Below are 58652 nucleotides of genomic sequence, written 5' to 3' on the forward strand. Positions count from 1 at the left end.
GAGATCTCCAGTGCTGTCAGAAAAAACGTCACTTCCTGAGTCTGGGTGGAAACCGGGTGCAGATTGGCCTGTTGGTGTCTCACTGTTTGTACAGCTCATCACATTGTGAGATTTAGCAGCAGTATACAAAATGTTGTGGCCTTAGTAGGTTTCTTTAATGTTTTTTGTTTTATTGCCTTTTATTTTTCTGCTGTGTTTTTAAGGCTGCACCACAGATGCATTTACCAGCCTTTTCTTTGTGTTTAATAATTGCTAAACTTAAAATTCTCAAATGTCGATGGCTTCACAACTCAACTGATGAACATGGATATTTTAGGTCATCATTTTTACTGTTCATTTTTATTTTTTTTTTAACCGCATGCGGTTCTAAAGTCACTGGGAGCCCGACGGTCAGTATGAGAGGTCAGCAGTGTTAAATGGATTCCAACGAGCGGTGTCTTCTTTTTAAAGTACCCAAAAATACACGAGTTATTGTAGTAATATCTGCCTCTGCGATACGGTTTCTTTTACATATCTTAAAGCAGACAATCCGCTGCTTGCTGAAACCACGCCGGCCGTCAGTGCTGGACAGAGAAAGGTTGCATAGAGGCAACCATTTTCTCCTGGATTATGTGCTACTGAAGCCGTTAACCAAATGTGGAAGTGGCGTCTTTATTTGCTTCATTGTACGTGGCAGTTATGAGGAAATTGGGATGTTTTTAGAAAAGCTTTCGAAGATAAGCAGCTAGTGAGGCGTTCACTTCAGGTGACTTTATTAAGATAGAATGGTTCAGAAAAAAGAATAGGGGCCAAGTTTGAGAATTGCAGTTATTTGCTTTGGAAACACTATTCCTGGCCTGTGGAGGGACTCCACTGGTGTGTGCACAGATTTTTAATATTTTTAAAAGGGCAATACAGCACGTTGTCGATACCTGTTTGTCTGTGTTGGTTTAAAGAATTATCATTTACGTTGTTGAAACACAAAATCCTTCCATGTCAAATCTTGTTTGATTTTGTGTTAAGTTTTATTTTATTTTCACACCGATCAAAGGAAGGATTAGCTCATTACATTTTTATGATTGTTTCAAGGACCTTTTTTTATTCAGATAAAATTGTACACTGGAATAAGATGGAGAAACATGAACATTTTAGATATTTTTTTTTTCCTTCAGTCTGTATTAGATTTTAGGGGTTTTGACAAAAGTTGTTTTTTCTCCTTGACACAGCGGGTGATCAGAATGATTTGGATCAGTACAGTTGGGAGCCCAGTATGTTCTGTAATTTTGACATTATATGATGTTGTATCACAGAGAAATGTTTGCTTTTCTTATACAAAGTCCCTGGTATTTGTAGTAAATTATATTGATAATGGTATTAGATGAACAACAGCATAACAGTAGCTATCACAGATTAGTTGTTTTCTTTATTAGTCTTGCATGCAGAGTTACGGTCCTCAGTTAAGATGGGATCTATTGATTATTTTGTGTAGGAAAGAGAGTGCATAAAAATAACTTCCTAAGAAATTTACAATTATTGTAAAAATGGGCTAACTAATATGTACCCTTGTGATCCAATTAGTTCCAGCTGTATGAAAATCAGAGGAGAGGCTTCTTACTATTATGCTAAAATAAAGAATTTGTAAAGGATTTGTTGTATTTTATGTTTCTCTCATTAATGAAATGTGACATTTAAAGATTCTCACGACCCCCCTCAGTAATAACAAACCCATGTTAAGGCTTACAAAAGTTAAGATATATCCCAATATAAAGTGGTGTAATTTGTGGTTACAAAAAGACGGGAAAAATAAGGACTTTGATTTTACAAGATTTCAAGTGTGAAAATGGAAAGGTTAGTATTTATGCTTCCCTGTTACCAATGCTGAACTCTTAGTTCTTCTTTTTATGGCAGTTGGCAGCAACTTATTTGATGTGTATTACCGCTATCTACTGGAATGGAGTGTGGATCGGGATGCTATATATACATTTTCCCACACACACACAAAAAAATAATAATTATAACTCACATAGTTCATCCTCGCAAATTTCAAAGGCTTGCACGTAGAGTACGGTGGCCGGGAAGTGCCAACCAACACGTCGAGATTCCTCGGCTGTCTGATCCCGGGACCTACTGCCGTATCTGACTTTAGGGGATGGACTTATGTATTTATTTATTTATATTACTGAGCTTAACGCCAACACAAGATTCAATAGTCTCACTCTTACTTATGTGCTGAAACATCCACATGCTGCCATTTGCTAAACTTGTCTAGTAACTCCGCCCCTTAGTTAAATCCGCCATGGATTTTATATTAGAATGAAGGTTTGTTTGTTTACGCTGCAGCTTGCCTCTTCTGCTGGATTTGGGTCCAATCTAATGAACAATATGTTAATAACCCATTAAAGCAATATAAAGTGTCCACAGACTAGCAAAGACACTAAAGTTTGTGGGGTAATAGAGTAAATGGTGTAATTACACCTTTATTGCTGTAGGTGGCGCCATCGCATTCTAGATGACAGGCTGCAGCAGAGGAAGAAACTGATGAGATTCTTTGTGTTTAGCTTTAAAACTGATCCATAGAAAACACAGTTTAATGCGCCTTTTTTTGTGCCAAAAAAGCGACTTATTTCATCATGTCTGATGGGAACACATCGGGGATTGAGAGGGGGCTGAAGGTGTTAGCAGATCGGGTCTCTCAGCCAACAGAGGGGAGCTCTTCCTCTTCCTCCAGGTTCCTGCAGGCTGAGCTGGAGTTAAACGCCCACCTCCGGGGGATCACCTTCGGAGAGCCCGTCCGCTTTGTTTACAACCCGCTAGAATACGCTTGGGACACCCACCGCTGCTACGTGGAGAAGTACTGTCTGCCCGGACAGAAGGTCCTGTTCCTGGGGATGAATCCTGGACCTTTCGGCATGGCGCAGACCGGGGTGAGCAGCAGCTTTCTTTACTTTTGCTTTATACCAACTTTCATGTTTACATGATTTTTACATGAGTAACCTTAAGCTGTTTACGCATGGGCGGTTCTAGGAAGGGGCCAACATGGGCAGGTGCCTATAAAAGCTGTGCTGACCCCTGTGCTGTAGTCCAGGGGAGGATCTAGGATTCTTGGAGACCAGGGGCCATTAGCCCTGAGGGCGAAGATGAGAGAGTAAATCCCTTTCTAATGTAAAATATGACAGATTACTGGATTAAAGAAATGTCTTGTATACTACATGCTACCACACATAACTATTATTATAACAATTATATCAGGTGGCTAAAATATTTGATTCCCCTCTCATAACTTTGGCAAATAATGGTCAAACGTCGGCAAATCCACAGTTTGTTGTTGATGCAGAGAGGAACAAAGACAGTTAAAGACTTACAGGTGAATTAATTTCTCCCCATGTTATGGAGGAGGAACAGAATATTTCAGGCAGCTGTAATATCCATTCTCTCCTCCTCCCATATCTTTGGGAAATAAAGAGCAACTGTTTCCAGATTTAAAAAAAAAATTGTTGTGTGATATCATGTCGTATACTAGAAATTATCCTTAATCCAGTAATCTGTCATATTTTACTTTAGAAAGTGATTTACCAGAAAGTCTACACTCTCATCTTTGCAGGAATTCTTAATATTTGTGTCCTGCTATCAGCCAGTTTGCATCCTCTCATATCAGTAATTAAAAATGATAAATACTCACTACGTGTTGTAAATCTGTGTTTGGTGACTGACTTTTATTTCTGTCAGGCTGAAGAGACAAAAGTTGGAAAAAGATTCTCTTGGCGCTTAAAATAACACAAAACAGCTTAAAGGACCTTGTTTATTTATTTATTTTACAATTTAGTAAACAACAGCTGCTGATTAAACTGGATGTTAAAACATTGACATGATCATTGAAATCGATCAGAAGTCCCATCCGCCATGTCTGCCTCATGCGTGCTCCCGACACAAGGGGAACAAAATTTCATACAACACCGGAACAAAGAACGTCTGGAAGTCAGTCAGAGCTTCACATCTCCTGGGACATCAAAAGTCTGTTTAGCAACAGCTAGTGGTGAGAACTTCTTCCTCTGCACGGGAATGCTACAGGCTGCTTTCCCGTGCATGCTGCCACTATGTGGTGAATTCCAGTACTGCACATTTTACTCAGATCAGCTCAGAAGCGAGATCCGGGGCTCTGAGGGAAACATCCCGGGCTGTAGCTCAAGTAGCCGCCCCTTAGATCCGCCACTGCTGTAGTCTAATGTAGTTTTCCTTCATTTAAAGGGTTAAGGCAATTTGCAGGTTAAAAAGACATTTTCTGTTTGAAGTAAGAAAAAATCTTATTTTAAGTGCTTAACATCAAATTATTTTATTTTAAGAGCAACAATACTAATTCCTTTGGCAGATCATCTTATTGGCCTGCTCACATTAGTGACATAATCCAGGGTTCTTCAATGTTTTCCAGGCCAAGGACCCCCAAACTGATGGCGAGATGGAGCGGGGACCCCCTAATTATATATAGTATGCAATTGTGTTAAATCAAACTGGTCTTGTAGTCACTCTATTAAAGTATTTCTGATTCTGATTTCTGGTTGATGGGACAGGTGTTGTGAATGAAACGGTGCCCAGCTTGAAAGAGCTCCTGTGTGTCGCTGAATGTGTTCATTGATGACTGAAAGACATCTTCTGCCTCCATTTATCTGTTTACTACAGTGTGTTGAATTCATGTTAATGTGGATTTAAAGACATAGTGGAAAAAATTGCAAGGGGAATATAAAAACAAAAAAGTCTAATCAACCAAAACTTTCGCGACCCCCATGCAGTACATCCCTGGACTCCATAGGGGTTGCAGACCCCCTGTTGAAGACCTGCATAATCACTTATTTTATTTATTTATTTATTAGGATCTTTTTTTCCCCCATGCAATACTAAATCAATTTCTTTTGATTATATGCACTGACAATAGAAACTACCGGATTCGTCAGTTGGATCCATCAAATGTTTTTTCTTTCCTGTTTACTTTAACAGTTTTTCAAAGTTTACTGTTCTTCATCTGTTCTGTCAGTGGTCTCCAGTCTTAGCTTTGTGGCTTTCTAATTAAAATAAGCAATGTGTTCTTGCCCTATTTTTTATTGTTTGTTTTTATTTTGTTCTGCATACCCATAAAAAAAAAAAAAAAACTACCCCCTGGTAAATTTCATGTAAAACCATCACTGATCACTGAAGGGTAGTCAACTGATGGGTCTACAAGCCAAAACCTCAAAAGTGTGGTGTGCATTTCTGTTTATCCAAAGGGTGTTGAGACTACAGATGCTAAATACTGACTGTATTCCCTCAGAATGATGCACAGTGATATTATGAGACGATGGACAACAGTAAAATGAGCTGTAATGATAATATCCCTGAATATTCTGTCTGCTTCAGGTCCCGTTTGGTGAGGTGAAGTCGGTCGTTGATTGGCTAAAGATCACAGGGGAGGTTGGTCACCCCGCTGAGGAGCATCCAAAGAGACGGGTCCTGGGCCTAAGCTGCACTCAAAGTGAAGTGAGCGGCGCTCGGTTTTGGGGTTTCTTCAGAAAACTGTGCGTCGAGCCCGAGCGGTTTTTCCGCCACTGTTTTGTTCACAATCTGTGCCCACTGATCTTCATGAGCGCTAGCGGGAAGAACTTGACGCCCCCCGAGCTTCCTGCAGACAAACGAGAAGCCCTGCTCTCTCTGTGTGATGCAGCTCTCTGCAAAGTGGTGCAGGCGCTGAACGTTTCCATGGTGATCGGTGTGGGGAAGGTTGCAGAGCAACGGGCCCGCCGGGCGCTGTCGGCTGAAGGGATCGATGTGCGAGTCGAGGGCATCATGCACCCGTCGCCCAGGAACCCTCTGGCCAATAAGGGCTGGGAGGCGGTGGCTAAAGCCAAGCTGGAAGAACTGGGTGTCCTCTCTCTGCTGAGTAGCAGCTAATAAGCCTCAGCAGCTGTACGCTCACCCTGATGGTTAATCAGGAGACTAGAAGCAGGTGAAAAATGCTGGCATATATATCTTCCACCCGTATCCAGGCTGTTATCACAAACACTATCTTATCTGACCTCATGTTTTCCCTGAATGTTTGTGTTTATTAATGTTTCCAGGTTTCAAGTGGAGGAAATAACTGTTGCTCTCCCATAAAGGCATGAGCAGTCTCTATTTTTATGGTGGGGTTATTCCACTCAGAGTTAAAAATATCAATGAACGACTCAGAAGAAAGATAGTAAACAGATTTAGGGTGGCATGGTGGACATGAACGGTTTGATCATCAAACAAAACTTGACTTTTAACTTGGTGTAGAAGCTGCTGGTTCCCACAGCTGTTTTATTATTAGCAGGGTGCCCAAATCTGTTTGGTCAGTTTCATGCAGGCCTTCATGCAGTCTGGGGAGTTTGGCCTTTTATCTGTATTTTCTGGGTTTGGATAGGTATGAAGATGAAAAATTAGTGTATAAAAACGATCTGTATATGTTGCAGCCTATCCTTCTTGTGTTCTATCTTTTCTTTTAGTTCTTTTGCACCCCTGTGCCTTCTTGAGTCATTTCTTTCTTCCTTATGTTATTGCATCCTTGTTCTCTGTCTTAATTCCTTCCAGTTCTTTCAGTCTTTCTCTCCTGTCTTTTCTTTCATCCTTTCCATCATTCATTTCTTTGTTCCTCACCTTTGCATCCTTCTCTCAAATCTTCTTTCCTTCCTGTGACGGTCATCATTATAATCTTTCTTCGTTTTTCCCTTCCCTAACTTTGTCCTTGCCTCCTTGTTTCTTTCAGTCCTCCCTTGTCTTCTTACCTTTTTCTTTCCTTTTTTTCTTTTCATTCTTTCCTTTTCTTTCAATCTGTTTTTTTCCCTTTTTATTTTATGAATCCTTCCGTGTACCTTTACTCATTCTCCTCCTTGTTTCTCTTGTATTTCTTTCTCGTTGCACATTTTTTCTTGTCTTTATTCATTTCTTCTTTTCCTTTCCTTCTTTTTTCTCTCCCTTTATTTTAGAGTTTTTCTTTTTGCTTCTTATTTGTTAACAAAAACGATAAAATACATTTATATCTGTATTAATTTGATACATTTTTCAATAATGTTTATATCTAGGTTAAAGCCTTCCCTCACATGGTTCATTCATTTAATAGCTGATATCGGCTGATTGGCTCAGGCCAGGTATCGGTATCAGATTGGATCAGAACAATGGGATCGGTGCATCTCTACTTTATTTACCCTTGCATCCTTTCTTCCTTAACAACCTTGCTGTACTTTGTCTACTATATATGTATAGTAAACTTGTTTTTCTGAATATCAGAAATGAGGAAGTCTATGACTTTGATCCTGGAAAGTTTTGGGAGTTTTAACTAAAACTAATTAATGGGGAAAAAAAACTTTTCATCTGAAGTTTTGCTAATGATTATCTAAATGATATAGTTTGGTAAAATGTGCTGCAGTTAGATGAAGCAAAATCCAGCTATTTGACATCAACTTGATTTGATATTTTATAAGAACTTGATAGATTAATAGGCATTTAGCCTGCTGTCTATCACAGAGGTGGATAATTTGTTTTTGACTTTAAAAGACCAAAAGAAAAGGTAAAGTACAACCAGATCCTGGAGGAGGATTTCTAACCCCGGCCAGCTGCCTGAACATCATTTGTGGAGAAGTGTGCCATGTTCACAGACTTAATGCAAGGGCAACAACTCAGCCAGGGATCAAATATTTATTTCTTCCTTATATCTCAGGTTAAGAGGAGATTTGTTGTTCCCTCTAACTAATATGGTGCTTAAACTTAGCCGTAGCTTCATCTCTACCAATGTCTGCCAGGGAAGCTGTTTATCTTTTAGCCTTTTCAGAAGAAGCTATTTTGTTTGTTTTTTTTAGTTGTTTTTTTTTTTTATATATGTTTTGTTTTAAAAATGTTTTGCTGTACATTTTCTCACTACTGTTATCTTGTTGGGCTTCACGTCTGTTTTTTGTTTTCTGTTGAAGAAAAAACATCTGGTCTATAAATACTGCGTGAGCCTGACCTTTTTTTTCTGCCACATAAATACCAAAATAATTGAGATTTTCTTTTTTTAAGGGCTTAACAGATTTGATTCTTCTCACTGGGTAAAAACCATTTATTGTAATGAAGTCAAACAAATGCTGGCATGTTAATGCTAGGCCTATATTTGTCATCATCATAAAGTTTATTGGAAAAACATAAATCAGGAGTGTCTATATGGCCCTCAGTGATCTGTACTGGCCTGTCATTAACGGTATGGTTGTGGACCACCAGCACAGATAGGTTGAGAATGTGCAGATTTAGCAGCATGAGGAACCACAACAACTTACAATTTAATGCTGTTGCTGTTCCTCTTTCTAAGAAGAAATCATGGCTTCTCATAGATAAAGGATCTGCATGCTTCCATATCCAAAGAATCATTTGCCCCGAGTCTGGCTAAATAAAAGTATTTTACACTGCAACAAATGTAAATCTGACTAAGTCCCCTTTTCTTAAAATAAGTTTTTTTTTCTTCAATTTGCCAATGGAAGATGACAATTTACATTTAAGATAAAATCAACTGCTTTCTCTTATTTCAAGTGCATAATATTTATTTATTTTAGGTGTAAAAATGCTCATTCCATTCATTGGCCGAGCATCTTATTTTCCTACTCAAATTTAGGTTAATTAAACTAATTTAAAGAAATTTTTACTCATTTTCAGAACGTTTTTTTAGTGTAGAGGAGCATTAATATTACATGACTTGAAAGGAAACATATTTTAAAATCTGTTATCATCTTAAACAGCCAACAGTTTGTTTTTTTGTGTTTTTAACTTTTAGAATGACAATAAAACACTTAATTTCTAAGCTAACTAAACAAAAAAAGCTCTAGAAACAAATTTTTTGTTCTTTAAATGTCATGCGGCTGAAAATGAAATTAAGATATTCTTTATAAAAAGCAGTAAAGCTTCTAAGACTTTCTATTATAGGCCTAGCACATTTAATTTTAAGTATGTCTGATTCTGATTAATTAGTTCATATCATTTGTAGCCAATATTGAGAGCCACTGACCCCTGGTGCAAGTCCTTCTGCCCTGCCATGATCTATTTTGGTTCAGGTTGGGGCTCTGCGGACTCAGTAATTAAACTTTGCTCATTAAAGAAAACTTGGAAAAAAAAAGAATACTCGATATTATGTTCTTAATTATGAGACACAGTAAAATATTTCCTCAATTAGAATTCAGGTCAACGTTTGTCTCTTTTTTTATATAGGATAAACATTAAAAAACCTTTCTTTCTATCAGATCTATATTATCAACCCAGTTTCAACTCAGTTTCTAGAAGATATAAATGCTCTGTGTCATGGAAATAGTCATTGTTTAATTTATTGTTGAAAATTGGAACAACATTTTGTTGTTTTATTTGTTATTTGTTTTTTATCTCTATCATATCTCAAATAAAAACTTTACAAAAAAAAGAACTAATGAACAAAGGTGTAAGAGGAAAATAATTAAAAAGTTCATCTCATATTTTTGTTCTAATAAGGCCAACATTTTTTTTTTCTTTTTGAGTTTTATTTCTTGGAGCGTTTGGTGCAGCTGCACTGCCATCTAGTGGTCAAAGTGGGAACTTTATTCTAACACAGTCAAAATAATATAGAACTGCCTTTCCCAGAATATGACTCTGTAAAATAATGAATATGCTTAAAAAGAGCAAGAATTTACGACCCATAAATATTTTGAAAAAAATATATTACCATTTTATGAATCTTGCTAGTTTTATTATTGGTTATAACACTTTTTCCACAGTATTTCAACATGGCCATACTTCAAGTGGCACATGCTCAGAAAATATCTTTTTCTGGGATTTGAAGTTTGGAAAGCAGCTTTACCCCCTTGCAAGCAATGCACTCATACTACTACATCTCCCATAATTCCCTTGGGACTCTAAAGTTTATGTGGGCTCCTCATGGTCCAGGGGATGTTGTGAAACTCCTGCACCTGACAGAATTGCTCAGCACTTCTTCCACACTGATGCCCAGCCTGGTCTCTTATGAGAAGTGGAAAGAATTTTTATTTTTAACAGATTAAGGTAAGGTTTAATGTTTAGTTTTAGATTCTGAACAAACAAAACTCTTACGATTCTTAAAAAATTTATTTTTTACAGTTTTTAATCAAATAAAAAGTGTTTTTTGTTTGGTTTTCGATTTAAATACACATTTATTAAAAGATTGGCTTTAAATATCTAATCAAATAAGTTTAAGAACCATTTTTAGTCTGTGTTTGAAACTTTTTATTTTTTACCTCTGCTAAATAAAAATATTTTATCTACTCTTCTCATATGTTTGTATTATTTGCTTTGGAAGTTTTTGGAATGGCTCTGATTTTTCCTTTACTGAGATCTAGTCAGTGTCGGATCTTCTTGCTTTAAAACATAGTGCTGAGCTACAGGCGGTCAGTGTTATGCTCACACAGCTGCATTCCTGATCTCAGCTATCACCTTTCATCAGCTGCTCTCATCCGGAGAGAAACTGGAGCACATCAAACTGGACCCATGTGTGTTTTCTTTCTCAACAGTGAAGCTTCCCATTACTCATGGAGAAACAGCCCTCAGTGGTGTTTCGAAATGTGGGACAGTTGTACTTCCCCCAAACCAGGCTGGAGTGCCACTACAGTCTGACATCAGAGCATCAGTGGAGCAGCAGTGATTGGATAGGGATTTTCAAGGTACTACAACCCACCTGAATGCTGAGAGGATGGAGGATAGTAGCATTAAAGTGTTTTTGTGTGTCCTGTTACAGATGGGTTGGTCTTCAGTCAAACAGTATCACACCTATACGTGGGCTTTGGTCCCTGATGGATACACAGAGGGAACCAGCGTTGACTACTGGGCAGTTTTCCAGGGTACAATTTCTCAATCATTTCATCATTTATCACCTGAATCAGCATCAGTGTATTCAAACAGTCTGTATCCATAACTCAATAGACAGCAATAGCTCACTTATATCCTGTCCATATCATGTATGGGTGAGTCACTTATGGTAAATAATATGTGAATAATTTTTTTTTTTACAGTTAAACCCCAAAATGTTCATAAATCTGCCGGATTTATATTCTTATTTTTTTTTATTCAACCAACAACTTTGTCTCTTCTAGAAAATGTGGCGGCATCTTTCAGAAAATGTTTAGAAAGTAAAAGAGGAGTTATTTTGTATACGAACATTTATTTTATTCACATTTAATGAAACAGATAACCTCTTCAAAAGTATTTGTGTAATCAAGTGAAAGCTCTTTATTGTTATGAGATTATTTAAAGATCCTACTATGATGGCTGAGCAGCGTTTTTACATGTTTCGACTGACATTTTCACTGATGAGTCTTTTAGGTTGGATGGCCCCCTTTCCATCACCCTCATCTTTACATCCCCGCACAACAGATTTTAAGTTTAAGTTGGGGCTCCAGCTAATCCACTCCAACTCTTTGATGTTAATCCCACATAGAAACAAACATGTTGCAGAAATTTTAAGACTAATTTCATCGTTTAAATTTTATTTATGTATTTATTCATTAATTTCTTTGGTGCCATTTATTACGGTTTGGTTGTATTTCTTTTATTCTTTTTCTTTTTTTATCTAAATATGAAACAGTTAGGAAATAAACAAAAATTTTAATATTTAGCTTTTTTACACGAACAAAAAAAAAGAACCAGAAGAAGAAAAGAAATCTAATTGTAACTGTCCCCTTTCAAACATCTTAAAATACAATCTTACTGTCATAGGATGCTTTACAAAGCAAAAAAAATAAAAAAAATCTGTTAGCTTAATTTATTTCTTCCATATCATAATAATATCTATATTTTTATTTTATTTTTATTTTTTTAACATTGTATAAATTTTAAGGCAAATTGATCGGCCTCGAATTCGTTAAGTTTGGGTGATTGTTGATCAGCTGATATTTTCCTGTGAGCCGATCTTTGAGTTGTTTAATATTTTTCAATAAAAAAAAAGATTAAAACATTGAAGGTGAATTCTTTCCTTATAACGCCTGACTGTGTCTAAAATGCTATCGGCCATTGTTAAATCAGTCTTTTAAATTAAAGTTTGTGATCGGCCACAAAACACACTTTACAATCCTAGATCTGTTACATTTTGCAGGCTTAAATTTGGTTAGTCTGCACATTTAGACACCTGTATTCCATCAATATAAAAAAATCAAAATGGACCCCAATGCATCTTTGTTTTTTGTTTTTATAAAGATTCAGCTTACATGTGGTCCAGAAACAAAGTTTCATGTTAGGGCAAAGTGCAAGCAAGATACCTTCTGTTTAAAGCACCATCTGATTTTCACCTTTCTCTTCCTTTCTTTACGTGATTGTTGTAATTTAATTATCGCATCTTGGATTTTGTGTACATTATAAAACCACATAGAACATTTAGAGAGCATTTTATATTTTATTAGAAATGTTTCAAATATTTTCCAGCTTGATCCTGCAGAATTTTGAGGGAAGTATGACATTCCTTAAAGATAAATGCTCAGAACTAATATTCAGATCTAGATACTTCTTATTTCATGATCGTCTTATTTCATGTCTTTTTTCAGATTAGAAGTCTGTATAATAACTGTAAGTTTTTATACTCATTCTGCAGCATCGTACTTGCCTCGCCCTAGTGATGTGGAGTACCAGTTTGTTTACCTGGACAGCGTGGGAAAGATATGTGCTCGCAGCCGTCCGTTCACTTTTTGTGCCCCTCAGCCGCTGGAGGAGCTGGAGACTCTGAAAGAAGAACAAGACGAGGAGGATGGAGAAGAAGAGGAGCTGCTCCTGGTCATCCCCAGGGCTCAGCTGCTGCAGGTGAGGAAAAGAAGCTCCTCCAGAAAGATAAGGGGGGGACGCCACTGTTAGAAGTTTGGCAGATTTTCTGGTTCCTGTGAAAGGCATTAAAAGTCCTCCCCGTTTTCCTGTGTTCTCCCCAGAGTCGACTAGCGCAGAGCCTCAAACAGCAGGAGGATTTACTGCGAGCTCTGGAAGAAGCCAAGAAGGAGGTTGAGTGTGAAAAAGAAACCAGCAAAAGAGCAAGAATTGAGTGGGAGAGGGAAAGAGAGGCAATGAGGGAGGAGATCACTGAACTCAGAGACAACCTGAGACAGAGCTGCCAGATCCTAAAGAGGCTGGAAGAGAGACACAAGGTATGAGGGGGTAATAGTAACAGCTAAGAGACAATCCCTATGGTTTACTTACAAGCTAAATAAAAAGACACATCAATTAGGAATGTTGTGTTCCCACCCCATTTACCTTTACACATTTTTTGTCCTGTTATAACAAAAGACTTGGTTTGATTTTATATAATTGACAAATGCTCTTTTTTTTAGCACTGCTCAATATATCATCCTTTACTGATAAATAGTACTTACCAATGCATGATGGCCTACCTTACCTCACAGAGAAGTAAAGAAGATTACTAATCCAAGGTAACTGAGGTGAAGCTGCAGAAAACCACATCTCAGGTGGGAGGATCACCTAACAGAGACTGTTTCCTGAACAGTCTCCAATCCTGGCTTTTATGCAAGATGGACAGAATACAAACAATCTTTGAAAGGAAAACAAAACAAAAAAACACAAGAAGTCCTATTTTCTTTTCCATAAAGCCATGTAAGGAATAAATCCAACAAGTGGAACAAGGTTCTCTATTTAAATGAGGCTAACATTGATGTTTTTTTCCTTACATGCAAAATGCTCTGAATAACAAACTTTGCATTACACTGAACCCATCACTCCAAGATTAAACATGATCATGGTTGCATCTTGCTGAGGGGAAAATACATGAAGGAGTTGCAGGCTTAAAGAGGCAAAATAAAAAATAAAATGCTGGACGAAACTTGTGATAAGGCGTGAAAATATATTTTCAGACACGGTCTCTATTTATTTAGCATAAACTTTAACTATTTTGCACGGAAAATGTGCAAATATCTAGGCTATACTTTGCTGCAGGTGTCTTAGAGGATAGTAATTCACCAAAGCATTGACTCTAAAAAAAAATATTTCCTTCTTTTCCAACAAATTTACAAAAAACAAGCATACTTTCACAGCTCAACTCTTCAGTACATTTGTTTTCATCCATTGCTGACAATCAAAATAAGTTACCTTTAAGTGTTTGGTTCTAATCTAGCAAAACATGGATAATTTCAAATGAGATGAAAAGTTTTCTGAAACAACGTTGTCTATAATTTCTAATGCTGAAAGGATGAGACGAGCAGTCAGGAACTTCAGAGCTCTGAACTGAGAAAACTTGAGGCTGAAAAGGCAGAGAAGCAGCAGCAAGTCCTCGACCTGCAGGATGAAATTAGGATTCTGTCTGACAGAGAAGATCAAGGAAACATGGAGCTGCAAAGGCCAGTGAAGCACGTTTTAGTTGGGAGTACAAATGTCACTGTGTCTTATTAGTCGGAATTAAAATTGACTTTGTGATCACAGGCTGAAAGAACGAGTGAAGAAAATGTCAACCCAGAGGAAACACGATGAGGAAAAAAGAAAATCCCTGCAGGTAGCTGATGGAACACAGATGCTAGCTGAGTTTTAAAGATGGGAGCCTTTTATTTAGATAAGGCCTGAGATAGATGGCTGCAGGTCTTCAGCATTGATGTGAAAACAACGGAATCTCTTTAACAGGTGGAGATTGATGCTTTGGCTGCAGAAGTGCGAGGGCTGCAGGAACATCTGGAAGCCAGCGACCACGTAGCTGAGAACCTACGCAAACAGCTTCAAGACCTTGGCATCCAGCGGAGTCACACCCACACTGAGCTGCACCAAGCCCGGCTGCAGGTGGCGAAGCTTACCCTGCAGCTGTCAGACCAAGACCTGGCCCTCAGAGAGGAGCGGGCCACCTGGGTCCTCGAAAGGGAGGCTTTTAAGCATGCAGCAGAGGTGAAGGTCCGGCATGCTTTATGTGTTGGTAGAACCAAACTTATTCTCAACCATATTCTTCATATTTTTTGTGAAGATGGATAAGAAGAAACTACAGGATCTGAGCTGTGAGCTTCAAAGAAAGGAGGAATGGCTCCAGGAGGAGAGGGCAGAACGAGACCAACTGGAGGCAGAGCTTGGGAGGGAAAAAGTGAGCAGGCAAAACAGACACCAGTCAGAGCATCATTTAATACACAAACACCTTCATGGTTGCATAAAATCAGTTGCTCAGTATGTGTTTTGGAAACTGGAGAAGCATGCCAAAGTTCAGAGCAGTTATTTTCTTACACGCATGCCGGCACAAATAGAAGAGCTTCCATGAACAGTAAGTAAACATTTCCCCACATCATCATCATGTGACGAGCAGGACGGGAGGGTGGCCATGGTGTAAAGTTGCTGCTCTCCCTGCAGGTGCATTTGAGCGACGCCAAGCGGGAGCTGCAGGAGCTGAAAGCCTCTCTGAGGAAGGTCCAGAAAGGCAGAGAGCTGGAAGAACTTCACAAGCAGGCAACTGTTCAACACCACAAAATGCCTCATGCATTCATTATATCACTTCATTTGTTTTTATGTAGCATCGAATATTTCACATACCGACTGTGGAGCACATGTGAAATCTGAAAAACAGATGTGCTGCAATTGACCCATAGATATAAATAGTTCTAAAAATCTTTGTTCATTTCCACTCTGCCATTTAATGCCCAGCAGGTATATATGACTATGGTGCCACCATGTAGCTGAACTTGACATTTTTGTCTATTTCTTCCACCGCGGGACCCAGTGTGAGTCTAAAGAAGCTACCATTTTTAGGATGGGGCATGAGATATAACACCTTTGATTAAAAATAATAATAAAAGTATTAAGAACTAATCTGATTAGAAACATTGCGTTTAAAAAAAATAAAAAATTCTGACATGAATCTCGCCTTTTATCCCAGTTTAATTTGATGGCTAACCTGAAAAAGTCAGCATTAGTTATTAAAGAGCTTCTGATAAAACAGTTTCATTTCCGATACTGTACTGATATTGCAGCTTTTAGTATTGGCTGAAACTTGAGATATTCTGAAATCTAAAACATAAGAATATTTTGCAATTAAATAAAACAAAAAGGAATAAATTTGAAGAAATGAATGAGAACTTTTGAGCTCAGCTGCTGTTGTAATGTTTCTGCAGGATACAAGCGCTGCTGGACAGAAATGCTGCAGCAGGCTTAATAATTAGACAGATTGCTTCTATCAGGTTTCTTTAATTGAAGAATTTAGCTGGGACATCCCTGTTATTTATTAGTTTGAAAAAAGAAAAAAGGTGGGTACTGTACCCATGTTCCAGTACCTTTTTGAGAAGTTCTCGATTCGCTCGTTTATGTTTTATGATTTCTAGTTTGTTTTTGTTTTGCTCTCAAAATCTGTGGGTCGTGACTGAAACCTTCCAGGAGTTGGTGAATTGCCTTCATCAGCTGGAGATAAAGCTCGGGATCGGACAAGAAATGAGATCAAACATCAGAACTGCTGATTGCATCTGTAAGTAAAAAGTTGTCTTCATGCACTTCATTTCTAAGAAGTATTACAATTAAAAAACTGTTTAAACAGCTCCTGGTTCTGAGAAAGAGGAGCTTTCTTCATCAGCTGCCCTGAGATCAGCTTGTTCATCTTTCGCCCCGGAGGAGAGCCATTACTCTGAGATCCCAGCTGAGACTCTCAGCCAAAGTGACGAGTCACCAGCTGACTCCCAGGTATGCATGTCCATTCAGCCGTAAACCAAACAACCATTAATAGCACCTGCATTAAAGACCCACACTATCTGAGTGGGTAAATATTTGACTGTTGTCTCAAGAGATTCCTCCAGCTCTGCCTATTCATGAGTGGTTGCTTCAGTTTCATTGTTGAACACCTGGGTTAAGGGCTGCTGCAGAAATAGGTCAGAGCAAAAACAATCTGTGTAAATGGATGTGGTGGAAAGAAAACCGAATGAACACATCTCACCTCTTTATAACTGATTCTAGTTGGTTCACATAGGTATGCTGTATTCAGACAGCTTAAATTGGATATATTATGAAGCTGGATTGAGATTTGTTGTATTGCACTATAAAAGCTACTAAAGTGTGTAAAACCAAACTCCAAGCTGCTGCAAAGAACAAAATGCTTAAATCTAGTGAAATGCTGACAGTATATGTTTATTTTGGTCCATAGTATTATTGAATTGAAGGATAGAAAAAAAAAACTACTGAATATGTTTTTTTTTTATCCCCGCTTATGCACACACTACTTTTAGCTTCCAGCAGCAGAGCTAGCTGCTACATAAATCAGACTTTGTAAATGACTAAAAGGATGCACAGCCCCTTATTGGGCTATTTAAGAATATATCCACTTAATTTATTCAAAAGGAACAGAAAATATAAATGTTCTGTTTTAGTTTAGTTTAGTTTAGTTAGTTAGTTAGGTTAACAGTAGTACTGTTGTTAAAAAAGAGAGATAAGAAAAATCTCAACATCTCAAAAACAAATCTCAGCTATGTGTTACATTAATACCGCAGTGCTTAAATGTATTGTGGAGGATTTTCACAAACTTTTTAAAAGACCCTCGCTCTTTAAAAGAAAATGCATGTGCAAGAGTTTGCATGAGCCAATTTTTTTCTTTATGCAAGCTCTGTTTAAAAGTTGCGGTTCACATAGCTCATACCAGTTTACTGTGCCTGAACGTCCGCCCTAAATCCCCCAATCACTATAAAGAGCGGGGACTATATAGGAGACTTTATAGTGAACTCAGTTAACTGACTGTTCGGACAGATGATCACTGCTTTTCGCTCCCTGTTGGTCATGTAACACCTCCTCCACTGCACTGTGCCTGAACCATCTTTGGTATTAGTCGCCGCTGTCGGGTAGCCTATGGCGACAGCAGGCGGCTGTGATAGAAAATCCCATAATGCTTTGTGAGAAGAACTCACCGTGCAAAGCATTCTGGGATATATCTGCCTCTCCAGAGGCCTTTCTTTTCTTCTCATAAACTTCATAGAGACTTATTCTCTTATGACCCTCTGCCATTTTCAAAGAACTGCGGTGAGAAAGGTGAGCTTCAATGACTTTTTGAAACTGTAGCTCACCACACATATATACACCTGAAAGCGCACAGGCACAGAAAAAGATAGCTAATGGGACAAGCATGTGGGACCGCTTTACATAAACATATCACCAAAATGATTGACAATTAGGAGGACCACTTATTTTGATGTTCCACCCGGAAATAAAAGATTGTCTTCTAAACCTTTGAATAAAGCAGAAAGCAGAACTTTAAATGTTTGTTTAATTTTTTAGACTTTTAGGCTTTTTTCAGAGAGAGCATCCCTGAGCATGTTGCTATTTGACTGCTACCATAAAAGTTTGCATCCACAATGCGTCATATCCTCCTGCATTTAGCTAAAGCTAAAGTCACGTTTTTGTGTTCTTTGTATAACAAGTCTTACTTTGTAAATACTAGTCAGGATCACAAGCACTGAAATAAGCGTTTTGTCTGTTAAATTCAGGTGGAAGAAATGGAAATCAGGACAACTGAAGGAGAAGGGAAGCAGCTAATCCTGCCTGAACCCATTAACCCCACCCTGAGGTGACAAGGCTCCAGCCACCAAACGCTATTAAGCATTTCATCTGTGATAAAATCTTTTCTTTGACAGTGTCACTGAAACACAGTGAAAAATATGTAGGGTGCTGATCAGAGGTTTGCATCCACCTATGAATGTTATGTTTTATCTGGGGGTTTTAGTGATTCATTTAGTGAAGTTTGAATGATTACTAAAAATAAAATATGACAGCCCTAGTTTGAATTTATAGTTACCTTTCTCCAATCCATACAGGTTAAGTATAATACACACAGGATTATATCCACTTTATAGTTAAAGAAAGGTTTCTGAGCAAGTTGCATCTAGACATGTTTTTATGACCATCAGCACCAAGTGCAATGATTGTAAAAAGAGCACATCATATGCCCGGCTTTACTGGTTTGGATCCTCCTGTTGGAGCAAACAACTGTCTCCAATATTGAACTGTAGGCCTCAAACATAAAATGCCCAAAGTAATTAGAGTTTGGCTTTTTTTCTGTACGCTTTTGGTGTCGCAACTGGACAATAATCCCAAACTAGGGTGACCAAATGTTTCATAAAACAGGACAGATGGACCCAGTATTCAAGGCGAGTCAGACAGTGCAAAGTTTCAAAATGTTTAATAACAGAAAAATAATAAAACAGGACGGGATGCGGGCTGCTTGAAGATAAACTGACCGCAGTGGCTGCAGGAGGGGGGCGGGGAACAGCGTAATCACTGACACTCTGAGGGGAGAAACACAGGTAAGTGACCATGATCATCTGACAGGAGATGATTATCCGAGTGAGTCACTTACCTGGTTTGACAGTTCAGTCCATCCTCTCAGAGGAAGGCAGGATCCAGCCGATGGACTGCAAAATGAGATGTGGCTCAGAGCCGTCCAAAGTGTCCCCATTGCAGCAACCCCAGTAAGCAGGTAGGAGACCAATCTAGTTCAGAGACACAGTTCAGAACTGGACAGTTCCGAGATCCAGGAGTCCGTAGCAAGACCAGCGGTTCCGGTCTGAACAGGAACAGACAGATCCAGGGTTCTGGAAATCCCCAGAACGTTCAGGCAGGTTCAGAGTTCTATAAGTCCAAACAGGCACGTGTAGATGAAGACAGGCAGTCTCAGTGGTGGAGAGGAATATAGATGGTACCAGGATAAATGCCAAATTTTAAACTGGTCTCCACCTTGGAGCCAGACTTACGAGAATGAAAACTGACCAACCCTGCACACCGAGCCAAAACCCTGAGGGGTCATATAAATTCATTAAAATGTCAGGCTTTCAATGTTTTTCACGGGACCATATGCTCAAATGCCCTTTGCCAGATATACTACTGCACTTTGTTGCCAATGTAATTCTTGAGAGATGGCTAGTGGAAGGGTCTAGCGAGACACCCACACACACAGGGAGCAGGACAACCAGCATTGAACACAAAATGCCGAAACGAATGTGCAGCTTCAGAGATGAACTCCAAAAGAAATGAGCATGTACCGTCCTCGTTGCATCAAGTGGGAGGCTGAGTGCACTGCGTGCAAAGCTGGCACATTTTTTCTGTGTCTAATTAAGTTGCTGGAGATCTCAAAACTCCACAGACACTGAAAAACATTAAAAAGCTTTGCAAGGCCAGAGCTCCTCTTCAAAGCTGCCTGAGTAATTTGTTAGACCTGGTAAAACAGAGGATGCTCTAAAGAGGTAATTTGTTGAGGCTGTATTTTCTAATATAGAAGAGGTCATATTTAGAGCATTATTTGATTTTATCTATGTAATTTAAAGAGAGCTATAATTTTGTTACTGGTTGTTACAGATTTCGTTTTACTACAGAAGGTATTATAGTACAATTTAGGTGTAATAAAGCATTATTCATTAACCTCTGAGAAGCCTGTCTGAATCAGTCTCGAGGCTGGGCAAAGTGTCCTCCTTTTTGGAAAGGAACTTGGAACTTTATTTTAAACAGATGAAACAGGCTAACTTTATCCGCTAGGCTTCTGAAATGACCTTCCATGAACCCTGATCTTAACTGCATAAAAAGTTTGTTGACTTCAGTGCTAAAAGGCAGAGTCCTTGCATTGAAACCAAGCAGTTAGAATAAGTTGTATCGTTCCTGATAAGATGAGTTCTTAAGTGCCATCCAGGGTTAAGTAGGAAGCTTGTTGAATGCTACAAAAATCTGTGTATTTAAGGTGCAATGCTAGACAATCCACTCAACAAAGGCTATAAAGTAGTTTTCACTATGTATGGATGAAACACGTAAATCACAGAAGAAATATTTAGTGAAAATGGTTTACATAGAGCCGCAAATCACCATCAGACGGATTCTCATGATGAGTGGTTGCACCTTTTTGCTGCCGTTGTAAGAGCACAGATGTAAATCCAAAATAAGCTGTAAAAATTCAAAATCAGCTGCAATAATAAATCTTTTGTGAACCTTCTTTTTTTCTATCTGCAGTGAGTTGCCCGACTCCCCAATGTGGTGACAAAACCAGGAGCACATGGATGAAAAGCAACGTTGGTGCCACTGATATGGATTTGAATCAGAACAAAACAAAGAGCATTTATTTCTTATTTTTGTGAAAACGCACTTTGCTTTTTCCATAGAGTCAACAGTTTTGTCTCTTAATCATATTTAAGAGATATTATTTCTCAGTGAGATGAAAACTCTCAGGATTCTTGCATTTCAGTATTCTCTAATCTCTGTGTTCTTGCTGTTACATGAATATGTGGATAATGTGAGAAATATGTCTTTGGCCTGACTTTCTTACTCAACATGTTGTGCAGTGCTATTTTTGCTCCTGGGTTTTCCATGAGAGCATGACTCCTGAAAGCGTGTCAAATGTGTGGGCGTGTGATCACGGTCAAGTGTGAAATGGCAGCAAGTCAGACCCGAGGATCATGACCGCCCGTTTGCTGTTTTATAATATGTTTGGAAAATCGGTGTTGTTGATAAAATACCAACAAATTTGGATATTGATTGCTTTCTATGTTTTGCTGAAAACTTGATGCAGAGCAAAGTTCCTGTTTATTAAAACAGAGAAATGAATGATTGAAGTTTTCACATACAGATAGATTTTATGGGGACTGGTAATAAAAGATGTGCAAAAACTCTTAAGTTTAATAACTCTTTTTATTCCAGCAGGATAAGAAAAATGAAAACCTAAGAAAAATGAAAAACACACCTAGGTGGTGTGGAATCTAATAAAATATATATTTTTTGACTGACTGTAAAGTGAGGAGGTAAATCAGCCATTTGATTCAGGCCTTGAAGCAAAGCATTTATGGACTTGACCTCCATAAATGAGGAATCCTGATTTAGATCATCCATAGTTCTTCCTCCTCGCTTACGCTCTCCTCTCTTCAGCTCATCCCATAGTGAGACTGAGATGATCATAGAAGAAAGCGGACTTAGAATTTCTGTTGATTTTGCCTCGTTTTGGATCATTATCTTACTTACAGCCCAAATAATAACCCACTGCATGTTTTATCCGAGAGATATCTTTTCATTCATTCTAAGCAGATTATCAGGAACCAAGAGCCTACATAACAAATGTACAAATGTAATAAAAGTCCAAAGTTAAAAAAATAGGAGACAATAAAAACATTATGAAGTCTGAGAAGAAAAAAATTGCCTTTATCAAAATACAGGAAACATCACAAAACATTTAATAGTAAGCATTGAAAAAAAAAGGAAAATCAGTTTCAGCTTCTCATAGAAATGTAACCAGAGCATTTGGAGTCAGTTTCTGTATTTGTTTGTAGCTGTGTGCAATAGTCAGTCATCAAAGCTATTCTGCTTTCGGAGAACATACAAGAAGAAATGCGCTCCCTGAACATGTTGACAACATGCTTGGAATATTAAAAAACAAATAAAACCCATCAGCAACAGCAAAACGTTAGAGAGATGAGATGTATACAGCTTCATTTGATGAAAAAAAAGTAAGTAAAATCCTGCTGAATACAAAGCGTCTTTTCTGTCTTTGGTCTTTTCTATTGCTACACCTTGATGCACATATGATTATTGGCTTGAGGCCTTGAAGACAACCTCATTGATTAATTTATTGCACCAGCTCAAATAAAAAGTAATAAGAACGAAAAGAGAAAAAGGATTTATTTGGAAGTATTAAAACTTGATATGATTTAGAAAGATCATTTTGGCTGTTGCTATGCAGACACTGTGTGTAAGTCTGTGAGTTTGAGAGAAATATTACAACGCTCAATGGAAGTTTAATTATGAAAATGGCCAATCAATTTAATGGCTTTCAATCTGATTATAACTCAATTACATTAAGAAATCTGTTGGTAGTCATTGTTTTATTTTATTTGGTTGATGCTTTATTCCATTTGCGAAGATATATTTAGAAAATGGAGGCTCATTTTGTGTTTCAGCAAGCAACTTGTTTAATACAGAACTGTTAATGATGTCAAATGATAACTTTTGATGACACGCAAGCACAGTGAGAACATGCAAACTCCAAGCAGAAAGACCCGGGGACTGGAATCAAACCCAGATTCTTCTTTCTTCAAGGCAACAGGGCTACCCACTGCACTACCGTGCAGTCCCAGATTAGTACAGAAGACTTTGAATTAGGCTTTTAATACAAAATCTATCTTTAATCTTTAATAATCTCTTCTGATTCGTATCCAGAACTGGTCAAGTGTATATTAGATTTTCTGGGATGTCAGACTTCGAACCAGGGAACGATCCAGCAGCCAACATAAATCCATCATGGTCAGAAAATACATTTTCCCTTGGCAATGCAAAATGGTAACCATGTATTTTACTCCATTATCTCCATTAAACACAAAAGGAACACACTGTAAAACAGGGTTTGTATGGCACCGTGTGTCACCCTAGTTTAATGGGTTATATATGGTCAGAAGTGTAAATGTATTAATATCTGCCACTTTCATGATGTTTTATACAAACTACTAACTTTCCCCAAGTTGAACTGCAGATTTCAACACTTCTAGACATTGAATATCATATAACTCAAACATAATTATACTTATATTAAAAAATGTAACTATTTTATTGAATTTATATATTCAAAGTCTACATAGGCTCCCAGACGATCTCTGGCCTGCTCTGTATTATTCCAATGTGTTTTGAGTAAATTAATGATAAATTTTTATTCATTTAAAAGACGATTTAAGTTTAGAAATGGAAGTCATGTATTATTCAATTGATACCAATAATTTATGAAAGGTTAAAAACTGTTCGGTAAATCCATCATACGTCGTTTATGAGAATCCTGTCTGCAAAGAGTTTACATATTTTTTCCAGCGCTCAATTTTGAATTCAATATAACGACTTATCGCTGTGGTTTTAAACAGCTGTAGGGAGCAGCTACAATTAGTTTTGTTATCTAATAGATGCTAATAGATCCTTTCTGGCTTGAATTGTGGAGAATGTTCATAGATTTTCTCATAAACACCTGAGTAATTTATTCATCTATTTAAATACTTTTACTTGAGTTCTTTGTCTTCATCTTGCTGTGAGTAGAATGCTTTGCACTGAAAGCTGAGACATAGTTAACCTGAGAGTGAGGCATGGTAATAAATCTACTTTTTGCAGATTGATCATTTTTTTGTGAAAGGATAAAGGATGAGAGGTAAGGATATGTTTGTGTTGCCTTTTCTATATTTGGCACCAAAGTTAAGATCTTTTTCCTTTCTTTCTTCCTTTGTTAGATTTGATTTCATGACTGAAAACTTACCTTGTGAAATATATATATCTATCTATATATCTATAGATAGATATATATGTGTGTGTAAACTTATAGTGAGTTTGAGTCCTGCTCATGACTCTCTGTCTCTCTAAAAATCTTTTTAGAAATGCTTTTGTCCAATAAATCAAATAGAAAAAGGCTAAAGCTCAAACTTCACACATGCTGAGTTGCATAGGATTGAAAAATAAATCAAACAAAAAAGAGAAACAGGCATAAATGTAACATGCTCAGAAAAAGAAGGTACAATGAGAAAATAAGTTGCATAAGTAATAAAAGTAATTCTGAGGAGACATTCGTGGCACATATACACCATGTAGAGATAAGCTGCTGCGATTAATGGTTGATTTTATACAAAGCTTAGCCCTTTGGAGACAGCAGAGCAGCTCATTTTCTTCTGCTATTCTGCGGCTCTGATTGTGTCGAACTCAAATATCTTTTCTAAGGCCGCGCTGATATTTTAATGGTGCCCTCATTCATCCACTGAAATGTAGTGCTTTTTCTCTTTGATTATTTGCTTCCTATTTAGAATCTGTTTCCTTGCAGTCAGTATGTACAGGTTATTACAATGTCATTAACGAGCCTAACTCTGAGGTGGCGTTGCTCTGTGCGGCTCAGCGGTCTGTCAGAGAGGAGGCAGCATCCTTCTCACTGCGTTTTTCCCACCACGGCTTTCTTCTGTGCGGCCTCCCCCCACAGCTCTCCGTCACTTTCCGCCCCCCACTCCCTCTCCTCCTCCCAATATTCGTCCTCCTCCTCCTCCTCTTCCTCTTCGAAGGCGGACTCGTAAGTGGACTTCCCCTCTTGCTTGATGGCCTGGATGGCAGGGGGAGGCGCCGAGGCGCTGTCGCTGGAGTCGCTGCTGTCCTCGAAGGCGTCCGGGTTCTCCAGCATCTCCCTGATCAGAGGGGGCATGGGGCCTGGGATCTCTGTTTTGAGGGTAACGGCTCGTTCTGCACCTGTAGGCATCGAGAAGCAAAACATTTGAAAAATCATTCTGTTTACAAAGCACACAAATGCACCTAAGCTTTTCAACCACAAACATGAACTTTTGTCAGATTTCAGGTCTTTGGCTAACAGAGGGTAGTAAATACTTGTGAAGTAAAATAAATCTGATATTTATATATTCCAAAATAATTTCACTTTCTCAGCATTAACTTTTACAGTGTAAAAAAATGTTTATGTAAAGATTTACTGATTGGGGTCACTTTTACATTCTACTGTGTCATGCATTTAGTGCTTTAGAGCAATTTTCTCTGTCTTATCTCTACATGTCATAAGTCAAGTAAAGAAGGCAAAAGGATTTTTGATCTTAATAGAAAGAAGTCCTTTTGTGTTATAAAAATCCCCTCACCCTTGGTGCTGATTCCTCGGAGGTCTGTGACTTTCATCAGCATGCGAGGGAACATGTGAGGCTTGTTGGGGCGTCTGCGGCGAGTGTAGATCTTTAGAGCCTCCAGCAGCGGCTCCTGAAGTTTGTCGACCTTCTCTGGTTCCTCCAAGTCCATACGGTCTTGGTAAGGGACAATGAAAAGAAGAAACAAGATGATTCACAAAATCCTATTAAACAACTTGCTAACTGAACTTTGACAATTCTGCCAGCTTTACCTCCACAAATGAGACAGATTGCGCTGAGGAGCCCCGTCTCTGTGTCGTCCATCTCCAAAGGCAGCAGCTGACCTGCGAAGGCAAACACCAGGTCTGTGAGGGGCCCAAAGCCGGCGTTGTGCATCTGGGTCCTGTTGAGAGTCAGGCCGTCTGAGAAGGTCATGGTGTCCTGCTCTGGAGTGTAGCGGGTGCATATCCGTAGCATCTATGCAAGGGAGGGAAAAATTAATGGGTTTAGAACATGGGGGCGAAAAAAGCAACAAAAATACAACAATTCAGTAGTTTTATAGAGGTGTCAGAGTGAAAATCCAAATTCAATATTTGCTTTGTATGAAGGAGTGAAGCAGCGTGATGAATGGGAAAGCATTAGGGAGGTGGAGGGCTGGTTAAACAGGAGAGGACTTATACCAGAATGTCCAGACATGCAGATTTGAGGAGGGTGATCTGGTCAGCGATGGTGAGCGTAGTGAAGCCTGGTAGTCGCTTGGCAAACTCCACAATCTTTATAATGCACTTAGTGGAAAGCTCACTGAACTTATCCCACAGGCCCAAGTCCAGCTGCACTCTGTGGTCAGCGCTGGAGTTCTGGGAGAGAGAAACAGGGACACTTTTGGTCTGTGTGATCGTGCGGGTTGGCTTTCTTGGAAAGCAGTGAGCCTGAGTGCAGAGGGATGTGGAAACGCCACCATGCATGGAAGTGGAAACTCACTGTGGTGTATTTTCCCAGCTGGCACAGAGATGGGAAGGTCTCTTGGTGAGCTTTGCTGACTTTGTTAACAAGCTCCTCCAGTTCTCCGCTCAGCTCATAGTTCTCAGGCAGCACCACCTCCTCCTTCATGTCCTTCTTCTTCTTGTTCCTGTCATTACGTACGGCTAAAGATATCAAAACAATTAAGGTTAGCAAAGGATATTTTGCTTTAGATTTGCCCTTTTGTTTGCCCACCTAAGTCTTGTAATAAATATAGAATTTATAGCAGGAACTCAAATTCATATTTGAAGAGAGATTTAGCTTAGAAGCACTAATAAAGAGTTTGACTCACAGAAGTTAAATATAAATCTAGAGGACCTGTTAAAGGTGAAAAGATGTGGGACGTATGCTGAATTTATAAAAAGTCACAGATGTTTTCCAGGCCACAGACCTTCTTTGGACATGCCGACCTCAAAGCACTTCTGCAGCCGACAGTACTGGCAGCGATTACGTGTCACTTTGTTAATCTGACAGTTCTTGTCTCGATGGCAGGTGTACACCATGTTTTTCTGGATACTCCGTCTGAAAAACCCCTAAAAAGGAAAAAAATACACTGCCTTAAAAACCAAAAAGAAATCCAACAACATCAAAACGTGGAAAGAAAGATCTAAGGCATTTTCTTATGTTTGTTGGTTTGACAGTAAAATTGAGAATGCCGATTTTATTTTTTAAATTTCTTAAATAAAGAAGTACATAAAGGTTCTAATAAAGCTACTACTGTATCTGAAAAGAGATAAAATATTATATGATTACTATGCTTAGTAATTAGCCAGTCTTAATTTTTTTTAATCTAAGTTCATCCATCCATCCATCCATTGTTTGGCTGTTGATGCAGCTAGGTCTCCACCACATTTAGTGTTTAGGATGTAGGCTAACATGGTCTCCTTTGAGCAGAGCATTGATGATGGGATACCTCTGCAGGATCTCTGCAGGTCCACCAGAGTTCTCCCAGACCCCTTTGCCTGATTGTCTGATTTATTCCCTCCTGCATTGTTAGGATTGTAGTTTAGGGTTTTTCTTTCTTGGCTTGTCTTTGATGTTCATTGTTCTGTATGATATCTTTTTTCCCCTTCTACTTGTCCTCTAACAAACATCCTGCGCCTTCAGAGAACTGGGTTTTATCTGAGATTATATCATATGGATTTTATTTATCGGTGTGAGAGTAAAAAATAATTAATACAAATTCACCTTTTACTTTCCAAACTTTTTATTTGTAGAAATGTCTTAAAAAGAGATGTATCTTTTTGTCCTTCCAAAAGAAAGTTAAGCAGGCCCTATTTTTCGATAAAAAAATAGGCCAAACATATTATTTTAAAGCGCAATTTGACATTAAAAATGAAAGGTTCCTTTGGAAAACACTCATCATATTATGCATATGCAATATAAGTAAGTATGCAGTAGGGGGCAGCAGAAATTAAAAATTTGCACTGCTCACACATCTGTTAGGTAAAAATGAGGCCCCCACTCTAGGTTTCCTTTTAACTGATCCTAAGTTGTTCAGTTTTCTTTTTTCCTTGTACCTCTGGCTTCATTTACCTTGCAGCCCTCACAGGAGCTCACTCCGTAGTGATAACCAGATGACTTGTCCTGGCACACAAAGCAGGGCTTGTAGACCCGAGGAGGGGGAGGAGGGGAGGGTGAGCTGGGCACCATCTCCTCTGAACTGGTGCTCTGAGTCTCCACCGCTGCAGGGCGAGAAAATAAAAAAAAGAGAGGGAGAGAAAGGTCTCTTTATTATAAGAATACATCTTGTTTGCATTAATCCTTAGAGTCTTTGAAACAATGATGAAAGCAAATGCAGCAGCTGATTAGGAGAGAGTGGTCAACAAACAACCCCCCATCATTCTGCAGGCCACCCTGTGGAGCCAGAAGGGAACAAGCTCAAAAGCAGACATTTTTAAGAGAAAAGGGAGGAGGGTTGGTAGTGGGCTGATTGACAGGGACTTAAAAGGGACACAATTAGCTGATGGCCAGATGGCCCTGCTGATAAAATGCTGATTGGCAGCTGAGCTATGATTGGCTTCACCATTTATTGGAGAACAGGAGGGGCAGTGGGACACCTCTGCTGACTTTTTGACTCACATCTGAAAATTTTGCACGTGTGTGTTTGTGTGCACACCCATATGCTTTGTTGCCCGTTTTTTTATTATTATTTGGAAAGTCGTCCAACCACACCTGACCATATCCCAGAGCCTCCATGTGAACAAACAGAGGTGGGATGTTTACGAGACCTCGCCGTCTCCCTCCATTCCCCTCTCACTGACTCGCTAAGGAAAATTTCACACTGTAAAACAGCTTATTTTTGGCAGAGGCCTTCTCCCACCACTACTGAAAAGCATCAATACAAATAATGTTTAACATTTGTTGTTAAGCTTATCAAACTGCGGTTTTCTTAAAAAAAACACAGATAAAAAACAACAACAAAAAAACAAAACAATCCAGGAACACATTTAGAGGAGTCGGCGACAGAAAAGAGGCTGACACTTAACTCATATCAGTGATTGACTGGATATGAATTAAAATACAATATTTTATCTGATCAAACAAAAACACCCCTCAGTGAGGAAGTCTTTACTGAAGGAAGAAAACTTATATTTAGAAACAGTGATGAACATTTTGGAATTAATTTACATAACCTCTTAATGTGTTAAGTGTATTACCACAAAAATAGAGATTTAACCATAGAACATTTTATTTTGTAATGCAACAGGCATGTTAGCCCACGCAGCATGTTTATTAACATATGATCATTGTTAATCACAGACAGTTTACAATCCCTGCATTTTAAACATTTTACCTTCATTTTGAATAATAGCAAGGTCAAGTTTATCTGCAGAGCTGTCTAAGAATGACTACTCTCTAAAAAGTTAAATTTTTTACCCTCTGAGGTGTGAACATTTTAAGTTACCGGTATACTAAGTCTAATATTAAATCAAATGACATGTAGAGTAATTCTTAGTTGGTGAACAAGAGCCTCCAAAGATCCTGCTTCTCCTGACCTGCACTGATTTCCAGGTCTGTTTAAGAAGGTCTTGCTGATTTTGGATGTTTTAGGAACTTTAAAACATAAAAGGAGAAGAAATAGACAACAGTTTTCTTAATAAGATCAACCCCAGTTAAATACTAAAGTAATTTTTTCAGTAACCTTTTTTTCTAAATCTGATTAAATTCACAAAAAAGTGGTTCAAAGTTCAAAGTACATCCTGTTGAAACATAAAGAGAAAGTGGAAAAAAAACCTGATTTATCACCTATTAGACCCCATAAAAGGATACATCTAAATACTTCTTATTTTAAGAATGATTGTTTTGTTCTTTTGTAAACTTTTTATGGTTTAGATACTTAACTTCAACTAAAATCAGCATCAGATGATATGAATTTTGGAAACTAGGGGATAAAGGCCCTTCCATATGATCTCTGATCAGATGTGCCTTTCAACTTTCACCTTCATTCACCCCAACTTCACCTCCTTGAGCCCACGCCTTCCCCCACCCCCTATTTCCTGGCCCTAAATTCCTCAGTGCAGGCTGGGCAGGGTTTAATAGTTGCCCAGGCTCATAACCAGCCCAATAAAGGTTGTGTCTCAGATGGGAAGGGGGCCCCGTCCAGGGTGACGGCCCCTTTATTGGGATCCAGTCACCTTGGGCCGCTATTCACATCAACAGCTCCATCCTTGGAAGACTTCCTAGTAAAAATAAAGAATTTGGGGGTCAAATGCCCCAAAGTCACAGCCCCCCCTGTCACCTTCAATGGACAGCACAGTACTGAGCCAAATGTGGCCCTCACCCCACGGCCACAACCCCAACCTGAACCCCCAGCTTGTCATTAACAAGAGTGGTAAGGTTTCAAACCCAGAGAGGTACAAAGGAGTTATCTAATAAAAACAGAGAAGGGAAAAATGAAAAAGAGAAAGAAAGGGAAAGCAGGAGGTGAGCCCGAGGACAGAAACTTCTCAGTGGACAGGAGGTTAAATAAAACCCTGACTATTTAACTTTGACCTTGACTCATAAAGGCCACTGCTAATGATCAACAGCCTCCATTAAACTTCATAAATTTGTGCAAGTATTAAAAAATGAACTAATCAGCATCAGTTTGTCTGGAAGTAATGTAATTTAACTTCAACTAGACTGCTGATTTTCACAACAAACCCGCTTTCTGGGAAAAATAAACCCTGCAACATAATAAGTTGTTTTTAAATTGATGGCTGGAGGTATTTTGTAAGCCTGTAAGGGATTTTGAAAGAGTAATCTGCAAGTTTTCACACGAATCTCTCTGGATGAATGCTTCCCTCTTCTGTGCTTTTTCCTCTGCAACAAGAAACCAAAAACACACCAACTGGGATCATAGCTCATTAGCAGCCATTCTTTTTTCAGAGACACATCTGCATAATTTAGGAATAATCTGTTGGTTCTAAGTCTCAAAGATACCTTTACAAACATTATTTTCAAGATTAATTATTTTCAAGTTACACCAAGATTGTTTGGCTTCTGCAACACTAGCCGTCTTGGATCTGCTATGAGGACATGCTGCTCAAACATGTATGCACCATTCAGAAACAGGTGCAGAATATTTTTCCCTTGTGAAATAATTGACTTATTTTACCCTTTCTGCAAAGCAGAAAGCTGCAAAGTAGTACTCAAAACTATGTTCAAGATTTGTAAGATTTGTGATATTCTGATAAAAGACACAGTAACCTCCACACTTAATAAACACTCTGAGTGGACAGGAGCTAAAAGTTAACAAGACAGTTGTATTTTATTTTTGCAACAATAAATCTAACCATTCTAATAAAATGACCAAATTTTTCTGAATCCTTTTTTATTCTAATTAATTTAATAAGATAAATTTTTTTTTTCACAAAGGCCAATCAATTTGAACTCTGGTAATGGAAACTTACCAATATATATAAATAGAGCAATAAATATTAATATGTAAACAGTAGATGCTCTGACAATCAAGGCTGGGTGAGGAACTGGTGAAGGCTGGTGACAGAAGCCCTGTTAACACTTTCCTCTGAAAACCGATCCGTGCCGAGTCCGTGCCTAAGGTGGACCTTTTTTTTTTCAATATATGCATACTTTGGTTGTTTATAACATCTGGTATGAATTTTATATCAATAGTAAGAATAAACTTACAAGGCAGCCTTAAAATCAGCCAAATACATGAAAAAAGGCTTGTTTCTTTTCGAGCAGGGCAGAGAGGCTTTTTTTTTTTTTAAAGCACAGCTTCTATTTCAACTGTGACTTGAAACCTAAAGAATATAGCAAAATATCAGATAATTGGATTTAAGATCTTAATCTATGTATTATGAAATGCAATTACAAGTCTTTATTATATTTGAATCAAATAAACTATAAAAAAAGAAACCCTTCAAGATTGTATTATTTAGTAGGTCCATTCAGTTTTTTTGTTTTTTTTTCACATTACACACATTTTAAGCAGTTTTAAATGCTTGTTTTTTTTCAAATTCCCTCATTAAGAAGGTTTAATCTTCTGGGTTTTTCTTTTAAAATGTGATTTTTTTAAGGGGAAGTAAGATCTCTTAGTGTAAGCTAGGCATAAATGGTTTTATGTTTTGGGGTGTAACAGGTGAGCTGCACTGTAACCTGATCATTGCTTTCTGTTTATATAGTAATACTGACAGTGTAAAAGTGGACCTGTGAAAACCAGTGGAAAAATAGCTCCTATTGAACCAGAGAGGCTGTATCTGGCGCCAGCGGAGTGCTAGTGACTGACGCTGTCTGAGCGTGGTGAGAAGAGAGAGGGAGGGAGGAGGGGGATTTTTACCTGGCGTGGAGAAAGAGGGCGAGGAGCCAAGAACTGTCGGCAGCTGTCATCACCCTGAACTAAGTTCAGCCTGGAAAACAAAAAAAAAAATACCTCTCTCTTCCTAACCTACAATTCACCCCTCAGTGTGTTACTCCATCAATCAGCACACAGAGAAGACAACAGCACTCCTGTGAATCCCCTCCATCAGCCAGCTCCCAAAAAGAGCTTCACATCCAACAAAACCACCCGACCTGCAACATATTTTCTTCTTCCTTAACTTTATTTACTCAAACTTGCAACAACAGCAAAAAAAAATCTAAGAAACATCCTGCAACATTTCTACTGCATGATCCTTCGCGCCACTTCTATGTGCCTTCTCTATCTCTTTCCTTTGCCGTTTCCTTTGTGGTTGTTGTCGGATCAGCACATCCCTGTTTAGACAACAGAGGCCCCTCGGAAAGCAGACACCTTCCTTATCTGCTCACAGGACAGAGAGTCGCAGAGGAATCAAGATATTGGTCATGAGACCAAAGTCTGTGAGGGAAATACATTGTGAATAAAAAAACTTTGTTAAACCGAAAACAAAAAGTTAAAACTTTTATTTAACCCTATTCTCATAAAGAAACATGAATTCCCTGCTTTCTTATCGCCAGGTTGTCTAGTTTACTAACTAGCCAGTGGATTAATTTCCTCTTAGGTATAAGTATTACATAACACAGACCATCTATTTCTTTTAGACTCCCCCAAAAAATGTAAAGACAGGCGTACATTTCATTCCATGGAGTCCAGTATTGTTGTCATGTTAATCTTTATAGCTCACGAAATGATCAACAATCAACAGTTGCTGGCAAAAACCTTGCCTGTAACTAAAATGTGAGCAGGACTGAGAAAAAGCAGACAGCTGAACACTGTATCCCTTTGGTGGATAATATGGAAGGTGGAAAAATATCCCTTTACCTGCAGCAAGTCTCCATAACAACCGTTAATCGCTACTAACACGCTTGCCAGTTATTTTGGGTGGCATGCCTGAGTCATATTTTTATTCTATTTATCGCAATGTATAATTTCGTTAGACAGTAAAATAACACATTTTAGAATGAAAATGATAAAATCATAATTACAATTTGAAGTTGACAGTTTTGGGATTTTAGTAGTTTATTTTATATTAATATGTAATTTACCAAGTTGGACATTTATAATAGCCACTGCACTAACTAAAATATTAGCTTCACTAATGCTAAAGTCTTAAACTAATATACGTGCTAATTTCTAACTGTTAGTCTGCTGGAATCCCTTGACATTTTCTGCTGCTGCGTAGAGCATGTTGCACAATACCATCTTATTAGTCGTATATGTAATAAGTCAGTAGCATACCATCAGCTAGCTGGTCGTATCACATGTACGTATAGTGAGCCAACAAAGGGGTTAACATAGTCTTTGAGACATACCCAGAACAGAAAGGATGAAAATGTTAATTTTGTTGATGAATTCTAATTTGTTTCTAAAAGTTAGCAAAAGACACTAATTGAAATATGAGTTCCTCTGTTAGCTGTTAACAGGAACTAACTGAAAATGTGCAAAATGGCTTTATGTCCACTGTTAAGCACAGTGGGGATCTGTAATGCTATGGGCCTGTTCCCTGCCAAAGGCTCTGATGCTTTGCTGTGCCATAAATACTAAAAACAATGCTTTAACTGAAACGTTTAAAGGTAGGCTTAATATGGGGACATTTGGCAGCTGTGGCGTTGTAGGTAAATCTGTCCCTTTTAATCTAACATTGCCCTCCAACACTTCACTACTATATCCGAAATTCTTTGTTGAACTGAAAGCCACTAACAATGCCTTTGAGCAAGGATTTGTTTTTGGTAAAATTCCTGATTTCTCTGTAGAAATGTATTTCCAGTGAAACATGCCTCATACAACTTTTAGTAGATTTGAATATACTTGTTCATTTAGTTTCAGGATGAGTAACTCTTCTGGTATTTCTGTGGAAAAAAACAAAAAAAACAATGTGTCTTCATGCTTTAACAAATAGGTCAAAATACTTGACTCATACATTATGATAACATATAATTTTAAAAGTTTAAATCACCCAGCCTAAGAGTACAAGCATGGTTGCCAGAAACACTCAGAGGGAACTTGAGATCATGTAAGCACTAACGATAAAGGCCAATATTTTCTTGACTGGTCTGAACTATTAAACATAAACTAGAGGTTCTTCATATTGTCCAACATGCCCTCATCTGACAACAGAAAGGTTACAGTATACATCTAAATTCTGGGAATCACACCAATTTATAATTGATTAGCAAGATGAAACCTATTATAGCACTATTTTAATGGTACAATTAATGGTTGCTTTTATTTTTACTCAACATTAACCAGTGCATGACAAAGTAAAATAAACTTAATAATAACCAAAGATATATAAAATATAACATATGGACATTTGTAGTAGAGCAACAATGTAAAAAATGATATATAAATGTGAAATGGTATTCTATCATGGTCAAACTCTCAAACATGTTTTTTGTCTACAAAATCATAATATGAATTTAAATGTAACTATCTATACATTTCTATATTTTAGTATGAACTTGATTTTCTTATGCCACTGATAAGACTTAAAGGTATAGAGGACAATTTTTTATTTCCTGGTGGATCATCAAAATAAGTTGTCCTCTTGATTGTCAATCGTTTTGGTGATATGTTTATGTAAAGCTGTCCTACATGCTTGTCCCATTAGCTATCTTTTTCTGTGCCTGTGCGCTTTCAGGTGTATATATGTGTGGTGAGCTACGGTTTCAGACAGTCATTGAAGCTCACCTTTCTCACCGCAGTTCTTTGAAAAAGGCAGAGGGACTTAAGAGAAAAAGTGTCTACGAAGTGTATGAGAAGAAATGAAAGGCCTCTGGAGAGGCAACTTTATCCTGGAATGCTTTGCTCGAAGAGCTCTCCTCACAAAGCATTGTGGGATTTGCCGCCATAGGCTGTCTCTACCCGACAGCGGGGACTAATAACAAAGATGGCACAGGCACGGCAAAGAGGAGGAGGAGTTACGTCACCAACAGGGAGCAAAAAGCAGTGATCATCTGTCCAAATGGTCAGTTAACTGAGTTTTCTATAAAGTCTCCTATATAGCCCCAGCTCTATATAGTGATTGAGGGATTTAAGGGTTAGGGCGGACGTTCAGGCACAGTAAGCTTGTATGAGCTGTGAGAACAGCAACTGTTAAACAGAGCATGCACAGGAGAAATGGGCTTGTGCACGCTCTCACACGTGTTTAATAGGTGTTTTCTTTCGGGACTGGGTATAGGGTTGTGCATATGCATTTTTTTTAAGTGGAGAGGGCATCTTTTTCTTAAAAATTTGCGAAAATCCTCCACCATACCTTAAAGAACAGTTAAATCTAACCTCTTGTTTCTCTGAGGCATAAACATTGTGACAGATAGACCCATTTCACTCAGCAGTTCTACAGAAGGAGAAAGGATGGGGAACGTGCCATTCGAGTAATGAAGACATACGTCGATCTTGACCAGTTAGAGAATGGCTATAAGAAAAATAGGCATTTTATAGCTTTTCCAAACACCTGAAACGGGCTTATATGAGAATATTTAAATGATATTACAGTTGGTAAACTGCTGCAAGGAGTGGCCTTTTGGGTCACCAAATCTACACAACCACCTTACCATGTTATGCCAACCAGTTATTTGGGAGGTATGCCAGGAAAATGCCGTTTCTGTCCTACCATCACAAGTATAAACATTTAGAGTTTGCTAAACAGACTTTAACTGGAACTGTGTGTCTCAGTGGAAATTAAGATCTTCATTTTTTTAAGAAAAGACAATTCAGATAGGCTTAAAAATAAAACAAGGGAAGAAAATTTGGAAAATCACCCTTATGTGCGTATGAAGTGCCAGATCTGTGTTGCTCTGGGCCTGTTATGGCTTCAAATCCTGTGCATAGCATCAGAACCCTTTGAATTAGGACTTTTCTTCCCATAGAAAATTATAAATTTTGTGACTGTTTTTTTTTTTTTTTTTTTTTCAAATTATAAGATACAAAAAACTTTAGCAATAAACATGCCTCTCATCAGGCACAAGCACGGCTACTTCGATTCCGAACTTTATTTTTATTTTTTTATGTCTTTGTACATTTTTACCAGGAATGCTAATAAATGTGAAAGGCAGCGTAAATTTCTCACGTGATTATGTAAAAATAAATTTCATTGAAGGTAAACAAAACCAATACCCCTTTAAACCTCACGCCTTACTCTAAATAGACTCTTGAATTTTATCTCTGGTGTAAAAATCTGTTTATTTCTATAATCTCTACCCATAAAATGTTCAACAGCTTAGAGAGGGATGTGTGTTCAAATATATGTCTCTGTTCTCCTGTTTTTGGCATCAAAGTGAGGACATTTTTCTGGTCGCCCCTTCCTTTTTAGCTAACGGTTAGGTCTAGGACTAAGGTGTAAAGTGATCTTAGGTTGAGGATAGGGTAACGAATGCACTGGGAATGGTTAGGTTTAGGGTTATGCATTGACACATGGGTCAATCGGACAGTGTGATATGGTTCTCCATGGTTCTCAGAATACAAGAATATCCACAAACATGGAGATGAGATAGAGAGGAAACACTGGGAGAAACATCAAACTGTTACGACACAATTTATTTGAAAAGGAAATCTAAATAAAATTATCCCAGATTCCCTCACAGATGCTCAAATATTCTGGATGTGTCATTGTTTGGGTTGCTGAATCATGAGCATAACATGTCTAGTGAGAGCCACTACTTATAAATGCTGAGTAAGTATTTACTGCAGCTGCAGCAGCAGGGAGGGGACAGGGCATATCTCCCATACAATGGCTTTTATCAGCTGTTCTAAGTTCAATACCAGAGGCAGCCCCTTCCCCTCGTCTTCCCTCCCCTGCTCCGACCTTCACTAATAACCCCTCTTCCCCCCTCTGTCCTCTCCTGCCTTCCTGCCCTGGCAGGAGGAGGAGTCCTTCCTGTCATTGGCAGCGCCTTTTAAAGGGAAGACTGTGAAAACCAGGCTACTGTCCAGGAGATGGTTCCATAAAACACACACCAAACACTTGAAAAGAAGGAACACACACATTTGCAAATGCTTGCTTACAGGGAAGTGTGAGAAGTGTAAAAAAAATGGTATATAGTATTTCTAGCAGCGATATCGGCCAACAGAGAATAACCTAATGATGATACAAGACAAACGTTTAAAAGTTGGACATTAGATCTGTGTTTCCATCCATGTGTGAAGAGTTCGTCTGCATAATGAGGTGCGGGGGTGTTTATGGGACAGGTTGTTAAGTTTAAGTTTGTCCCTCCTGTCCCTTTTGTCCCTTTCTTTTTCTTTTTTTTTTTTTTTTTTTTTACAACATCCCATAAACCCAGATGTGTTTATATTTTGTGTCTTTTTTTGATATTACAGTCAATATAGTCACATCCTTTCTTCTTTAACCATTTGCCTCCTTGGATCATTAAATAAATAAAAGTGAAGAGCTGTCATCTTGAACTGTTTTACATTTTGCTTCATTACAACAACATATTTTATGTATTTTATTGGGAGACTGTTAGTAGAAAAACACCAAATAGTGAATGAATATCACTGTAAAGAATTTTGATGTTTTCAGCATAGATTTTTAGAAATCAAACCCCACCTCCGTCTGCAGCTCCCAGCAATAATATTTTATAGAACCACAATTTGTTTAAATAACAGCTTCTAGATATGACTTCACCAGCTTTGCATGCTCTAGTGACTACAAGATTATTCATACACATTTCTTTTTGCAGAATAGCTCAAGCCTTCTCTTTAGACATCAATAATAATGTCTTGATACTGATTTTGGTCAGTACTTTAACTGTGCCATTCTGACAAATAAATATGCTTTAATTCTATGCATTTGGTTGTAGCTCTGACTGACTTTTTGGGGTTATTGTTCTGCTGAAAGGTGACGGGAATCTCAACTGAGCTGCAAAGGGCGTCTTGGCAGTTTCTCTTTCTTCTGCAATGCAGTTGTGTCATATTCTTTCCATTTCAGAGGATGGATTTAACAGTGCTACATGAGATTACAAAGTTTGGGAAGTTATTTCATAATGCTGCTTCACATTCCTGCTTATACGTATCCTTGAACTGTTTGCTGTTTTTTTTGGTCTCCATGATGTTCTCTAAGAAACCTCAGAGATTTTCACAGGGCAGATAGATTATTTTGCACAACAGTGGATGATGATAATCTGACCTCTAAATACATTTTAATGCTCTGGATTTTATTGGGGTAACAGATTGAACTGGTTTAAACAGACTTGTGGATACAGGATTTTAGATATTATTAGTATCTATATTGATGTATCACATGAGATCAGTGAAACATAAATAGAGGTTTTTGTATTACTAGAAGTAGAAAAGTTCTCCTATAGGAAGGTCCTTTGACTTTCTACCACACTTTATTTACACCAATTTAACTGTACAGTTACCGTTGTTCTATAAAACCCGACTAACCTTTTAAACATTAGAAAGGTATTAAAACATTTTCAAACTTAAAAAAACAAAGTCTGTAATGGCTGATATGGGCTGAGTGCAAATTTGGCTAAGTTTAAACACCAACAGCTAAAACTAAATCGCTAATCTGCTGCAATACTTTATAATTATAAAGTGGCTCTAGAATAAAGATTTTGAGCTGATTTAAAAAGTATTAGATTCAATCTTCTGATAAAATCATGATAAAATCTTCACCATCTTAACAACAATATTAACGAAAAGCCAATGTCAGGTTAAGCTAAAAAAAAAAAAAAAAACTGTTTAAAATGAATATATAAATAAATCGAATCCCTGCATTTGGATGTTTCTAATTTAAACACAGTTACACATGACCGAATAATTGTTTCTCTCTTTCTAGAAGGACTTTTAGCTTTGGTATTAATAAAAGTCATTAAGTGGCTTGATTCAATACCTTCAACAAAAAGTTTCAAGTCACACCCCTAAAATATATCATAGTTTTTAAATGTATTTCATAACATGCACATATGTGTGGTATTTTTACAGATCAAAAACCATAGAACTGTATAGAACTCTTTAAAATATTTATAGAGCTCTAAACATTTTAAGCTTTTTTTTTTTCAACCAATGGAGTAGTAGAAAAACAGCTGAGGTCATTCTTGTATAATCATCTAACAGATTCCCTTATATTTTCCATATATTCTAGCTTTTATCAATACAAAGTAGTAGTTTTATTTGTTTTCTGGGGGGTGCTCTGACAAAATATGCTTATTGCTTTAAATGTTTGAGCTTGGAAGGTTTAAAAAAAGTTACCTAAACATCTCCACTGCAGTCTGCATCTAAATTTAGCTGGAGATATTTAGGCCTAGAGGAAGACTATGTGACGACTAGACATTAAATGTCATCTATTTCAAAGTTGCTCTGGTCAGGGTGAGATATAAACCCAAACAAATGTGCAATATGATGCAAAAAGCTTTAAAAGTACAGAGAAAAAAAGCTGTTCTTCTGAAAGCTGTGGTTTATTTTTGCTCATATATATACAGTAAGTGTGACCTTTTCAGTTTCAGAAATCATTTAGATCAAAATTCAATGATTTCTCACAATTAAAATTATATTTTTTGCAGGTAGGTTACTGTCTGAAACCTACATACATTCTATTAATTCAAACAAGGTGGTAAGTTTCAACTCTTGGAATTTATTCAATTCCAAAGAGATACTTGCACATGCATGTGTTTTCATTATGTATGTGTTTTATGAACTTGAATCAATTAATATTCTTAAGCAAATACAGAAAATATTCATTCATTATTCTTGTCTTTACATAAAAAAGAAAATAATGAAGCTCTACCTTATATTTGGGATCTGATTTTTCCATTTGTTCCCAGCAGAGATCCTTTCTTGCAGAATACAGGTTTGGTAGATTAACATTTTTCTGTCCACTTTCATCTCATGCTTGCTCAGGCCTGTTGGTCTCAACAAAGTCAGTGACTGGGTGCAGTCAGAGAGGCTTTCTTAGATAAATGATCTATTACCAGCTGCTACAGTTTAGATGCGCAAATTACTTATTTGTGTCTTAGTAAAAATAGATTGAAAATTGTTTAAAAGTGTTTCTTCATTACTTTAAAAGTCATATTAATGCAAATATGAGATTCTCTTGTGGACCGCCATTCAACCGAAGATATTATATAAATGATAATTCCTAAGAAAATATCAAATGCCGCAGAAAAACGTGTTGAATGTAACTTCTACAACAGATAAAATTCAAGTCACTTCTACATCTAAGTATGGATAGTGACTGTAACAGCAGAATCTCCCTAATGTTACGTAGTTCACTGTGTTCTGTCAGCTTCATGATATGAGGGGCTAGTGTCCGGCCAGCTTTGAAGAGCCAACTTTAAAGTCGATGCCAGGGGACAAAAATAGATTATCACTGAATGAAGAGGAGAATGGCTTCCCCTAAAGGCATGAAATACCTTAAATCCCAAATTCCAGATTCATCCTGCCATTCTTCTCTCATCCCTCTTCTCCTTTAAGAGACAAATGCCCACAAACACCGCCTAAATCACTGAATTAGCTCTTTCTTATTGTAGCCGATTAATCAAAAGTGCTGCTTTTACACAGCCTAAGAGGCGTAAGGTGGTCCACATGCTGGCAAATATTAAACAAGCATTATTAGATAAAACAAACACACCATAAAAAAGGGGGCAAGCAGAGTTTACCATGTCTGTCTTGCCTTAAATACCAACAGAAGCTAAAACAAAGGAAGAAAGAGAGCTGCTGATCTGAGGGAAAGAAAAAAAAAAAGAAATATAAAGGGGTTATTTAGAAGTGGATTCAAAGCTCCATCTGAAGTTATTATTCAGTTGATTATTATAAATTTCCACATTTATAATAACCAACGTTTTTTTTTTTCTTTTTGGCTTGTTAATTTTTGTTTCTCCCCCCCAAAAAACAGTCTGAAATATCTTCCAGAGTCAGCATCATGGATTGATAACCATTATAAAGCTGCAATAGTTTTATGATATCAAGAAAATATACATAATAAATGTTCAATATCAGTTGAGTTGTTCTATTTAATTTTTCTCTAAATGTGTTTTTCATTAAAATGAAGGACATATTGATTATTATAAGCGTTAATATGGTATAGCAACATCACAAAATTGTCTATGGCACTTATTGGATATTAATATCTGTCAAAAATATAGAATAGAGGAAGTAAGTAGGAGTAGTTTAAAAATGTTATTTTGTGTAGTTTTTGGTCTTTACAGAGAAACCATCTTTTTTACTAATAATTTGAAATGGTTGAATTTGTCTTTCTCCAAGTGTATGAGCTTCAAGCACTGTTATTCTTTGGTGACTAGAGCAGAAGAAAACTCTGAGCCTTTCACCTGGTTCAATGCACCTTTAAGGTTTCTTTTTGTTTATTTATTTATTTTTTTTTACTTTGGTTGTGTTAATGGATATTGAACATATAGCAATTGTAATTTGATCTCTGTGTTTTACTTTTTTCCCTCACTTTTTGGAATCCCTTTAAATTTCCTGGTGGGAAATTTCTTTCCAATATATAAAGATGTTTTTACATGTACTGTTAATCTAGCAAAGTGCATCTTAAGAATGAAAAGAAAAATACAAAAACACTTTTCTTGATAAAAACGGGACACTAAAGGGCTTGTGACTCACACAAGGAGAGTCAAAAAATAGAATGGGACGTAAAAATAGTTATTCATTGAGACTTTAATCAGAGAGTCTATTTAAATAAGAGACTAAATAAAGATGGTTTTGATTAGGACAGAATCTTTCCTTTTTTCAGTCGGTAAACAATCCACAAACAAAACACTGTCGTTTAATTTTAGAACAAGCTGAAAGGAGGCAGATTCATTTAACCATCAACTAAAACCAGCTTGAGCTCTTTTCAGCCAATATCTTTGCTTGAATAACATATTAAGCATTTGGATCCAAAACAGACATCATAGTTCAACTGTGGTAACTTCATTGAAAAAGAAAATAAATGCTGAGAAAATCATTTGTTTTAGGGAGACAATTTCCTACAAAAATCTCTTTGATTACTCTGTGATAAAATTAAATATTTAAGCTGAGGGAAAACTATTTTTTGCACTGCTGTTAAACCATATTGGTTGAAAACAGCAACAAAAAATTGAGAAACTAAACCAAATTTAAGTTATAGTACAAAAAAAGCATGATTAATGAGCACTTGTGGACATTTGTCTTTCAGGGTGGCATCTGGCAAAGCTCCACAGCGAGTTGAAACAGGCCCTGCTGTGGTGTTTGTCATCCTGACTGCTCATCCATCATCATTAGCGAGCGCTGTGGACTCAACAGTGTTTAATGCACTGGTATCTGAATAATTACAGCAGATAAATGGATTTAAGGTGCTCTTTTGGGACGTTCTTAATCACTGCAGAGAAGTGATGAACAAAAGTGTTCAGTGAGTCGAACAGAATATATGGAAATAGTTAAATAAACTGGCCATTGTTTCAGTCGATAAAGTGAGATTTCTTCTTTTTTAATCTTAGCAGTGTTTTCGTGTGCTGATAGGATTTGGTAAAACACCTGAAAGCCTGATGCAATCTGTGCCTTTCCTGCTCAGCAGCTATCAAAAGAATGTCTTGCTTGCATGGCTCAGGAATCATGTGGTTTCTGCTTTATCTGTCAGCTACTGACTTCTTTTCTTCAACAGCCTCTTGCAACATTACGTAATTTTTAAAAACTTTTGCATTGTCCTTAAAGAAATTTTATAGATTGCTCATTCTGCTTACAACTTAATTTGTCTTTTTTATTGTCTGTGTGTGTATAAATGACTCCATCTCTGTTATTGAGTGTTTTAGCCAGCATGTGATTTTTAAGGCCCATTTCCCCTCGGCCTGTCAGTGTTGTTTCTGTTTTGGACTCTGCTCTTTTCTGGACACATCACTGGGTTAATTCCCCTGCATTGTTTAAAAGAGCTGTCAATCATGTGAAGTCATTCATAAAGAAAACAAACCCAGTGATGTATAAATACACTCCCCAACTCACTCAGTCACACTCACAAAGCACCCTAAGCACATAAACAAACAAGCTGCAGGGTGAGAACGGGCACATATAATCGAAAGGAATCTGACTCTTCCTGTGGAGAGAGCTCCCTCCGTGATAACAAGACCATGACTCCAACAGCAACAGCATACTCACAGAGAAACACAAGCAGTCAGAGTTACTGCTTTGCTTTGTTCATAAAGGCAGATTGGACTCACACTGAATGCTGCTCGCCCCCGTCCAGGAAAAAGGGTCCAGCCTGGAAAAGTAAGGGTTGGCCTTGCCCAGCATGCAGGAGCCCTGGCTGGACACATCGAAGAGGGGCCGAGGAACCAGCCCAAGAGCCTCCATGCAGTCAAACATGTTGTCTCAGAGAGCAGTGAGCTGGGAGAAGAGCCCAGAAAGGAGCTTCCTTTGGAGTAACTCAATGCCCTGCTTGGTCCAGGTGTTCCCTATCTGTCTGCCTCTGCCCTCTGGTCTTGTTCTTTTCCTCCTCACATGAACCAAACCTCTTCTTTCTGCCTTTTCCTCCTCCCTTTATCTCTCTCTTTATTCCAGTCTATCTCTGTTCCTAGATCACTTGCTTGGCTGCCTGCTTTTGCCCTGCCTGCTGTAACTGATCTCACCTCCCCTCTTGCTGGCTTTGTGGGCCTCTCACACTCCAGCACACTCACAGCCAACTATCTGCTGTGGTGGAGTTGGTGGGGTGGGGTTCAGGGAGGGAAAACAAGCCTGAGGAGGTGTGTCGCTGCTCTCTGATTGACCAGATACCATACACCCCGTCCCTCCCTTTCTCGCTCCAAGTTTTCAAACTAAAGTCTAAATATTTCATAGGGGAAAAAATGAGAACAAATGTTTTTTCTTTCTGTTTCTGTTTTCTTTGTTTTCTCTCTTCCAAACAGCAAAAGCGTGGCTGCCTTCTGCTAAAATGATACAAAGAAATCTCCACTCGCATAGATTAGTTTGAGGTTTTGTGCAGATGGAAAGATAAGCACAAAGAGAAGCATCCTGGTGAGGATTTCATTTCCAGATTTCCCTACTTTAACTGCTTTACTAGTGCAGTAGGCTAACTATTGTAAATTGATAAATGCAAAAGTCACAAGTCATAAAACTCCATACCCTGGAATATACTCCTGTTTTTCTATTTTTTTTTTTTTGCGTGAAATTTTCTTAATGTGAATGAAATAAACAGCAGATGATAAGGAAAAGATAACCGTGGTTATCTGACATGGTGCAACAATATAGCAACAATTCATAACACGTCATCTCCAGACAATTTACAATTCAACCAGATCATACAGTTAAATTTATTCAAAGTTTTCTAAGGAAAACCAGTTGATTGCATCGACTCATTGATGCACACCAAACATTCCTGTTGTGACAATCGAGAGGTAAAACTCCAGTTTAACAGGAAGAAACCTCCAACAGAACCAGGCTCTGTCTGAGTGGCCATCTGCCTAGGTATCACACTGTAAAAGCTAGGCAGTTGGTGGATGCATTATGAGGATGGGTTAGCATCCCCCCTGGAAAAAAACAAAGCCTAAAATCAAAGGAGGTAATTTCAAGTTGGAGAGATATTAACATGAAATCATAAAACCATTGGCAATATTACCATTCTTAAAGACTCAACTGCCTTTTGCAAGATATTGATGTTTGCTCAACAGAGTGGAATTTATCCAGGATTTGGCAGTGATGAAACAACCCAAAGGAAGAGGTTATAAGCAGGGTTTGTTTTTTGACTGGTAAGGCCAAAACATACCTTGATTCTTAAAAAACCAAACGAGTGAAAGTCAAGTTATGAAGAAACTCATGAGTATACGCAACAACTTTAAAATGAGACATTAAAATGTGTTGGCTTATCATTTGGTTCGCTGCAACAGAGAGATCAATACAAAAAAAAGAAAAAGAAAAGGAAATTGAGCATATTATAGCAACTGGAATTGAAATTCTGTCTTTCAAGAAGGATACTGGATTTGAGATCACCAGTCCCTTGTTAAATCTGGTAAAGAAGCGGAATAAATTCTGGTTTATGTTTGAACAATCCATGAGGTATCTGCTGCCCAGTCATGTCACTTTGACATGCCATCTATGTAGCCATATTCAAGGCACAGACAGTTCTGCATAGGAAACATGGTGGACGAGGGACATCTCCTTATGATTTGACACATAAATATTACTTCGATCAAGAGATTGAGAACAGCTCTTGGAAGTAGCCGTTTTCGACTTCTACATGTTTTGTGTTGTTGGAAGTTCTTAATCTGTGCCCTAAATGCCCCCCCTAAAGCCAGCAAGAACACAGAAATATTTCAGACCAATTTCTACATACATCTGTCATTATCGTGAGTTTGTGAATTCACAAATCTCTTGACAATTCATCTTACTAGCAAGATCATATGCCTGTGGCACTATGGAGAATCCATATTCCATATAACATTAATTTTTTACTGGATCTGTTTTTCTAACCTGGAAGAAAAACACTTGCCTTCATAGTAATATCCACGTGAGGGTAACCCTATTTCTGCAGCATTGGTATCAAACTCCTTCTGTAGATGCATTGTTTACTGGGCTTGTGTGGCGCTGTAAACGTAGGTGATTCCTGGAGGGAACCGTTGAACACTACTCTACCTAAAAATGACGATGGTCACTCATTTTCCATGATAGGAAGGGGGATCCTGCTCAGAATAGAATTCATGAAGTTTACTCCGATTTGCATCAATCAAGAAAAATGGGACTTTGTGCGTGATTTTGATGAAGGAATAGCAAAAAAACACAGATTTTTGCATTTTGCATTAAAGCTAGGCTCTTTAAAATCAGAACCAACAGGTCACAGTTTTATAAAACTGTCCTCTCAATTTCTAATCATTACATCTCCGACTCTTTGACAGCAGCAATTAAGATAAATTACTTTTAAAACATAAACAACTGAGTCATGGGGACAAAGTTGAACTCTCATTAATTGAGTAAATTCACATAATCATCTGGCTACAATTTGTACTTTTTGAAGCTCACTCAGCTCAATTCCCTCATGTTAACAGGAATTTTTCAATGTTCCCTGTCATCTTTCCCCATTTACCCGAAGCTTTTACAATGCTAAAATCCAAGCTGAACTCTTTTAGAATTTACTTCAAGCGGACACAGCTATCCTCCCCTCCTGGAGCTCCCCTCAGTCACACTGAGGTGCAACTGTGCAGCAGGCGGGCCATGCTGGCCCCAAACTCTGCAAAGTCTGGACACTTGGTGTACGAGACATACTCCCCCTCCCTCCGCACCTCCTCCCTTTCCTTCCCTCGTTCAAGAGAGATGAACTCTGGAAGAAACCCCCACTGGGGCCCTAACACCCCACCACCACCACCACCCTCAGACAGATATACACTCAACTTGGCCTGCCTGTGGCTTCATACTATCCACACTTCTTTGTATATTTATTTGTACTGCCTTGTTTCTTTGTTTTTTATGCACTTTGTGTTTTTACAGCTTCCTCTATCCTGAATATGTTAATGAATATTTTTCTCGAGTTTTCTTTTTTTTTTTAATTAAATCTCTTTTCTATTTTTTTATCTGTATCTTTTCAGGTTCTACCTGTTTATATTTCTTTGTTGTTGTTGCTTTTTTCTACCCTCTTACACAGCTGGAAGCAGAGCTGCTCAGCATCAGCCTGCTGAGCTCTCTCCACACCTTGAGACAATTAGCCTCCCTGCCTCAGAGCACCCTACTCCCTGCTGCTGTTAAAGAAAAGAAGCACATAAATACAAAGGGAAAATAAAATGAATAGCTGGATCAGTTTCCTTCAATTTCAGCAAAACCGGGGCTCACTCATCTTCTTTCCTTCACAGAAAGGGAATCTCTTTGAAACGGTAATTGAAAACAAGCTTTTATCCTTTTCAAACATTTAACTTGTAAGCGGAAAGCTTTCTTTAGAAAAATCTAATTTCAACCTAAGTATCCTCTTCTCATGTCTGACACGAACACATAGGACTGAACAGTGGAATTTATTTCTCAGCTCCTCCTGCTCGTTATTTGCACAAAGTCCTGCTGCGGTCGTCCGCAAGCACACTGATATGGTCACAAATGTGAAGCAATGAAATGTAGGCGAAGGACTGCTGGTTGTGATATTGATGAGTGTTGGAATGCACAGCAGAAAGAGCAGTGGGAACATGTGTGTGTTTTTGTGTGTCTGTGAGCGTGGGTGAGTGTGCAGACACGCTGACAATTATGTGTGTGCTTAAAGAGAGTGCCTGTGATGACAGACAGAAAAAAAAAACACACAAGCTTCACTCTGTGCCTTCAGGTTTCAGTTACTATCACATTCGCCACACACACACATGAAAAACAGTCAAAATCAGATTAGAACTAAGGACAAGATGTCAACAGTGCAAAAGTTACGATCATGTGAAAAAGATCAGGATATCCTTTTTAAATATTTAGTTCTTTGTTTTCATTACCAAATATTCAGATACTTGTGTCTAACCTTAGATCAACTCCTGTTTTTTTAGCTGGGAGAAATTTTAATGGTGTCTGCTGCAAGTCAAATGATTCAGCAGGTCCTCAGTGGATTAACTTGCCATGCCGTGTTTCATATTTATTCATTTTAATTATAGAATTTGTCTCGTTTACTTTTTTAAATATACTGAAAGAGAGCATCCCCTGGTAATGACATTCACACCTCTATGCTTCTCCATTGGTTTAAGCTTATTTTCCTAGAATTGGCTGTTTTCATTTTCAAAGTAAAGATTTCAATAATACGTGGAAAACTTTTCTGCTTCTCTGTTGACACAACAAATCAGTTTGAAACTAATAAGTCCAATGAACATTATTTTAACAGTCATGTTGAACGCACAGATGCTGTCTTAGAAAATGACTTGTCTTTAGAGATGTTAATGTTATCTTAACTTGGTGATTTAATTAGATTTTTTTGCAACAATTCAAAGAAGCTTAGGGCTGACGTCTAGAAGACTTAAATGCATATTTATCACATTCCTGTTCAGCAGCAGCAAGAACTCACCGTATCAGTAAAAAAGCACCTGAGGGTGCTTTTCATATGGATAACCACTAACTTTCAGATCTGGAGATGTTTAAACACTTGTCTCATTAGCAAAGTCCAGACTTATAAGGGTCTGGTTTGAATTTACCTCCAGCTTTTACCTTAACCATGTCGTCTTTGGTTCAAATAGCATTAGCGGGGAAAAAAATAAAAATCTGGACTCATTAGCTGCAGAGTTACTCATGGTGAGAACTAAAGATAAAAGCTTGCTGGGGCGTGCAGCTCCAAGAAGCTTTTATCACCTTTTGGATGTCTACAAATAACACAGGATCTTTTAACTTTCTTGCAACACATCATGACATCGTGACAATTACAACAAGCTTGGATATTTATGAAATACAGATATTTTACCAGATGACCCCCAAAAACAAGGAAGCCAATATAATTTTTTAGATTAAGCTGGATTCTGGTGGCTATTGCCATTAATATTTAAACATTTAGCTAAATCAGTTTATCCCTTTATAACTTAAAATCAGGTTCTCTTTATTCCTACCCTATATTTGGTATCTAATACTTTTGTATAAACTTATTTACACATAAATATGATTTGGAAATGTAAAAATTATCATTATATATTATAATTGTAAATATAAATAACATGTATTATATAGAGAGTAGATTATATATATCCAAATGATGTGTATAGAATGAGGGGTAACCTTAAAAAAGCTTCCTTTTCTTTTGGAAAATAGTTGAACTCAATTTCTATTGTTCTATTTTACAATGTTATTTTATGTCTCCTAAAGATTTTCAATCGTAAATGTTTTTTAAATCAATATGAGAATTTCGTCAGAAACATTAGCTTTTCAGAACTGCTATAAAGAAAACAACTTGCTGCACATTTGAATAAGTGCAGTTCAAAAAGAAAATTTTGAGTAAGAAATATGTATTTTTTTTATTACTCATTCGATTTTGATTTTGGTGTTTATATGATTTTATTCATTAATTTATGATTACAGTAATTAGTAATGTTTAATTTTGTATTACAAACAAATCTGCATGTTGCATAGGGAAAAAAAAATTACCCCCTCTGCATTCCTCTTTTTTTCCTTTGTCATATTTGAATGTTTTATATCATCTAAAACATTAACTTGTCAAATGTAGTGATTGTCCACAAAAATGCCCAAAGAAACTATAAATTCTTACTCTATTTTAGGAGTGATGGTATTTAGTTAATTCTTTGTTTCAGTCTTATACATTAGCACAGCAGGAGCCTCTCCATTCTATAGATGTTACTTATCTATTTAAATGTTGCCCCATTATCCTTCTATCTCTGCCTGAGTATCTGTAAAAGCTCCCGAGGCCACTTCTGAAAGATGTAATCAGACTCTGGGAGTCTGTAGCCTGCAGGGACCCCCCTCCTCCCCTCCTGAAGAAAGACTCAAGAAAAAGAGATCAGCAGATAACAGCATCTCATTCAACATGTTGTACACAAACTTCTGGGCCCAAGCTGCTACCTCCACAGCTAATATGTGAGTGACAGCAGGAGAGCCACTCTAAATAAATCTCATTAAAGTGAATCAGCTTAAATAGAGAGTATAAAGTAATTTCAACTGTATTACATTATTATTGCGTTGTTTTTTTTTTTTGCCATAACTGTAAATTCCTGCTTTGCTTATTTGCTTCAGGCTTCAATTAGGTGGACAGCTACAATTTATTTTTAAAAATATAACACTTATTATAACTCTACTTTAAGTGTGGATGACTTGAAAAGCATTTCTTGGGGGTGTTGGGATCTATATTTAGAAGTGCTGGGATTAAATGAAGAAAGTTGATGAATGCCTGTGAGCCTCCTGGATCTAAGAAAACAAAGCATTTAATCATGAAACCCATAAATAAGAAGCACTGACACTGATCATTGAGAACGAGCAGTCGTCTGTTGGCAAAGAGAGGATCCAGTCGGTCACTGCTGCTCTCTACCAACCAGCTACTGAAGTGCTGTGTGTAGAAATTCATGTAGTTCCTTATTGAAAAGTGTAGCATCTGAAGTGTCTGGTGGACATTTCCTAAAAATACATACATGGGTACCAAAATGTTTTACTCAAGAGTAGCACTGGGTTTGTATGTTTTTATTCAAATAAAAGTAGAAAGCAGTCATATTTTTCAAATAACCATACAAATGTATTTGGAAAAATGGTTACTCCAGTAAACTGCAAACTGAGGGAAGTATCTGGATGGATGGATGGATGGATGGATGGATGGATGGATGGATGGATGGATGGATGGATGGATGGATGGATGGATGGATGGAATGGAATGGTAGGTATTCGGACAAAACTTTACCTTCAAGTACTGTAGGATAAAAACCCTCATCCTGCAACCAGCACTGTAATGGATTGGTTTATATCAAAGCATATTTATCTCTCAGAACGGCCCAGTCAAAGTCTACTCCAGACAGTGGTGGGCAGTGCATCTAATACTTAGGCCTTTAGTGTGCACCCCTCAACTTAAGCCGCATTCCCATTGAAAACCTGGGTTTTTCAAAACCGGGTTGAGCCGCTAACTATCTGCTTTTGGCTTTTTTCCTATTTGACCGAAATGCTGAGTCTGATCCCCTTCTGGAAAGCTGCGTGGCAACTGTTCCCCACCACCGCGTGTCTGATGACAGTATCATGCTGGGTGAGCGTTGATGATGTCAACAGTGCACTGGAAATCAGGGAAGTAAATAATGGAGAGCAACATGGATGGGAGCCTTTATTGTTCCCTCTTAACAATGCTGCGCCATGTTTATCGAATGTAAGCAGAGTTGTTTCGGCTTGTTAGATCAGAAGCGACTGGCATGGTATGTTAACAATACATTACATTCAATGGTATCATGTAATTTAGCGTATCGACCTGAGTCTGGTGTTCCCACAGACTCAGGTTGAGTCTGCAGATTAGAGTCGGGTTGCTTGCCGAGTCATTTGACCCGGGTAGGTGTGTGTCAGCGAGCTGTTCCCACTGCCACTAAAAGCCAACGGTCAATTAAGCAAGAAGCCCAGTTAAGACAACCACAATCCTTCACTCTATAACCACAGCTCCTCCACAGTTACATCATCAATAGTCGTTCAATATGCATTTAATTAACAGATAAAATAGTGTATAAAGCATGAATGAAATTATATCATATTCACCAGAGATGCTGATAATTTATAAACAAAATCCATCCTTCTTTTTTTGTCTTAGTATCTAAATTTAGTATCAGTCATTTAGGCCAGAAAAACTTTAACAAAAGCAAATCTAAAATGACCAAAGAAACTTCTGAATTCGAGCACCACTGCCACTCTGAGTCTATGAGCATGACCCTTAACCCCTGATTGCTCAAGGGTTGCCCCACGATGGCAGAGGTAAATATCTTTAAAGTGAGATCAATGAAGTTCAAACTTTTTTTTTTTTTCTATTCAAACAATTGGATAGAAGGAAATTGAAGAAATTAGGTTGTGAATGTAGGTTAGAGTTTCGGATTGATTTTAGACCACCAATGAAGGCCCTTACAGCCCACCACTGACTCCAACTGAAGCTGAAAAAATGTGGAATGATGTTCAGAGCCCCTTTAATCTAACATAGGTCCAAAACAAATGACATTGTGTACAAAAGATTAGGGAAACAGGGTGTGAAGTGCAGTTACCTATATTTTTCTTTAATCTGTGTTTATTTGATCTGTTTTAACTCTTTTAGGAATTTTTATTATGGTATGATGCTTTACTTGTCAAAGTGAGAGATTGAGATAAGTGATTTAAACCCCTCCACCTCGACATAAATCCATCTAAGAACACAGATAATCCCATTTGAAGACAATGAAGGCAGCATAACTCCAAGAGAGGAGAAAAAAAACATCATGAAAAGTCCTGGACTGACTGTGCAAGTCCAGACCTGAACCCAGAAGACTCCCTCTCAGGAGAAGCTTGAGAACTGGCCCTGTAGAGATGATCCATGTCCAACATCTTTGAGACCTCAAATATATGCCAAAAAAAGTACGTGAAAAGTCCAAAAGCAACGCCTTCCAAGTTAGAGGTATCGTTCCTGAAGATGTCTGCCAAGAGTGGCTCAATCCAGCTTGACGTTTCCGTAATCATCAAAGTTTCCTAAACGGTTTCTGTCAGTTCAGAAATATGTTTTGGTATTTTATTTGCTTTATAATAGCGGAAAAGGAAACATCTCACTGGTTGAACAATAAAACACTTGCGTTATTGTTATAGACTCAGATAAACAGAAGTCTGCATAAAAACAACAAAAAATTGTCCTATATCTTATTTTCTCTTTGGGATTCTATGCTTTTATAAATAAATAATTCTCATTTAAACTGTGACCAAGAAAAATATATTATATATTATTTTTTTTGAAAGACAAAAATATGTTTATATTAGATATTTTTGCACTAATGATATCCTAATATGGAGCAATTAAAATGTTTTTCACCCATCAATCTAGCAACAACTCTCATTTCAAGTCCCCTGTTTTGAAACAAATTAAGCCAATCTGAAGTGCAACAGCGCCCCCTTTGGAAGAAAATGAGCTCAATGTAACTGCAGGAAAAAAAACTAAAATTCTGTCATTTGCCCAAACCTTCCTCCTCAAGAAGAGTCCTGGTTCAAATATAAAGAGCTGGAGCACTTCCACGGAAAGCAGAAAATTACAAACAGGGACCACATTATGCTGGCTGTTTTTCCAGCCTGCCTTCTTTCTGCCATCTGTCTGGTTTACTGCATGGAAACTTCTCTTCTCTTCTCTTCTCTTCTCTTCTCTTCTCTTCTCTTCTCTTCTCTTCTCTTCTCTTCTCTTCTCTTCTCTTNCTTCTCTTCTCTTCTCTTCTCTTCTCTTCTCTTCTCTTCTCTTCTCTTCTCTTCTCTTCTCTTCTCTTCTCTTCTCTTCTCTTCTCTGTTTTTAATTAAACGTGTTAATAAAACTAAATGTTTTTTTGCTGAGGACCCTGAGTTTTCTCTGTTTTGAAGAACTGGTCAGAGGATGCACATTCGACACACGCTGGTCATGTGAGAGAAAGAAGGAATAGATATTCTTGCAACTGTGCCTCTCTCCATTTCATCATTCTACAATGACTTAGTTTAATTTGGATGCAACACATTTAAGTCCAATAAACTCGATAAGATTTGCTGCACCAAAGTCATTTAACTTTTTATAGTAAAATCTGTATATTGCAAAAAGTATGAATGCCGCTTTGTGCAATTCAAATTTTGTCAGGTTATACCAACAACTTTACTTGCCGTGTATCAGTACAAAGTTAAGTGGAGGAAAAGTAATTTCTGATTACCAAAAGAGAAGGTTCTTGGTTGAAATTCTGTGGGCATTTAAGTTGAAGCTCACATTTTATCTTATAGTTTTTTTGTTGTTTTTTTATGCAAAGAATCAAGATTGTTTAGAGTTTGGTCCCCTCTGACCACAACACCTCCTCCACATGTTCACTGGTGTCAAACTGCAAAGATAACTTATTTTATGGCCTTTATTTTGTGCAGCCTCCCCAACTTAGTTGTTTTGACAGCTGATTCCCACACATAATCTGTTAATCTCATCTTTTCCAAGGTTAGCTTTGAATTCTTTGCTGTTTCTCTGACTGATGTTGTCTTTGTCTAACATTCTTATTCCTTGGCTTTTGACACTTGTCTAGTTTAGTATGGCACTATTTCTGCTGTGAACTTGGTTTTTAGGTCTGTTTTAACCTTATTTATTTATTCTTAAATGTATAGTGGAGGATGTTCTTTTTCCAGATGGATTATCAAAATAAGTGGTCCTCATAATTGTCAATCTTTCTGGTGATACGTTTACGTAAGTCCATCTTACATGCTCGTCCCAATTTTCACTTACTGGGGGTGAGTCTGATATAGTGGAAAAATTGCAAAGCTTCTTTTGGAAAGTAAGCTTGTATGAACGATGCAAGCAGCAACTTTTAAACGTGCACAAGCCCGTTATTCCTCGTCTATGCTCTCGCACATGTTTAATGGGCATTCCCTCTTTTAAGCGAGTACAGGGTTGTGCATGTGCATTTTTTTTTTAAAGTGGAGAGGGTGGGTCTTTTCAAATATTCACAAAAATCCTGCTCTATACCTTAAACTTGTTTTATATACTGAACTTTGGTTACCCCTGCAGTTTTTAAAAGTGCTATAGAAATAAAAACAATTGATTGAACATGTCCGTTCAGGTATTTCACCATATCTTGTTGATTTTTCCATCACCAAAGTCCCGACAAGTTCCCCTCTGACCAGACTCCTATTTCATTGGTGTTCTTGAAACAGTTTGTTCTGTAATGTTCACTGACAAACCTGAGAGGTATTCATAGAACAAGTGGACTCTATTAATAAGGTTACTCCTTAGGTAAAGTGCTTTTAGTGGATTTCCTTTGGAGGCTTAATATAAATGCATTTCAAATATTTTTAATGTTTAATTACAAAAAACACATATAGAGAATAAATCATTTTCCTTCCATTTCACAATGATGTATTGCTTTGTTTTGTTGAGTTGCATAAATTATACTGAAGTTTGTTGCTATTACATGACAAAATGTTCAATGGGAGTGAATTCTTTGTCACTAAGAAAAATGGTTAGCAGCAAAACTGTTTTGGAAGAACTGAGCTTTTTTACTTACACAAAGCAGCCATCTCTTTTGGAAGGTCCGCTCCAAAGCGTCCAAAAAGGTGACTGCTGGCCAGCAGGTCAAAGGGGGAGTGGCCCCTCATGGAGTTGAAGGCAAAGGGGTACATGGCACGAGAGAATCCCGTCATGTGACGCATTTGGTGCTCTCTGTTGGATGCCATTGTGAAAAAGTTGGGCTGTTTATTCATATTTGCTTTTTATAAGTTGCTTTAGCTTCCTTTAAAACTTCTTTGTCAGGGATTTAGGGTGAGCTTGAAAGTGGGTAGTGCCATCCAGCCCCTTTCAGTTGCTGTCAGGCCACAGTGATGCAGTGCAGGGAGATGTGCAGGAAGATATGTGCTGCACTGGTCCAAATGCTGCAAAAAGAGAGAAAAAAAAGAGACCAAATGGTTAAATTCTGCAGGAATCATTTTAAAGGGAAAGTTAGATTGTAAGCAGTAGGATTTATACTGTGACAATAAATAATATCAAAATAGTTATTTGAGTATGATGTAGCTGGTATTATCATAGATGATTAAAGAAAACTAAACAGTTATCCAAGACATTAAGGAGAGACATATAATACTTATAGTTACTTTTCCTTACATTTAATCAAATTTGAAGAACCTTTATTTTTTCCACCTAAAAAGAGATTTATTAAATTGTGTAACACTGTTGTTCAAGTCCACCTTTAATTTTTGAAAAAGGTCTGGTTTGTAAAATGAAGTTATGTTTTAATTACATTTCTTCCTTCAGCATCACAATGTTTTATACCTTTTAAACTGCTTTGCTTTAAAGGAATAATTATTGCGCAGTTATTTAATATTCCTTTGCAGATAATATAAGGAGACCTTAGATTCAGCTAAACAAGTCACATGACAAAGGCAGACAGGAAGCTGCAACCACCAACACAATATGAAATACCTGTTTGAAATATAATGATCAGAAACTGAAAAATATTTATTCAAATATTTAAATAAAACAAAATCATCTGGAAAAGATTAAAGTTTCAGGAAAAGGCACACAAACTGGATATCTATAAACTAGTATATTAACAATTTTAGCTTTATCTTAAGAATGTTGTGAGAAGCGAGATCTCCTATTTCTGCTGAAATAAAGTTTCGCTCATGTGAGGTAAAAATACAGAAACTGGAAGCATTCTTTCTGAGGATGCTTTCTTTTTATGTTAACTGGAAAAATGGAGGGGATAACAGCCTATGAAAAACATGTTAATAAGACATCATTTATGTAAACATAAAATATGAAAGGTCCAAGAATAGATCCTCCCTCTGGACAGTTAAGGGGGAAATGAGAAGCAATTGTTGATTTTGGTCAAATGTGATTGACTGGATGAGATTCAATCAGTTTTATGCCACATGATGGAAAGTGGACTCCTTAGTTTATCAGGTTGTGTGGATGTTTTAGAGGACCCAAATGCAGAGATGAGGAGGCAGAAATAAGCTTGGCTGATTTTGTTGAGGTCTCAGAGGCAACAGAGGCAACAAAGACAAAAATCCAGAAATAAAATAAGAAACCAAAAAATAAGAGACGCCAGGGAGACGCCAGGGAGAAAGAACACACTGGAAGCAAGCAATAAAGCAACAAGAAACCAGCAAAGAGGAACTGCAGAGGTGGTTTATATATGGGAAACAGAACAAACAATTAGGTAAGGAGCAGGCGGTAGATAGAACTAACTAGAAGGGAGCCGAGTGAAAAGGAAACAGGCACAGAGAGTAACACAAAATCACAACACTGCCTAAAAATTATTAGAAAAAGCCTACATTGGCGCAAAAGGAAAAAGAAACAATTACAGGGAAAACAGAATGACATAAATTAAAGTGTAAAACTCAAAAAGTCCACAAAAGTGTAGGATCATGACATAGTAGCTCAATATAATCCATGGTTAATATTCCCACATGCCTTCTTATGATCAAGGAGCACAACACCAACCAGTGTGGCAGTCACTGCAGAGTGTTTTACTCTTTTGGTTAAATGCAGTCAAGATTATGCAGAGATTGTTAATTATTTAATGAACAATATGTTTCTCTGGCTATTTAGATTCCAGCCAAATACATTTATTAAGGTTATGCATTTACAACAACACCATTTTACTTTTTCAGCATTGGGGAAATTATAAAAGACTTTTAATGCAGCAAAATTAATAAATTTAGAAATATTTGTTTAGTGACTGTAAGGAGTCAAACTTTAAAATTTAAATACAAAGTTAGTAAATACCTGTATTCAGAGAATATTTGAATAAAATTCTGGATCCAGATCATCACCAAAATGTAATCATTTGTTGCCAGTCACAATTTGAACCTTCTCTGAAAATTCCAGCAAAACCTGTGCATAACTTTTGCACTTATTTTGAAAACATACAAACCAACACAGATGAAAACATAACCTTTTAACAATTGGAAGCCGTTCACCATATATAAAGCTGAAGAAGCTATTTTATGTGTCAACAGTACAAGCCAAGTTATCAAGTCATATCAAAACATAAGAAGGTGAGCTAGAAGTGCAGCTAACATCAATAGTAGAAGAATAATATGTTAATTAGTCTTTGCAGCGATGTATGTTAAGTTGGAAGCTAGTTTATAATGAAAAAATATATAACTCTAATATTGTTAGAGAACATTTTAGTCCAGACATCAGTCACCTGAACAAAAAACAGCAAACAAAAAAATTGACAAAAACAAACATGCGTGAAAAATTGCTGCCTCCTAAGCTTTATTATTTGTGGAACAGTCAGTACAGTCTACAGTCACTCTAAGGTAAACCAAAGAACTCTGATAATGATAGCTGCCTCATAGTTGTATGAATTTTCTTTATTCTCATGTGAAACAGACGAAGCTCGAGGCGAAGCTGAGAACAAAGATTAAGAACAAAACCAGAAAGTGTTGACAAAGAAAACAAAGCAGTAACAGTGGGGGCAATACTGTTGCCTTTTATTTTTACTCTTTCAACTAGTAAAGTAATTTCAGGCATACCATATGATTTCAATCAGAGGCAAGTATCATAAAGGGTCCCTCTGTTTCCTTTGCCAGCCCGACTCCAACCAGCCAACCCACAAACAGCCAGCTACTACATGGGCAGTTTTAACTCTTTGCTAGAACAAACACACATTATCTAGCAGGCCCACACCAAACACAGCTCCACTTTCATCTGCTTCGCTGACAACTTTCTAAAGAGAACATCTGCTCCTAAATCTTCCTTTGTTTGTTTCCCAGGAGTCACATTGTGGCTTATAACTCCGTCAGAAATGCTTAATGTGCAGCACTTCCTTCATCTTCCTCTGTAACTCCGGCCCCCTTCAGTGAATTTATGAGTGGGTGGGGTTAAGCGCTCTGTGGTGAATATGTGGTAAATACAGCTTGGCCAAAGAATGTCTTGTTGTTTTGGGTCTGCATGGGAATCAAACACCAAGGGTGGATAAAACTCAGTGTGAGAGAGTAATGGGTGTGTAAACGTCTTACTTTGAATAATTCAGTTAAACTCATCAATTTTTGCTCAATAAATAAAAGGATTTTTTTTCTTTTAGCAAAACTGGGTCATATTCTTCAATTTGGGTGCGGGTTGAAAAATAAATCTTTGCACTATATTAAAAGATCAACTCAGAACAACCGTAAATACAGACAAGTTCTGACAGCTCTGATGGAGGCTCAGTCTCAAACCGTGGACAGATGTAAAGGAGGTGTCTATA

At 37.6% G+C, this 58652-nt stretch overlaps 3 protein-coding genes across 4 annotated transcripts; 2 read left to right on the forward strand and 1 right to left on the reverse strand.

Moving 5' to 3' along the window:
• Nucleotides 1-2502: 2502 nt before the first annotated feature.
• On the forward strand, nt 2503-7915 carry smug1 (single-strand-selective monofunctional uracil-DNA glycosylase 1). Its single transcript, XM_015370525.1, has 2 exons — nt 2503-2903; nt 5365-7915. Exons 1-2 carry the CDS (start codon nt 2610-2612, stop codon nt 5893-5895), a joined length of 825 nt encoding a protein of 274 aa, XP_015226011.1. The 5' UTR covers nt 2503-2609; the 3' UTR covers nt 5896-7915.
• Nucleotides 7916-9429: 1514 nt separating this feature from the next.
• Nucleotides 9430-18490, forward strand: calcoco1 (calcium binding and coiled-coil domain 1). The gene is made up of 13 exons (XM_015370565.1): nt 9430-10011; nt 10497-10646; nt 10721-10823; nt 12566-12771; nt 12894-13106; nt 14161-14309; nt 14392-14461; nt 14587-14841; nt 14918-15031; nt 15292-15387; nt 16309-16396; nt 16466-16608; nt 18396-18490. The coding sequence occupies exons 2-13, from the start codon at nt 10515-10517 to the stop codon at nt 18477-18479; spliced, it is 1653 nt and encodes a 550-aa protein (XP_015226051.1). The 5' UTR covers nt 9430-10011; nt 10497-10514; the 3' UTR covers nt 18480-18490.
• Nucleotides 18491-22060: 3570 nt separating this feature from the next.
• On the reverse strand, nt 22061-55323 carry LOC107082109 (retinoic acid receptor gamma-A-like). 2 transcript variants are annotated; one of them, XM_015370604.1, is made up of 8 exons: nt 54963-55323; nt 28068-28216; nt 26923-27064; nt 26493-26656; nt 26192-26368; nt 25784-25988; nt 25530-25688; nt 22061-25134 (listed from the first exon to the last, which is right to left on the reverse strand). In XM_015370604.1, exons 1-8 carry the CDS (start codon nt 55156-55158, stop codon nt 24824-24826), a joined length of 1503 nt encoding a protein of 500 aa, XP_015226090.1. In that variant the 5' UTR covers nt 55159-55323; the 3' UTR covers nt 22061-24823. The 2 variants fall into 2 exon arrangements, with proteins under 2 accessions (XP_015226090.1, XP_015226091.1); XM_015370605.1 differs by lacking the exon at nt 54963-55323 and adding an exon at nt 43563-44002.
• Between the last annotated feature and the right edge of the window lie 3329 nt (nt 55324-58652).

The sequence above is a fragment of the Cyprinodon variegatus genome, unplaced genomic scaffold, assembly GCF_000732505.1.
Source record: "Cyprinodon variegatus isolate N-32 unplaced genomic scaffold, C_variegatus-1.0 Scaffold47, whole genome shotgun sequence".
NCBI classification, from domain to species: Eukaryota; Metazoa; Chordata; class Actinopteri; order Cyprinodontiformes; family Cyprinodontidae; genus Cyprinodon; species Cyprinodon variegatus.

Bases quoted from the DNA above. Each gene is read 5' to 3' on its own strand.
- smug1 (XM_015370525.1), top strand. From the start codon at position 2,610: ATGTCTGATGGGAACACATCGGGGATTGAGAGGGGGCTGAAGGTGTTA. The intron at 2,904-5,364 runs GTGAGCAGCAGC...TGTCTGCTTCAG, and splicing joins TCGGCATGGCGCAGACCGGG to GTCCCGTTTGGTGAGGTGAA.
- calcoco1 (XM_015370565.1), top strand. From the start codon at position 10,515: ATGGAGAAACAGCCCTCAGTGGTGTTTCGAAATGTGGGACAGTTGTAC. The intron at 10,824-12,565 runs GTACAATTTCTC...CTCATTCTGCAG, and splicing joins CTACTGGGCAGTTTTCCAGG to CATCGTACTTGCCTCGCCCT. The intron at 15,032-15,291 runs GTGAGCAGGCAA...CTCTCCCTGCAG, and splicing joins CAGAGCTTGGGAGGGAAAAA to GTGCATTTGAGCGACGCCAA.
- LOC107082109 (XM_015370604.1), bottom strand. From the start codon at position 55,158: ATGAATAAACAGCCCAACTTTTTCACAATGGCATCCAACAGAGAGCAC. The intron at 27,065-28,067 runs GTAAATGAAGCC...TTTCCTTTTTAG, and splicing joins GCTCCTGTGAGGGCTGCAAG to GGGTTTTTCAGACGGAGTAT. The intron at 25,989-26,191 runs GTATAAGTCCTC...TCCCTTGCATAG, and splicing joins CTGCATGTCTGGACATTCTG to ATGCTACGGATATGCACCCG.